This window comes from Oryctolagus cuniculus, chromosome 18 (genome assembly GCF_051225735.1).
Source record: "Oryctolagus cuniculus isolate XC-2025 breed Fujian yellow rabbit chromosome 18, ASM5122573v1, whole genome shotgun sequence".
Classification (NCBI taxonomy): Eukaryota; Metazoa; Chordata; class Mammalia; order Lagomorpha; family Leporidae; genus Oryctolagus; species Oryctolagus cuniculus.
Genome location: NC_142884.1, coordinates 6038326 through 6110414, shown reverse-complemented (window position 1 = coordinate 6110414; position 72089 = coordinate 6038326). Strand labels below are relative to the sequence as shown.

The 72089-nt window shown below is 41.2% G+C and overlaps 2 protein-coding genes and 5 pseudogenes across 2 annotated transcripts; all 7 read right to left on the bottom strand.

Moving 5' to 3' along the window:
- Positions 1 to 1495: 1495 nt before the first annotated feature.
- ORYCUNV1R1641 (vomeronasal 1 receptor oryCunV1R1641) lies at positions 1496 to 2524 on the bottom strand. The gene has a single exon (NM_001167325.1). The coding sequence runs from the start codon at positions 2522 to 2524 to the stop codon at positions 1496 to 1498; it is 1029 nt and encodes a 342-aa protein (NP_001160797.1).
- A 14095-nt stretch (positions 2525 to 16619) lies between these two features.
- On the bottom strand, positions 16620 to 17541 carry ORYCUNV1R-PS1644 (vomeronasal 1 receptor oryCunV1R-ps1644 pseudogene; annotated as a pseudogene).
- Positions 17542 to 26661: 9120 nt separating this feature from the next.
- On the bottom strand, positions 26662 to 27584 carry LOC127488255 (vomeronasal type-1 receptor 4-like; annotated as a pseudogene).
- On the bottom strand, positions 43881 to 44726 carry ORYCUNV1R-PS1657 (vomeronasal 1 receptor oryCunV1R-ps1657 pseudogene; annotated as a pseudogene).
- ORYCUNV1R1647 (vomeronasal 1 receptor oryCunV1R1647) lies at positions 57626 to 58552 on the bottom strand. The gene has a single exon (NM_001167330.1). It carries the CDS (start codon positions 58550 to 58552, stop codon positions 57626 to 57628), a length of 927 nt encoding a protein of 308 aa, NP_001160802.1.
- ORYCUNV1R-PS1538 (vomeronasal 1 receptor oryCunV1R-ps1538 pseudogene) lies at positions 57983 to 58552 on the bottom strand (annotated as a pseudogene).
- Positions 65424 to 66356, bottom strand: ORYCUNV1R-PS1583 (vomeronasal 1 receptor oryCunV1R-ps1583 pseudogene; annotated as a pseudogene).

Genomic DNA, 72089 nt, shown 5'->3' with positions numbered 1-72089 from the left:
AGGAGTTTCTGTCCTAAAGGGAGTTGGAGCTGAGCTTGCAGGGGAAGCTTTGCTTCAGGTGAGTGAGAGCTGCCTGTGCGCTGGAGTGGTCTTGTCTGGGGGGCTTCCCTGGGCCAGGACTGGAAATCCCCAGGCTGGGTTGTGTCCTACAGCTGAGGGACAGGGAGTGTCACCCTGCCAGACCTCCAGGGGGCCTTTAGCTGTCATTGACTTTACAGCCAGGGTTTGTCTCATGTCATGTCCTACACACGGGAACGTGCACATCAGAGTAAGTAGATTAACAGAGCTTATCTTAATCATATTGACATTGCTTTGTATTAATAAATTTCCAATATTACTTTGTATGAAACATATAATTTTATTTTATATTTCTGTATGTGTGCATACAAAAACACATTGAAACACAAATAGATAATATCAGTACACATAGTAATAACCACACAGAGAGAGAGAGAGAGAGAGAATATGTCTCTCAGTGCCTATCCCTTCAAGGTGAATGGAAGGCTCTGCCATGACAGTTATTTCCTCACCTAGGAGATGGGAAAGTGCACCATGGAACCTTTCTCTTGCCCACATGCACAACTGACCTCTTCACATAAAGATACAAAAAGCTCCCTCGACAGATCTCACCTCCATGCCATGATATCCTAGACTGGGTGCTCTGTTCATAGTCATTACTGCCTTGGTGTCTGTTGTAAGCAGAATATACTTCTGTGCTCCCCTGCACCCACTCCAGATCAAACTGGATTTCTATGTAACAGTGATCAAAGCAACTGATCTCCTAACCAGCCTCTGATTTCAAAGGACTCCATCCCCTTGGAAATGGTATACATGACCCACATAGGGTTCTCAAGGCTGCTGTACCAGGAAACTAAGTTTTCCTCCACTGAATTCCTCACTATTCACTGCTCCATGGAGGCTTTTGTCATTGTCTGTTTTGGAGCACACATGAAATGTTGCCCCTGATTTGTGGCGCTTGTGTTACATTCACATAACTTGCTAATTTCTGACAAATTGATTATGTCAGATCCAGGTGCCACCTATGAATCCTCCATAATCTCCACATTTCTTTGTAGAGCCGGGAACATGAATAACTTTTCCATAATATAGTAATTAATTTGATAATTACACAGAAAATAATTAATAAAATTTTATTACTTATTTTAGAGCAAACATTCAGGCTGTCTTGTTGAGCCACACTGTGGTAAAGGAACTGCTTGCAAAACCATGTTTAAACTCTCAGAGGCATTGAGGAATAAAGAGCTCACATTGTGGGAACAGGCATTTGGTCTGGCAGTTAAGAGGCAAGGCAAGACTATTCTGTCCAAATCACAGTCCCTGGGTTTGATACCCAGTTCTGATCCTGATTCCAGAATCCTGGTAACCCAGACACTGGGAGGCAGTGGTGATGGCTCAAGTAATTGATTCCCTGGCTCCCAGCTTTGTCCCTGAGCCAGGGCCAAGGTAGATATATGGAGAGAGAATCAGATTATGGTTAGTTCTGTCTTTGCCCCTTAAGTATGTAAGTAAATGAATAAATTTTATAACCATTGATGATATAACCATTGTGAATACATATACAGTTGACACACTCATGGTAAGCAGGAGATTTCATGTCCCTTCTGGGGGTACAGCAGAGTCTGGGCACTCTGGAGTCATGGCTCATGAGAATGTAGGGGCTCACGGCTGGGAAACCCACAGGGATTAGTACAGAGGTGTTCACCAGCCACAAACTGGGATTTTTCAGAACAGTCAGGCAAGTGTGAAAGATGGAGGAGAGAGTGCACAAAGGCACAATGGTGCACACCAGGATGAGGATGCTCTGGGTGGCTCTGGACACTGGGGAGGACCTGGAGGAGGCATTGGTTCCATGGATGTATTGTACCTGCTGCTTGTGCCTGTACAGGGTGAAAACCATGGAGCTGCTGGACCACAGCATGAAGCCCACAAGAAGAACATTTTGGAAAAATAGTACAGCTGCACACAGGGACTCTACGTATTTTCCAGAATTCACAGAAACACAGTACACATGATCAACTTCCTCTGTGATATTTTTGTCAGTTATTCTCTCACGTATGTACAGACGTACTTGGATATTCAGTATCATGTTCAGTATCCAGAAGAGTATAATGAAAGGGCCACTGTATTTGGGAGATTCTGCTTTAAATTCTGCCCACCTGGGTTTCTCAGGACTGATTGTGATGGCCTGGGAGATGCTTAGGAGGCAGGTGCTGCAGGTAGACATATCCCTTCTCACTCTTTGTACATAGAACACAAGCTTGCACCCAGCATCACTAAGGAAATCCTTCATCCCCAAAGCTGTCATGGTTTGGGGGACTCCTCTAACAAGAATGAATAAATAATTGGCTACAGTCAGATGTTTGATGATCAAATCATTGGATCTAAATTTGCATCCTGTGAAGTAGAGATAGAGATAATGGGAAAGAAGAGAAAAATTCCCCAGGATTCCTGTAATAGTTTGTGATAAGTAGATCATCCCCATTATCAAATCTCCAGTGGCCATCCCATCAGCTCCCAATGTCTGATTATTGTCTCTGAGCCTGAAATTTCTATATGGGAAATGAGGCATTAGCTCCACGTATTAATGTCAAGTGAAACTCAGCTTTCTCTGTTCACATTGTTCGCCAGTGGCATCATTTCACCATTACAGATAACTGCTTAATATTTATCCTCTGTGAAAATGCTTCCAAAGAGTTGAACTGGTAGTCTTTAAGGTTACTCATCTAATCACTGGTATAGAGACACTAGTAGTGATTCCTTTTGGCTAGCAGTATTCATTAAATTGGTTATAAATTTATTACACAGGATGATCCAAGCAAGGGATCCTTTAGATGTTTACTTCATTTCTTATGTGCAAAGTGGAATGTTGAGCCTGCTGAGCTTGTACAAAAACAGTTCAATTGACTACAGTGTTATTCTAAGATAGCTACTTAGCTATGTTCTCCAAATAACACATGTGTAGGCTTAGTTATTTTCCTGCTTTGTCAATTTCTCTTAGACTGCTAGTACTTTGCTTTGTCATTTTGTTTGTACAGTTTTAGCTTATGCTTAAAGATTTACTCCATAAGACAATGCCAGCAATGTGTGAACATTAGGTGTTAACATGTAGATAACCTTATTATGGTATAACTTCTGGGTTCTTTCTCCTTGAAAAATTGTATGTAATTCAAAATTGCCTGTAGAAGACAATGGAAACACAATTTGACTTTTATACTAGGATAAAAATAAAACTCAGGAACATATATTGTTCCCTACCCTACAGAACTAACACCAGTACCTGGTGAAATTGTGTATTGTAGGAACTGACAATGATTACTTTTGTGTAATATTTTTATACCTTTACTAATATTTACATGAAAGCATTTTCCATAAAGGCTAAATTTTGAAAGGTGTTGAAATATAAAGTGTCTGCCACACAGAACCCTTAGGGTCAAATGATGTGTATTTTATCATTTGGAATTGTGGAGCTTCCAGTTGAGAGAAAATACTTTCAATCCAGAGAAACTCAGGTGACATATTTACACCTGAAAGCTGCCATATCCAGCCAAACACCCCAGGTTAACACTGCCTTTTCCTTAAACAGACTTCTCTTATTAAAGACGGAAGAGAATCTTTCCATAAGTAAGCAAACTTCTGTTTTCATTAGACAACTATGAGTATCTCTATTAGGTATTCCATACAGCCAAATTAGAGAAAACTTTTCTATTCCAGGAATTGCCACTGGGATTCCCTGTCTCTTCCAGTTTATGAAGATTCCTGTAGGTTTGTCCCAGCCCACATCACAGGTCCAGTGCATCTCTGCTGTTTATGAAAGTGGAGTCCGCAACTCCTGTACATAGACTGACCAGTAGATTTATTTGGAACCTAGCCCTTAAGTACATGAAATATCAAATTTCATGATTATCTTCATTGAACACCAAGAATCAAAGTCACTGTGCATGACACCAAATTCCAAGGAGTGGTGCAGTGTGTGGGCCCCCACTTCCCTGTCGTATCTCAGCAGGCATCTCAGAATCCTTCCTCCTTCCTATGAGGCTGGGGCACAGGACCAAGCACAAGCACAGACAAATCCCCTTTCTCATCTGATCACTCACCCAGACTCCTGATATACCTACTCATTTGAAGCATCTTTCTTTCATGCTGACATAGAAATTGTCCAAATTCTTTGAGCTGTTGGGATAAGCACCTGCCTGAAGGTCACCATAGTCAGGCCTGAGTGGCATGGAGGCAGCAGGGCCACTACAAAGGGTGTGTACCTGTGACCTCACCTCCCTGCAGAGCTGCAATTATCTGTTCACCCACAGCTGCCTTGAAAGTGCAAATTGGGGTACTGAGCATAATTGTGAAAACTTTTCCCTTCCATAGGTACATGGAAGTTTCTGAGTCCTCATACTTGAAACTATGATGTAACAGGTGGAGTTATTTAATTCCTTCAGCTCTTACCTACTCCATTCAACAGAATTGAATGGTTATCCTGGGCTTTTCATTTTCTTATTAACTTTTAGTACCCTCAGTTGATTTTGTAATTGATTAGAAATACAAAATATGAGTTGAAATTTCTTCCTTGGATGTTTCTATCAGCAAATCTACTGTTTTCCCAAGTCCACTCTATCATTCCCAAATTTCCAAACCAAGGCTGTAATGACAGACATTACTTAGACTGTTGGTTGGGTCCCTGTGCTCAGTGGTGGACTAGGAGCCAAGATTCCCCACCTGGCTTTTTATATGTTTTGAATGTCTCTGTTCCCAAATCTGACATTAGATAAATCCCTTTCTTGTAACATTCATGAAGTAGAATACATAATTCTATTTTAAGAGAATTAAACATAGCACTGCAAAATGTAAAGTCCAGGACGCTTTTGCGGTTCCCTTATCAATTCTTACAGAAAGTGAAGGTGGTAATATTTTATGTATATATTGACAATTTTATTAAAAATCTACTTTTCATTGAACTAATTCACTGGATTCATAATGTGTGTGTTGCTAATCCACAGTGTTATGTATAATGATCTTTCTATAAATTCATCAGACAGTGGGTGTATAGGTTGCATCCATGTCTTGGCTATTGTGAACATGCAGTAATGACCATGAATATAGATCATCTCTGCAAGATTCTGATTTCATTTGCCTTGGATATATACCCTTAAGTGGGTTTCCTGGGTCTAACAATAGTTTAATTTCTTATTTTTTTGAGAAATTTCCTGCTAATATCAGCAATAACTGTATCCAGTATACTTTCCCATTAACAGTGCACAGGAAATCACTTTTCTCCACATGCTCCCCAACATCTATTTCCTGTTTTTTTTTTTATTTGCTCTTTTCTGTCCTGTTCTTTATTTAACAGCCACAAAACTGTGAATTGATGCTTCTATTATGATTTCTATCTGCATGTACATAGCAATTCATCAAGTTGAGCACCTGTTCATAAACCTGTAAATCATTGGAAATTCTGTTTTGGAAAATGCTCATTCAGGTTCTTTGTCCATTTTTTAATAAGCATACTGGTTATTTTGATATTGAATTCTAGGCATTCATTACATGCTTTTAGATATTAATGTATAATTAGATATGTAATTTGCAAAAATTTCCCCTGAATCCATAGTTTCCTTTACATTTTATTGGTTATTTTCCTTGTTCTGCAAAAACTATCTATTTTTGCATTGTTTCCTTAGTTTTTTGTGTCATATCTAAAATTTCATTGTCAAGATCAATGTCAAGTAGTTTTCCCCCCTAGGAATTCTTTTTTTTTCAGGCCTTAAATTTAAGCCTTTAATTAATTTTGAGGTGATTGGGTTTATGGCGTATGATAATGGTACAATTGAATTTTTTTCAGTGTAATTCTCCAGTGTTTTTAGCACCATTTATTGAAGGGACTCTCCTTATTCCATTGCATTTTCTACAGAACTTGCTGATGCTTAGGGATCTCCATTCTGTTCATATAAAGGTCGTATGTTAGATTTTAGAACAGTACAATAGTGTTGGCATCATGTGGCTTTATAATATATTAGGACACCAGAGACAAAAACCAGATTTGTTCTTCTTTCTTAATATTGTTTTGACTTTTCAAGGTCTTTCATTGTCCACATGAATTTGAACATTTTTTTCACCTGTAAAAAGTACCATTGTGATTTCCATAGGAATTGAATCTCTAGATCATGTGATAGTATGTATATTGAGAAATATCCCTCCACTCCTGAAACACAGCATATCTATTCATTTATTTGTGTCTGCTTTAATTTTACTCATCAGTCTTATGGTTTTCTGCATACACATCATTCAACTTATTCTTTAGGTTTATTCCTAAGTATTTTGTTCTCTGTGATGATATTGTAAATGTGATTACTTTCCTATTTTTGTTTTCTAATCATACTGTCAGACATTAGAAATAAAACTGATTTTTGGCTGGTGCCATGGCTCACTAGGCTAATCCTCTGCCTGCGGCACTGGCACACCGGGTTCTAGTCCAGGTCAGGGCACCGTATTCTGTCTCGGTTGCCCCTCTTCCAGGCCAGCTCTCTGCTATGGCCTGGGAGTGCAGTGGAGGATGGCCCAAGTCCTTGGGCCCTGCACCTGCTTGGGAGACCAGGAGAAGCACCTGGCTCCTGGCTTCAGGTCAGTGTCATACACCGGCTGCAGCACGCTGGCCGCGGCAGCCATTGGAGGGTGAACCAATGGCAAAAGGAAGACCTTTCTCTCTGTCTGTCTGTCTCTCTCTCACTGTTCACTCTGCCTGTCAAAATAAAAAATTTAGAAAAGAAAGAAAACTGATTTTTACATATTGATTTTTACCCTGCAACTGTACTGGATTTATGATTAGTTCTAACATTTTTTAGTGGAATCCTTAGAATTTTTGCATATGAGATCATTCTGAGAGAAGTAAAAATTCTTTTTTAAGAGATTTTTTAAGATTTGCATATTTATTTAGGTGGGGTCAAGATGGTGGAATAGGAAGGGAGCACACTAATAGTCCGGGAAGAGACAGTTTAATACAATGGAGATACTGCAGGTTCAAGAAAGAGTTGGGGAAGAAACAGCAGAGGAAACTCTTCCAGAACAAGTGATTCATGGTGGACCTGCGTGGAGGGTGTGGGAACCCACGGCTCAGAACCCCAGCGGCAGAATCTATGCACCAGCCCTGGAATGTGAGGTGAGCTTAACCTCAATAGACCGAGACACTGGCAAGAAAGCAGAAGAAGGAGCCTAGAATGGAGCTTGAAGCCCTGTGGGGGAAAGTTCACCAGGCTAACTAGAAGAGAGAGGGAAAAAAAAGGGACCAGTATGAACACGAGTTTCTCTCTCTCTGCTCACCTCTCAAAGGTGAGCAAGACAAAGAGCAGGCACCATTTTGGTCATATGTAAAAGCTATGCAACCTCAGGGCTGTGCCCGCCCACTACCAAGCAGAAAAACCTGACTCTAGGGGGTGAAATAACAGGAGATTAGGACATAGTGAATGTGTGGAGCTAATGAACCGAGACTGTGAAAAAAGAGATGGTGGGTGAGAGTACTCACGGAGTTCACGTGAGTATTCTCCAGAGATGCTACAATTCGGTAACCTTGGCACCCAGTGAGAGACTGCAGAAGAATTTGAGCCCACACTGAGGGCAGAACAGATTCCCTGTGTGGTCCTTGGAAAAGAGCAGGCAAATGTTATACCAACAGGAGCCAGAGATCAGAAGCTGACTACCTTCAATTATGTTCAGCTGTGTGGAATTACTTCCATGCTGAATCAAAAAAAAAAAAAAAAAAAACAGAGAGAGAGAGCGATTTACCATGCCTAACCTGGGAGTGTCACCTTTGGCACACCCTTAACCCTGAGGAACCAAACAGAGCTCTCTGGCCACACCCATCTCAAGCCTCTAAGGCTCCATCAAAAGCAGACAGTCCACTTAATACACTCATAGTATAACAAGAAAAAAGTACACCAAAGTGAGGGAAGAAGAATCCAAAGAATATCTCAATAATGCCAAGCAACAAACACAGAAACTGAGGAAACAAGAAAAAGGAAGACATTATGATGCCCCCGAAAGAACAAGACACCCCAAGCCAAGATTATGAAGATGAGATAGAAGAAATGCAAGATACAGATTTTAAAAAATTTATAAGAACATGTAGAAGCTTTCAAAAACAAATGCTTGAACTACATAAATCCTTACTGGACAGGATAGAAAATCTCTCGTGAAAATGAAATCTTAAGGAGAAATCAAAATGAAATGCACAAACTAGTACAACAGGAAAGTGTGATAGTGAAGAGAAATCAAAATGAAATGAAGAACTCAATAGATCAAATGACAAACACATTAGAGAGCCTTAAAAACAGAGCCAGTGAAACAGAAGAGAGAATATCAGACTTAGAAGACAGAGCACAGGAAAGTATACAGTCAAACCAAAGAAAAGAAGAGGACATTAGAAATCTAAAAAAATATTGTTGGGAATCTACAGGATACTATTAAAAAAAAAAAACAACAATCGGGTTCTAGGAGTTACTGAAGGCATGGAGAGGGAGAAAGGATTAGAAGGCCTTTTAGTGAGATACTAGCAGAAAACTTCCTGGGTTTGGAGAAGGACAGAGACATCCTAGTACAGGAAGCTCATAGAACCCCTAATAAACATGACCAAAAGAGATCCTCACCACAACACATGGTAATCAAACTCACCACAGTGAAACACAAAGAAAAGATTCTAAAATGTGCAAGAGAGAAACGTCAGATTACTCTCAGAGGATCTCCAATTAGACTCACAGCAGACTTCTCATCAGAAACCCTCCAGGCTAGAAGGGAATGGTGAGACATAGCCCAGGTACTAAGAGAGAAAAACTGCCAGCCCAGAATATTATATCCTGCAAAGCTCTCATTTGTGAATGAAGGTGAAATAAAGACCTTTAGAAATTTATTTGAAAAAAAAAAAGAGTTACAGAGAGAAACTAGAGACATTCTCTATCCACTGGCTTGCTCCTCAATGGCCACAATGACTGAGCTAGGCCAGGCTGAATTCTGGAGCCAAGAGCTTCCTCCAGGTAACCCACATTTGTTTAGGGACCCAAGGACTTGGGCCAGCATTCCCTACTTTCCCAGGTGCATTAGAGAGAGCTGGATTGGAAGTGGTGCAGTCAGGACTCAAACTGGCATTCATATGGGATGACAACAATGCAGGGCATTGTTTTAATGCAATGCACCACAGTGCTTGTCATGGGTCATTTTCTTTTAAAAAAATAGATTTATGTATTTATTTGAGAGAAGAGATACAGAGAAAGCAAATGAATAAGGGGAGGGGTCTTCCATCCACAGGTTAACTCCAAATGGGTGGAATGGCTGGAGCTAGGTCTATCTGAAGCCAGGAGCCAGGAGCTTCTTCCAGGTCTGCCACATGGGTGCAGGGACCCAAGCATTTGGGCCAACCTCTACTGCTTTTCCAGACTGTTGTCAGAGAACTGGATCAGAAGAGGAGCAGCCAGGACTTGAACAGGTGCCTATATGGGATACCGGCACTGCAGGTAGAGTCTTAACCTACTACACCACAGCGCCAGCCTCAGCCCTGGTTCATTTTCAAAAAAAGATGCTTAAAGGTGAGTAGACAGCTAGCTAGCCTAACAGCTTCTAGATGTGTAGATGGTTATCTCTGTAACTATAATATTCAACAAGTGCCGGCGCCATGACTCACTAGGCTAATCCTCCGCCTTGCGGCGCTGGCACACCGGGTTCTAGTCCCGGATGGGGCACCGGATTCTGTCCCGGTTGCTCCTCTACCAGGCCAGCTCTCTGCTGTGGCCAGGGAGTGCAGTGGAGGATGGCCCAAGTGCTTGGGCCCTGCACCACATGGGAGACCAGGAGAAGCACCTGGCTCCTGCCATCAGATCAGCACAGTGTGCTGACCACAGCGTGCCAGCCATGGTGGCCATTGGAGGGTGAACCAACAGCAAAGGAAGACCTTTCTCTCTGTCTCTCTCTCTCTCACTGTCGACTCTGCCTGTCAAAAAAAATATTCAACAAGTAAAAAGTAGGAAAACCATAGTTCCACAGGAGTGAAAACTAGTATTAATGAGGACTAGAAATAGCAACCATATCACAAGATGTCCACTTCATTCCTATACATTTCTTTGTATTCTATGTTAACTGCCACTTATCAGAGAAAACATATGATACTTGTCTTGGGGGCTGGCTAGTTTCAGTCAGTGTAATGGTTTCCAATTGCATCCATTTTGTTGCAATAGAAATAATTTTGTTCTTTCTTACAGCTGAGTAGTATTATATTAAAAAAAAGCTGAGTTGGGGGAGAAAGAGAGAGACTGATGGAGAGATGAAAGATCTTCCACTTGCTGGTTCATCCCCAGATGGCTGCAATAGCCAGTTTGAAGCCAGGAAACAGGAACTCTATCCTGATCTCCCATGTGAGTGGCAGGGATACAAGTTCTTGGGCCACCATCTGTTGTGTTCCTAGGCACATTAGCAGGAAGCTGGGTCAGAGTAGAGCAGCTGGGACCCAACTGGCACACTGCTTTGGGATGCAGGCATAGCAAGTGGTGGCTTAACCTGCTGCACCACAATATCAACCTAAGCAGGCCCAACTTTTGCCTCAGAAAGTTTGTTTTATTGCTTAAGTAATTAATCTGCTCCAAATAAAGACACTATAACTATCTTCTAAAAATATTCATTTAAGAAAAATCTTTGAAAATATAGCTTAGTGCCTGGAACTAATGGTGATGACTTGGAGGCAGGTGACACCAGTGGTTACATCCGTGCACATAGAATAAAAATGTGAACCCAGTATCATGGAGGAAATGCTTCATCCTCAAAGCTACCATGGCTTTGGAACTCCTTTAGAAGAATTACTCAGCAATTGGCTACAATCAGGTGTTTGATGATCAAATCTGTGGCCCTAAACTTGCAAGAAGAAATCTCCCAGGATTCCAGAAGTAGTTTGTGATGAAAAGATTATTCCTATTGCCATGTCTCTGATGGCCATTCTGACAGTTCCCAGTGACTGCTATTTGTCTTCTAAGCCAGAGATTCCTGCATGGGAACACGAGACAGGAGCCAAGTGTGTCACATCAACTACAACTCCATATTCTCCACTTATTAGTTCCCACTGAGAAATCATGAAGTATTTTTAAGCACTAAAAATAATTAAGCACTAACAACAAAGTAAGGACCAAGGCTATGAAGGCTATACATGAAGATAATCTTACAATCTTAAAATTCCATTAGGTACTAAGTACTATTGTTTTCATTGGAAATATTGGGAAAAAATGAGATTAAGGTTAATTATTTGCCTAAATTCAAACCTTTCTTATGGGAAAAAAAAACAGAGCCTGGCTGCAGTGTTAAAAACACAGGGCATGTAAACCCTATGGTAACTGAACAGTGTGAGTACCCGTGCTTTTCTAATTATACGGATGCATATTTAGGAACTTGCATATCTTATTTTACCTTAGATTGATGGCAGTGTATAATTCTGGCTGCAGCAAGTTGACATCTATGTGTCATGATATTATTGCATAAGTCAGTATCAATAATGAGTAAAGTTTTGTATATCTTAAAAAATAGAGATGCCCTCATTGTAATATACAAAATTCTATATGGATCTGCTCCATAACAAATTGTATTTTAAAATACACCATTGCCTCTATATTCAGATAACAACAGGAACTCAAATTTACTTCTTCTTCTTTTTTTTTTTTTTTTTGACAAGCAGAGTGGACAGTGAGAGCGACAGAGAAAAACTTCTTCCCTTTCTCCGTTGGTTCACTCCCCCAATGGCTGATGCAGCTGGCATGCTGTGACTGGGCACTGCGCTGATCCGAAGCCAGGAGCCAGGTGCCTCTCCTGGTCTCCCATGTGGTTGCAGGGCCCAAGGACTTGGGCCATCCTCCACTGCACTCCCGGGCCATAGCAGAGAGCTGGACTGGAAGAGGAACAACCAGGACTGAATCCAGCACCCCAACCGGGACCAGAACCTGGGGTGCTAGTGCCGCTGCAGAGGATTAGCCTATTGAGCTGTGGTGCCAGCTTCAAATTTACTTCTATGCCAACAATAAAATATTGCCTATTATGGGAATCATTGAATACAAACTATATCTTCCCTGAGCTATGGGAGAGGAGACACCAATATGTGATGAAATAGTGTAAGGCAAAGGTTCAGTGTTACTGATGTCAAGAATATGCTTATCTGTTCATCAATAACTGGCTAAAGAAAAACTGTTAGCAAATGAGGTAAGATTAGTGTCACATTAAAATGTAAACACCTATGCAATAGAGCATCTGTAAAGTGTGACACATTATATATTTGATAAATGGATTTACAGAATTTGGGATTGATAAGAGAATACTTTACAATTGGAGAATATATCAAGAGACTTATTTGTGCTCAACATCTGCTATCTGAAACTCACTATTAAAATGTTATTTCTTTGAATGCTGCTTCTCTAACTTGAAGATGAATAAAAGTCTCATCAAAATGAATAAGGCAGACACAGAAAGAGAAATATCATGTTTCTTCTTTTATGTGGAAGTTAATCTATGTAATATAAAAATTATTTGGATGTCATATTATTTTGGAACATGGAACTAACTGATTCTCTGAGAAGGGCCCATCAGAGATTCTACATAGCAAGATCTTGTTCTGTGACATAGGATCACTAACACCCTTGGCAGATACTTAGGCATGAAAATGATGACCACAGACCACAGAAACGTCAGATCAAGGACTGTGATATTACCATTACTGAGACAATGTTGAGAGCAAAAGAAAGGAAACTATAATATGACATTTTCAAAATAACTGGAAATTTATTCATCTTATTGGAAAACAATATGAGCTGCTACTCATATGACTACAGATTGATTTTGAGTAGATCTGTTTTAAATTTAAAGATGATTAATGAAATAATGTAAATTAAAGAAGAACGTATCTGTGGTCTTACAATAGGAAAAGTTCTCTGGCAGAGAACAAAAATTATAAAATATAAAAGAATAAATGATAAATTATCATATAAAATTCAGCCACTGCTTGGGACATCCACAACCCCCATGAATGCCTGGGATTGAGTCCTGGGCCTGCTTCCCTTTCAGCTTCTTGCTAATGCCCCAGGGAGGCAACAGATGGTGGCCCACATGCTTGAATTCCTGCACCTACTTGGGAGACCCAGATGGAGTTTCTGGCTTCTGGCTGCAGCTTGGACCAGTTGTTGTACTTGTGGGCATTTGGGGATTGGACCACTGGATAGAAAGTCAATCTCTATCTCTGTGTCTCCCTATCTGCCTCACAAATATGAATAAATCACTTAAAAACAAATATATGTATGTACATATATATATAGTGCTATTACAGATAATATTTTGAAAGACAACAGAATAAAAATTTGAAAAATTAATCAAGGTGCTTCAAAGGAAAGGCCATCTAACATTTATTAAACATGTGAAACATACTGAACTCCATTAGTAATCAAGCAAATGCAAATAAAACCAGTACATGAAATCATCACATATTCAAAGAAAAGTTACAGAAATTACCAAATGTTGGCAACATGTGGATAAACCAGAATACCCACAGACATCTGGGGAAAGGGGCAGGTGAGAACAGGTTTTGTGAAGCATTCTATAGTAACTTATAATGTAGAGGCAATGTAGAGCTATGAGCCTACAATTTCCTAAGCAAATATATGAGTAAACCCAATAGATATTCATACATGATTATCCAAGAAAGAGTTCCATATTTGTATCCCAGTGCTATTCCTAGTAGCCCTTAATTGAAAACCACTTAGATGAATTTCAGTGGTGGAGTGATGATATTAATTGATGCTCACAAGAGGGAACCTTCAACAGCAATGATCTTGAAAATCTATAGCACATGAAATAATACAGGTAGCAAAACCTCATAAGGAATGAAAGGTAAATAAGTATATGCTATGCAATGTTACATATGTAAAATTTTAAAACAAGTTGAAGGTTACCTATCTTAGACATAGAACAGTGGTTACCCAGTGGCAGTAGTCACTGATGAAGGAAAAATTGGCTTCTCAAGGGAGGCAGCAGATATAACTGTGTTTTTTAGGATGCAGATGTTGTTATAGAGGTATGCTGAGCGTGTGAACTTTTAGGCTCTCTGAATTTATGACATTAAATTTTGAAAAAAGAGGACAACAATAAAAATAAGTTGGCATGCCTGCACCGCAGCTCACTAGGCTAATCCTCTGCCTTGCAGCGCCGGCACACCGGGTTATAGTCCTGGTCGGGGTGCCGGATTCTGTCCCAGTTGCCCCTCTTCCAGGCCAGCTCTCTGCTGTGGCCAGGGAGTGCAGTGAAGGATGGCCCAAGTGCTTGGGCCCTGCACCCCATGGGAGACCAGGAGAAGCACCTGGCTCCTACCATCGGATCAGTGCGGTGTGTCGGCCACAGTGAGCCAGCCACAGTGGCCATTGGAGGGTGAACCAATAGCAAAGGAAGACCTTTGTCTCTGTCTCTCTCACTGTCCACTCTGCCTGCCAAAAAAAAAAAAAAAAAGTTGGCAGAGAACGAAAATTCTTAATTTATATAATATAAAATCCAGCCATTGCTTGGGACATCCATATCCCATATGAATGCCTGGGACTGAATCCTGAGACTGCTCCCCTGTCAGCTTCTTGCTGATGCCCCTGGGAGACAACAAATGGCAGCCCATGTGCTTGAGTTTCTGACACCTACTTGGGAGACCCAGATGGAGTTTCTGGCTTCTGGCTGCAGCCTGCAACAGTTTTTGTAGTTGTGGGCATTTGGGGATTGGACCAGTGAATGGAAACTCAATCTGTCTCTATCTATCTATCTATTTATCTATGTATCTATCTATCTATCTACCTCTGAGTCTTATTCTCTCTCTCTCTGCCTATCAAATATAAATAAATCATTTAAAAACAAATACATATATAGTATTCTTACAAATATACCATGTAATTTACCATCATATTATACAATCTATAAATAAAAGGTATAAAATATTTAAAATATTTAAGAAAGTAACTTGGAATGAGTTAAGGAAGAGTTAGGAAATCGACTATGTGAAGTGCATGAGTCTACAAGGAATGGATGAATCCAATCGCAAATGTATATCCTTTTATATCAACCATAAAGAGCTAATTAATCCTAATAGTCTATCAAGTAGATATGTTTTCAAGGTATGTATATTAAATATAAGTAATAAATGGGAAAATATATAGCATGTAATTTAAATAAATTAAGTACTTGTCATGGTGATATACATTTAAGATAAAATAGAACTTCAGATTAAAGCAAGTTGTTATTTTAATTAGTATTATTTTCATTTCTTTTTTCATTTTTAATTTATAATTTTCTAATAGGCTTGATTGATGGCAAACAAACATAATGTGAGTATACATATGTATACATACATATGAATAAGAAGACATATGTTCATGCAAATGTGTACACATATGCACACACAAATATACTGCTTTAATATCTATATGTATCAAGTGTTTCTAAGTTTTTCATATGAGCTAACACCATGTGGTTTCTATATTTGTGGCACAATATTACACACACACACATTAGGCCAGATTAATTTTACTTTTCAAATATATTGCATAAACCTTATGATGTAAAGACAAGGAAAGCGTTAGTAACATATCTCACAAATTGAAGAACTATTCATATTACTCTTGAAAATGTTCAGGCCAAAAATGCTACAGGAATTAAATGGATTCATGTCTTACCACTTCCAAAGGTTTTCCTCACACTCCCTGCACCACAGGATTATTTCCTGACTTGAGAGACAGGAGAGGGCACCGTGGGACCTGCTTCCTGCCACTCTGCCCAACTGGCATCTTCACATCACAGAAACAATGGACATACAGACCCCCAGCCTGTGCCATTTACATTCTGCAGAATATCTGTTTTCAACAGGCAACATTCCCTTGAACTCTGGAAACTCAGTGAAAACATCCACTTAAATGATCAACTCCAGTTCAGTTTGAATTCATCTACATTCAAATGACTACTATTTCTCCAAGAATATCAACATACTAATACTCTGAAACTGAACTACCCTCCAGTTAAATTCCATGCTATTCATGATTCCATGGGAGAGTTTTTGTTTCTGCCATTCCACAGCCACTTAATGTCTGGAAATTTTACTGCGCCAGATGAAAGTTACACTCTCAGGGACTTCTCCATGTCTCCAAGGAATCTGTTGTTTTAGCCCTATATAACATCTTAGCTCTTCCATTGTAGTAAAAAATAAAATTTGAGTTACATATATATTACTGTGATAATATCTCACATTTTTCTTTAAAAATACTATTCAATAGAAGAGAGAGGAGAAGAAGGGTGGCAGTGTGGGTGGGAGGGAAGGTAGGGTGGGGAGAATTACTCTATTACTAAATCTGTATTTATAAATTTCATTAAGCTTGTATACCATAAATTTTTAAAATTAGTAAAGCATGACTTCCAAAAAATAAAATTACTATTCAATTAAGTTTATTTTCAAGCAGAGCTCAACTGTCTCATAGGCCATGTTCTTGTAAAATGCCTGCTTCTGAAATGTGCCTCCCGTCTGAGAAGTAATAAAAAGTATGCAGTCAGCCACTGTGAATATCCACAGAGTTTACTTCTCAGAGCACAGAGGACTTTGCTGCTATGATCCAGGGAAGGCAGTGTGTGGGTACCCTGGAGTCATAACTCATGAGAATGTAGGGGCTGAGGCAGGGAAACACCCGGTAATCAGTGTGGAGGCTTTCACCAGCCATATTTTGCGAATATTGGAAAAGGCTAAACCAATGAGAAGAATGGAGGACAGGCTGCACAGCAGTACGAAGGTGCTCACCAGGACAAGGATGCTTTGTGTGGCCCTGGACCCTGGGGAAGATCTGTGGGAGAGAGCGTGTATGTATTGGACCTGCTGCTTGTGCCTGTACAGGATGAAAACCATGAAGCTGCTGGCCCAGAGCATGAGCCCTACAAAGACAACATCATGGAATAATATCAGTCCTATGTACATTAAGTCAGTGATTTTCCCATGAGGCATAGCAGAACAGTAGTCATAATCCATTTTACTTGTGATATTACAGTTTTGCCATTTGCCAGTGATATGCACAAGTACCATAATGTTAGCATCATGTTCAGGATCCAGCAGAGAATAGTGGAGGGGCCAACATACTTGGGGGCTTTTACTTTAAGCCCCATCCACCTGGAGCAGGTAGGACTGATGGTGATGGCCTGGAAGACACTCAGGAGGCAGGTGCTGCCAATGGACATATCCCTGCTCACTCTGTGCACATAGAACACAAGTTTGCATACAGTATCATCAAGGAAATGCTTCATCCCCAAAGCTGCCATGGTTTAGGGGACTCCTTTTGAGAGAATGACCAAGGCATTGGCTACAGTCAGGTGTTTGAGAATCAGATCTGTGAGCCTAAATTTGCATCCTGTGAAATAAAGGATGAGATAATGGAGAAGAAGAGAGGAATTCCCCAGAATCCCAGCCAGCGTCTGTACTAGAAAGACCATTCCTAGGGCCAGGTCCCTCGAGGCCATGCTGTCAGTTCCCAGCCTCTGCTGCTCATCCTCTGAGTGAGAGAGAATCCTGCAAGTGAATATGAGGCAGTGACCACACAGTATTGTTGTTTTCATCGAAAAGATACAGAGAAGCTAAGTAGGGAGAGTTAATGATGTGTCTAATCTGAACAACATGTGTGGCTCAAAAGGGGTTTGGAATTGGCTGGCTGTTCAAAGCTGTGCACTTGAAGGTGATACTGCGGACCTGTTTGCTTTGTTCCTCACATAATGCAGTGTCTATTTAGCCATTCTCATACCCTGTGATTTAACTTAGGTGGCTGATTTTATTACATTGTCTGTAAGTCTACAAGACTGTAGAAGGACTGAAGCTGTAAGTTAATACCAGCTATGGATAAGATTTATATATCTTAAAAACATTCAGATTTAGAATTATGAATTAATTCTGTAGGGAGTTATTCCATATCTAATTGTATTTTAAGAATAAAAAGTTCCCTGTTTATTGAGAAGGCCTTCAACAAGCATTTCTTTGTTTCTAAGATTTATTTACTTACTTATTTGAAAGTAAGAATTACAGAGAGAGGGGGAGAGAGAGATTCCATCCACTGATTTACCCTCTGGATGGCTTTAACAGCTGAGGCTAGACCAAGGCAAAGCCAGGATCCAGGAGATTCTTCTGGGTCTCCCACCTGGCTGCAGGGGCCCAAGGACTTGGGCCATCCTCTGCTGCTTTCCCAGGTGTATTAGCAGGGAACTGGACTGGAGTGAAACAAATAAGACTCCAACCAGCACCCGTATGAGATGCCGGTGCAACAGAGGGCAGCTTAAGCCACCACGCCACAGGGCCAGTCACAAGGATTTCTTCTATGCCCAATAGAATTGGCACTTGTCACAGGAATCACAGAAAACTTGGCTGCACCCTAAACTATGCGACATGATATACCAGTATATGATAAAAGAGTGTAGAACAGAAACTAAAAGTTACCAATTTCAGATCATGTACTTACATGGATTAATACGTTCACAAGTAAAATCAGTAGAAATGAGGTGAGATTTCCAAAATATGCTAAATTATAAGCTATCCAGTAAAGAGAATATGTAAGCTGTTAAGCTTTGTATATTTTATAAGTTGAAATTGTAGATTTGGGTTTTGAAAATCAGAAACTTTAGCACAGGAAACTTTTGTGCCTAAGAGCTGCTAGCTGGAATCCCGTGTGTAGTGTTACCACTTCTTCATGTGCTCACTGCCTAAGCTGAAAATGGGGAACACTCTCCAATATCAGGTGACCATGGATGTTCTCAGAAGGAAACAACCACTGTCTCTTTAAATAATTCTAGCACCTGGCATCACAGGGTGCATCTCTTCCCAGCAGGTGCCATCTGGACACACCACGTCTGCATGGCACCAGGTGGTTCCTGTTAGTTCACATCTCTGCTGCCAGCTTGGTGCTGTGGGTGCACTTTCGAGGGGCTGGTTTCATGGTGCAGCAGGTTAGCGACCTCCTGCATTGCCAGCTTCCCATTTGACCACCGGTTCAAGTCCTGGCTGCTCCACCTCTGGTTCAGCTCCTTGCTACTGTGCCTGGAAAGCAGATGAAAGCTGCCCAAGTACTTGGGCTCCTGTCACCCACATGGGAGTCCTGGAAGCAGTTCCAGGATCCTAGCTTAGGGCTGGCCCAGTTGTTGTGGAAATTTGGAGAGTGAACCAATGGATGGAAGATCTCTGTCTTACATTCGCTGTCTCTCATTCTCTTCTGTGCCACTCTCTCAAGTAAATAAATAAATAAATAAATCTTTAAAGAAAAGAGAGTGCATATTCAGTCATCTTGAAAACACTGTGTGAATATGATAGGGTGGGTGGATTGAAAGGCAATTTAATGTGGAACTGAAATCTGTAAGCATATTAAAAATCAAACTTTGATATTGATTTGATTAAATTTCACCCATCAGTATCATTTTGATAGCCTTTTTTATAGTAAGAAACCAACTTTGTTGTTACAACCAATTTTATTTGAATAATGTATATTTCCTCAAAAGGATACATTACTCCATTCCATTGATGGTAAAAGGCATTGTTAACCAGAAAGAAAGCCTAAACATTTCCTGTATCTTAGCAGGGATGGGTTTCATGAAAAGTTAGGGCCATCTTCTCACTGGATGACTGAGCATAGCCCCTGCCTACTTTCCTGCTGGACTGTGGTCTTTGCATTTTTCATTTGCTGAACTCTCTGTGTGGCAGAGCATTATGCCTTGTACTGCAAATGTAAGTTAAAAATGTTATCTCAAAAACAATGAAGAAAACATTAACTTGAAAAAAGTTTATGAACCAATGACAGAAGTGTGCTTTTACAGGAGTGAGGCTGTTTTCCTTACAATCCCATTTTAACCATAGAACCAATTTTATTTAAGTTTTCAGTATTAAACATGTAAAAATTAAGAGTTAAACATGAAAATATGCAGCACAACACAGGTTGTTTTGGTTTATACTAAATGGCACAACTGCCTTTGGGGGCTGCTGTCAGGTTAGGCCCTCATCTCTCTACAAGCTCTGCTCAGGCCACAGAATGATCTCTGCTTCCTGGGTGGCTGTGGCAGCAGGCTGGGTTCCAAATGCAAACCCATTCTAATAGGATCCCTTACCTGGCTGCAGACTGGCAAACCTTGGCTTCAGACTCTGTCTCAGGCTTCAATGGCAAACACCTGTCTCCTCTGATAAGGAGACAGAATGCTCAGGCTGAGGTTCACAGCACCAGCACTTGTGTTGGGATGGAGACCTTGGGAAATGGTGTGACATGATGTGTGATGTCGTCTCCCCTCAGAGCAGCCATTATCTTATCACCTGTCCCTACAAGTGGAGGACAGGCCCGGGCAGTGTGAATATTTGTGAAAAATGTTCCCCAGTTCCTTGTGACCAAAAACCAATTAGAGGTTTGCAGTTACCATCTGCCAAGAGACAATGGCAGTGTCTGAGAGTCCCCTTCATTTCCCTGATGCCTAGAGACAGACAGGTCACACAGGGAGGCAACAGCTCTTGCTGCGGTCTGAAACAAGAGGAGCTGCCTCTGGGTTTTGAGATGCCTGAGAAGTTTTCCTACTCCAATGTGTATTTCTTCCCCAAATCATAGGCCACTGAGCAGATGAATCATTTAAGTTAGCAATTATAACAGCGCATCCTCTGAGGAGGATATTCACTGGGATACAAGTAAAAGAAGAAGATGAAATTTCTCTTGGAAAGCATCAGAATTGGCCCACAGCTCAGTTCTACTCAGTGTGGAAATGCAGGGGTGTGGCAGAGAGTGTTTGTGACAGAAAAGGGAAATGTGAGGGCCCAGGGAGGGTCCAGCGGTACACAGGAATATAGCGTGGAGGTGTGAGAAGACAGAATGCAGAGGGAGATATGAGAAAGTGGATGCAAGGAATGGGAGTGTTGAATTCACAGAGCAGTCAACGTGCAGGGTTGACACTCTAAGGGCTCCAGGTGTGTAAGGTGTGACTTCACTGGAACTGGTATGTGTGAGCCCATGAGGAGTGCAAGGGGTCATGGGAATGAGTGTGTGCATAGGGATGGCTCCCAGTGTAGAATGTGGTTAAGATCAGATGGGTAGGGCCTGGCGCTGTGGCACAGTGGGTTAACACCCTGTCCTGAAGTGCTGGCATCCCATATGGGAGCTAGTTCTAGTGCAGGCTGCTCATCTTCTGATCCAGCTGTCTGCTATGGCCTGGGAAAGCAGTAGAAGATGGCCCAAGTCCTTCAGCCCCTGCACCTGGGTGGGAGACCTGGAAGAAGCTCCTGGCTCCTGGCTTCGAATTGGCACGGCTCTAGCCATTGCGGCCATCTGGGGAGTGAACCATCGGATGGAGGACTTCTCTCTCTCTCTCTCTCTGCCTCTCCTCTCTCTGTGTAGCTCTGACTTTCAAATAAATAAATAAATCTTAAAAAAAGATCAGATGGGTAAATGGCATATGAGCCTTAATGTGTATGTGAGGCAAAAGAATAATGACAGAGAGCCTGACCGTGGGTCCTAGGGGCGACCTGTGGCCCAAGGCAGAGTTGGAGGGTGGAGATGGCATGAATCCTGGGTGCTGAGCAGGGATCCTGAGCACAGGGAGGCAAAATGGGATCAGGCTGTGAGATAGGCAGGGAGGGTGGTGGAGATAGTAGTAGCAGGAGCAGAATCTATGACTCAACCAACCCCAGCCATCGCTGCCTTGCACACTTAGTCATCCCTCCTCCATTTTTTCCTCTCCATTCTCTCCCAATTCATTGCAGAAGCACATGCAGTGACCTGCACCCAGAGCCCCCTCTTCACAGCTGCCCTCTGGGAAGCACCAAGGCCCTAGGACTGGGCATCAAGAACCACTGTGCAAGCTGGCAGTGCACAGGTTAACCAAGGAGCCCAGCTCCCTCATGGGCCCTTGCAGAATGTCCTCAGAGACCTGCCTTGTGCTTCTGGCCCTACATCCTTATCTCCAGAGTCCAGTTTTCCTCGAGTCTTCACTGCAGCTGTTCCCTCTGTTCTGAGTCTTGGTGCCAAGTGTGATCAGTGCAGGTGCTCACTAATGTAACTGCTCAGTTAGGAATTTCCTCCCCTCAGTCTCCATCCCCAGCTCCATCTTCCTTTTTCAGAAGAGTTCAGAGGATGGCAGAGATAAGGGTGTCTGCTCCTCCTGCTCCTGGGGAATCACAGTTTCTTGACACTCAGACACAGTAATAAATAAAGGGCAAGAAAGGACTTAGAATTTCATGAATGAAATTTTCAATACAATGTTTTCTCCATTCCGTCCTGTATTCTTTGTAGGTTTCTTGGAATCTTCCCATGTTAAGAACAAGTAAAATCCAATGGTCACATGTAAATGAATGATCAAATATATTGCAGAACTAAAATTCTGCCTTAAAAAAATATGTTCACCCTTCCCCATCTACATATAAGTGGGACTCATCACACCCAAATCAGGGTTTGACCACAATGAACTCACATAATTCATGTGAGTTTCAAACAGATCCATGCCTATAGGATTGCCTCTAGAATATGGGAGCACAGGTACAAACTCAACTAGAGCAACTTTTTAGATGTTGGCATGGTGGTACAATGGGTAAAACCGATGCTCATGATGCCAGGATCCTACCTTGGAGCAGTGGTTTCAGTTTCGGCTGGTCTGCTTCTGATCCATGTCCCTGCTAATTCATCTGAGAGAGCAGAATATGGCCCAAGTGCTGTGTCCCTTCCACACACATGGAAGACCAACATCTTGGAGTTCCAACATCTGGGCTTTGGCCTAGCTCAGCCCAGTCTGTTATCCATGAGCTATATTAAATCTGTTCTTTTCTTCTTCTTTTTTTTTTTTTTTGACAGGCAGAGTGGACAGTGAGAGAGACAGAGAGAAAGGTCTTCCTTTTCCGTTGGTTCACCCCCAAATGGCCGCTGTGGCTGGCATGCTGCAGCCGGTGCACCATGCTGATCTGAAGCCAGGAGCCAGGTGCTTCTCCTGGTCTCCCATGTGGGTGCAGGGCCCAAGCACTTGGGCTATCCTCCACTGCACTTCAGGGCCACAGCAGAGAGCTGGACAGGAAGGGCAGTGACCAGGACAGAATCTGGTGTGTAACCAGGACTAGAACCTGGTGTGCCAGCACCGCAGGCAGAGGATTAGCCTATTGAGCTCTGGAGCTGGCCAAATCTGTTCTTTTTATGTTAATTTTTAAAATGCAAATTAAAAAACAAATTTTAAAATTTAACCCTAATAATAATTCTGCAATTATTTTCTTCAGTGAAGCCAACTTAACACAAACTCATTTCAGTGAGCAGGAGATGTGCTGTGTGACAGCTGATTGAAGGGGATTACATTTGCACTTAGAATAGACAGTGGCACAAGGCCATTTCCAATCCTTGCCCATATGGAGGTGGCAGCAAGGTTACACTGTCCCCGGGGCATGGGTGTGGAGAATTCAGGTGTGTAGATGGAGTGAGCTGGGGCACAGAAAGGACCATGGGGAGATTTTTCATTCATCTCTCCCCACTAAGTCTGCACCTCCCTTTTCTTGCACTGTCTAGGATATGGGGAGAGCCAGGTCCTAAGCTTCACATTCTTGCTGCCCATGCAGGCACCCATGGGAAGCCCCATACACCTGGGCACTTTCAGTCTGTTTTTCACCTATCACCTCCTCTTCCACTGAACCACAGAAGAAAGGAGAAAAGATCACTTGTGTCCAAGAGAGCTATAAAAGTGAGTTCTTCTCCTTCTGAAAACTCCCATGAATCTTTAATGCTGCCAAAGTCTGAGAAGAGAGGGAAGTGACCAGGGAACACAGTGTGTGAGTACAACTCTGTGCTAGGAAGGATGGCACAAGCCAGGCCCATTTGGTTAGTGTCCAGCAGGTTGCTGGCTGCTTTCAACTCAGTCAAACAATGGTGCCACATTTTCAGATCTCTCAAGGTCTCAGCTTGTGAACATTCTGCTCCAGGAAGATAATGAACACCAAGCAAAGCATTTTCAGGTTACTTATTTCAATCCTATTTCTCATATCTTATTAACTGGAGAGTGGAATGTAAAATTATTCCTCTTTGTCCCCCGCATGGTGAACAAATTTGCTCCATGTGCCATGGAGTATACTCTCATTCTCTAACCCATCCCATGAAGGGCCCTTATACTTCCCATGTGAAGAACAAGATGTTGATAGATTACTACTAAAGTGTCATGATGTTGTCCAGAAAGAGTTAAATGTATTAGGTAGCTGCACTGTGACTAACTCTGAGAAGTATCCTATATTTTCCAGCTTACAAACTAGTAGCTGCTGAAGATAGAACTGTCAAAGTGAAAATTGTGAAACCCATGCACGTGAGGGGTTTTCAAAAGCTTTGTGGAAAATGCATATAGCAACAACCATCCTTGGCATCAAAAAATGTTTTGCCTGTTGAAATCTTTACTTAATATATGAAAAATTGATCTTATGTATATAAAGATAATTGAAAATTAATCTTGATGTGAATGTAAGGAGAGTGGGAATGGGAGAGGGGAGTGTTGTGGGTGGGAGGGAAGTTATGGGGGGGGAAGCTATTGTAATCCATAAGCTGTACTTTGGAAATTTATGTTCATTAAATAACATAAAATATAAATATAAAAAATTTAAAAATAATAGATATTAATAAGGCCAGAATAAACAATTCTATCTGAAAAATGTTTTGCACCAAAATAAACTTATCAGTTAATTTCATTTTCCCAAGAACCTTTTTGAAGTGCCCTTATTTTAATAGGTAAATATGTTGACAAAGAGAAAAAACATTCCACGAACTTTTCATCAGCTGATTAGGAAACATCTTATGAAAATAAGGAGAATATTGACTGTTAAAAAAGAACTAGAATAAATGAAATAGAAAAAGTAAGAAAATTGTTTATTCTAGCAGGGCTCCCACAAACCAGATACTGGGAGCAGGCTGGTGGCCTGGTCCAGATACAGGAGCTGGATGACCATTGGCCATAAGGGGCTCCTTCCAAAGACCTGTCTCAGAGTCTGTGTGAATCAGCCCCCTTCCTTATGCCTGTATTCAGCCTAGGTCAGCTAATAGGAGTTTCTGTCCTAAAGGGAGTTGGATCTGAGCATGCAGGGGAAGCTTTGCTTTATTAAGTGAATGAGAGTTGTATGTGTGCTGGAGTGGCCTTGTCTGCTGGGCTTCCCTGGGCCAGCACTGGGAACCCCCAGGCTGGGTTGTGTCTTACAGCTGAGGGACAGACCTCCAGGGGTCCTTTAGCAGTCATTGACCTTACAGCCAGGGTTTGTCTCCTGCAGCGTCCTACAGATGGGGGCATGCACATCAGAGTAAGTAGACAGTGGGATTAACACAGCTGGTGTTATTCTTACTGGCACTGCTTTGTAAATCTGACTTTGTATTTTTCCAGTATTAATGATTTACAGCATACAGATGTAATTTGACTTCATATGTTTATATGTATGCTTACATAGATACTTAGAAACACAAAAATATTTGTCAGTGCACTTGGAAATAAGCACCAGATGGGGGCAGGGAAGGAGACTGGCTCCCAGTGCCTACTTCATCCTGAGTTCAAAGCTAAAGGAAAGCCCCATCATAAACTTATTTCCTTACCTGAGAGACAGGGGCATGCACATGGAAGCTGTTTCTTGCCCACACACCCAACTGGCCTCTTTACTTAAAGATACAGAAGCTGGCCCAGAAAATCTCACCTCCATGCTGGGATATTTGGACACTGTGTTCTGTCCCTTAGTGTCATTCATAAACAGCAGAACATGCTTCGTGCTGCCCCGTGCCCCACTCCAGGTCACACCAGCCATTTGTACATGAAAATGATTGAAGTAACCATTCTCCTTCATAACATCTGAGTTCAGAGGATGCATCCCCTACATGCACAGAACTACAGGATCCTCAAGGCTTCCACTCTGGGAAACTTCATTTTCTCTCCACTAACGTCCATGATGATCATTGTTCTATGGAGAATTTCTTCATTTTTCCGTATTCTGACGCCCACCTAAAGTGTTGCCCCTGATTTACGGACCTTTTGTCACATTCCCATAACTTGTTCACTTCTGAAAAATTCAGTGTGTCAGATTCAGGCTACTCCTACAACTTCTTGTCAATTTCTACATTTCTTGATGGAGGCAGGAACACTAATAACACAGTATGGTTTTGACATCATAATTATATTAATTTATTTATAATTACTAATACTTTTATTCTTTATGTAGAACAACAATTCAGTCTGTCTTGTTCACCAGACTCTGCTCCTGGGACTGTTTCAAGTTTCAATGTTTAAACATTCAGAGGGGTTCAAGAGTAAAGAATTCACATTGTGTTTGGCAGGCATTTGACCTAGCAGTTAAATGGCCACTGAAGATGAACATATCCAAAATCACATTACCTGGGTTTGATACCCAGCTCTGACCAGAACTCAGTTACCTGCTAAGGGAGACACTAGGAGGTGGTGTTGATGGCACAAGTAATTGAGTTCCCGGCTCTGGCTTTGACCTCAATACAGACTCAAGATAAATGTTTGGGAGTGAATCACAGTATGGTGAGCTCTGTGTCTCACAAGTAAATAAATGAATGGATGAATTTTAAAAGCATCAGAGAACTAACCATTGTGAATACACCTAAAATGTACACACTCATGCTACGTAGGGGATTCTGTATTTCTTGTGTGGGCACAGCAGAGCCTGGGCACTCTGGAGTCATGGCTCATGAGAATGTAGGGGCTCACAGCAGGGAAACTCCCAGCAACTAGTGCAGAAGTGTTCACCAGCCACACACTGGGATTATTTAAACAGTCATGCAACTGTGAAAGATGGAGGAGAGAGTGCTCAAAGACACAAAGGTGCTCACCAGGATGAGGATGCTGTGTGTGGCTTTGGACTCTGGGGAGGACCTGGATGTGATGTTGGTCCTATGGATGTATTGTACCTGCTGCTTGTGCCTGTACAGGGTGAAAATAATGAAACTGCTGGCCCACAGCATGAAGCCCACAAAGAGAATATTTTGGAAAAATATCAGAGCTACATACAGGGACTCTGTGAATTTGCCAGGATTCGCAGAATGACAGTAGCCGTAATATGTTTTCTTTGTAGTATTATTGTCATTTCTTTTCCCAGTCATATACACAGGCACCATGGCATTTAGTATCAGGTTCAGCATCCAGAAGAAGATATTACAGAACCAGAAGTACTTGAGAGCTTTTGCTTTAAGCTCTGCCCATCTGGGGTTCCTGGGACTGATGGTGATGGCCTGGGAGATACTCAACAAGCAGGTGGTGCCAGTGGACACATCCATGCTCACTCTCTGCACATAGAACACAAGCTTGCACCCAATATCACTGAGGAAATGCTTCATGCCCAAAGCTGCCATGGTTTGGGGAACTCCTTTGGAGAGAATGACTAAACAGTTGGCTACAGTCAGGTGTTTGATGATCAAATCTGTGGGCCTGAACTTGCATCCTGTGAAGTAGAGGTAGAGATAATGGGAAAGAAGAAAGAGAGTCCCCAGGATTACAGAGACAGTTTGAAATAAGATCATGCCCATTGTCAAATCTCCAGTGACCATCCCATCTCCTCCCAGTGTCTGTTTATTGTTTCTGGGCCAGAGATTCCTGTATGGGAACATGATACTCAAACCACATGTATCAATGTCTGTTGAAATTCATCATTCTATACTCTTATTATTCTCTACCTACACCAGTACACCTTAGAAATGACTGCTTAACATTTTTCTTTATTGAAAATGTTTCCAAATACTTGGATATATAATCTTTAGGGCTACTTACACAACAACTGAAGAGACACAGGTATTAATTCCAGTATTTTTTTTAAATTTCATTTCTGAATCAATGCACAGCTGTTGATATTGTCTATCTTGATACTAAAAGATTTAAGGATATCAGCTAGCTCTCCCTTAATTCCAGTATTTTTCATGACTCCATGAGAAGGCAGCAGGATTCATTTCATTGGAAATAAAATGATCATGCAATCAGTTTCTGGTTAGTTATTTGTCTAAATTTAGAATTTGTGTGTGCAAAGTGAAATATTGAACCTGGCTGGGCTTGTTCTAAAGTACTCAAATTAATTACCATATTATTCTAATAGAGCTACTTAGCTGAGTTCTTCAAATGACACATATGTACACCTAACTAATTTCATGTATTATCAATTTATCTTAGACTGCTGGTAATTGGTTTTCATAGTTTATATGTATTAGTTTACCTTGATACATAAAAAATTCTTCCTTAAGATAACATCAATAATGGTTATACATTTAAGTATCTTGCCCAGATGCATATAAGCTGATTATAGTATCATTTTCTCGACTCTTTCTCTTTGAAATCTGTACTTAAACTAGACCAAATTGTCTTTATTGTGGAAGACAATAGAAACATTAGTTGGCTTTTTTACCAAGAAAAATGGCATGAAGTACTGAAAATTGGCTGTGGTCTGTACAAAGTGACATTAATACCAGTCTTGTGAAGTCAAGTATGGTAGAAACTAAAGATTTCCATGTTCATGTAATATACTTATGTCTTTACTAATAGTTAAGTAAAAGTATTTTCCCATAAGTCAAGATTTTTGAAAAGTATTGATTGCAAGCCTTGCATAGCAGATGCAATCTCTGTTGTCAGATCTTATTTATTTTATCACATAACAATGTGGAGCTTGCAGTTAAGATGAAAATATTTTCAGTCCAGAACAAACGTAAGAAAATATATCTGAAACTCATTACTATAGGATAACACTACTTTCTTCTTAAATAGGCTTCCCGTACTTAAACAAGGAACATAATCTTACCATAATCATGGGGATTTTCAATGGGAAATATTCATTGCCCCCATTGAGCAATTAATACAACAGTGTTGGAGAAAACCTTGGTATTCCAGAAGTTGACACTGGCAGCCACTCTTGCATCCCGGGATTATAAGATTCTGAGGTTTGTCTCTGTCTACATTATAAGCAAGTGGGGTTCCACAGCAGCATCTCTGCTAATTCTGAAAGTAGAGTGATGAGTCCTGTGCAGAAAATTGAACAGAAACTTATTTTGGACCTACAGTCCTTAAATACATTAAACACCAGATGGCATGATTATTTTCATTAAGCAACAAGAATCAATATCATTATTCATGACACCAAAGTACATCAAGATCCACTAGGGATTTGAGTAGGGTGTAGGACCCCCATGTTCCTGTGCTAGCCCAGCACACATCTCAGAATCCATCCTCCTCCCTTTATGCTGGGACACAGGACCAGGAGCAAACATGGGAGAATCCCCTTTTCCCACTTGATCTCTTACCCAGACTTCTGATATGCCTCTCAATTGAAAACTCTCTCCTTTGGGCTGATGTGGAAAATCCCCAATTTCTCTCAGCTGCCAGGGCAAGCTTCAGCACAAAGGTCACCCCAGTCAGCACTGGGTGGGCTGGAGGCAGCTGGAGCATAGAAATGTGTGTGCCTGTGACCTCACCTCCCTGCAGAGCTGCAATTATCTTTTCACCTGCAGCATCAGTGTATGTCAAGTTGGAGTACTGAGAATTTTGTGAACCCTTTTCCTCTTGCTAATTATGAAAACCAATTAAAACCTATAATTACTATCAAAAAAGAGGCTGTTAAAGTCTTTGAAAGTTACTCTGTCCTTCTCAGATCCCCAGAGCTGATAGGGTCTGACCTGGAGGGAGCAGGAGATCCTGAGTCTGGTATGGGAGGGAGGCAGTGAAGCTCCTGTGTCTCCATGGATTCACAGAAGGTTCTTTCTACCCCAGAGCAACTTCTTTGCTAAACTTCAGACCACTAAGCCCAGTATCATGTATATAATGAGCAGAACAATGGGGAGAATGCTCCTGAGAAAGGTTTTCAGAAACACAGGTGCAACGGTGAACATGATGATCATGGTTTACCTGGGAAACCACTGGATTTGTCTGACACAGGGAGTATGGGGGTTTTACAGCCAAACATCCTTTATCTGTGTACACCTTTCATTCTCATCTCCAGTAGATGTCAGAAGCTAGAGTATAATATCCATAGATAGTCACAAGTTTATGAGCTTTCAGGCATATTTTATATTTTCCCTGACTATCAGATAAGCCATGTTACCTCCTCTTGAATGGTTTGTAGTTAATGAGGAAATGTAAAATGTAGTTTAAAATGTATCCTTTTGTTTTCATAATAAAATATCCACTGCTTTTCCCAAATCCACTGTCTTATCCTTGCTAATTTCCAAGTGAGACTTCGGAGTCAGGATATTGGAGAGTGCACAGTGTGGTTACGCCCCTGTGCTCAGTGCTGGGCAGAGGTGCTGGGAGTCCCCGCTTGACTTTTCATGATTTCAGACATTTTTTAACCTGAAGTAGACATGTTAACAACTTCTTTATCGTGATATAACTTAAAAATTATACATGATTTATTAAGATAAGCCAATGTAGCCTTGCAGAATTTAAAATCTGTGTCATTGTTGCCTTTTCCTTATCATCAACTAATCTTACAGAATGTAAAAGTGATGATATTTTTGGATATTTTGACAATTAAAAACGTAGTGTTTATGGCATCATTCACTGGTTCCATAATGTTGTAGGCAGATTTCTTTCCTCAGGTGTTACTCTCATTGAAACATTGCATTAGATAGCAAGAGGAACATTCCTGATGTAATTAAGGTGAAATTTTTTTTTTATAAAGCACTTCACTGAGATATGCTGGACACGAAGGAAGCCTTTTCATTTCAATCTTTTAAAGTTTTCCAGTTGACACATACATAGAGAAGCTGTATGTCTGTACTGTCTACAACCTGATGAAGCTGGAGATGAATACCCATGTAAACATCACTGCAATCAATGCATTAAAAGTCCATCACCCAGAAAGATCTTCTACCATTTTTATTTGTGGTTAACATTGCTATTTGTGAAAAGGACATTTCACATAAGATCTATGCTATTATTAATTACTTCATTGTGTAATACCACCTTGTTAGCCATAGTTACTGTGTTGAATGACAGAATTCTAGGCCTTTTTCATCTTGCAAATTTGGACCATTTAATAATGTGATAAATCCCTCCATTTTCCCTCTCTCCCTCTCTCCACAGCCTCTGAAAACCACCATTGTACTCTCCACTTCCTTGAATTTACTATTTTAGATTCCTTACACAAGTGGGGTCATGCAGTGATTGCCCATATATGTCTAGCTTATTTCACTTTCACAATGTCCTTCATATTCATCCATGTTGTTGTGAATGCCAAGATTTCCCTCTCTTTAAAGTCTAAATAATAGACTGTGTTACATATCACAGTGTCTTTACCAATCATGTGGCAGTATATATTTATGTAGCTACCATGTCGTGGATATTGTGAGCATGCAGTAATGATGAAGAATGCAGATCCTCTCTTCAAGAACCTGACTCTGTTTCTTTGGTTGTGTATCCAGAAGTGGGATTACTGCATCATGTGATAGTTCCACTTTCAGTTTTTGAGGAACTAGAGTACTGTTTTCCATAATGGCTTCACCCAGTTGGCATTCCCATGAAATATGTACAAAAATTGACTCTCCAGTGTTTCCCCAATACTTAGTGTTTAGTGTCCTCCCCCCTCCATCCCTGCTTTCCTCCCTTCCTTCCTTTCTTCCTTCCCTCCTCCCCTCTCCTCCCCCTTCCCTTCCCCTCCCCTCCCCTCCCTTCCCTTCCCTTCCCTTCCCTTCCCTTCCCTTCCCTTCCCTTCCCTTCCCTTCCCTTCCCTTCCCTTCCCTTCCCTTCCCTTCCCTTCTTTTTGTTCTTTTTTAGAACAGCAACTGCCCGTGAGCATATAAGGTAAAGTCTCAATTATGGTTTTGATTTCCATGCCCCTGATAATTGGAAATTTTGAGCTTCTTTTCATAAACCTGTTGATCATTTGGAATGTCTTCTTGGAAAAATATTTATTCAGGTACTTTGCCCATTTTTAGATTCTTATTGTTTGTTATTTTACCACTGAGTTGTAGGCATTCTTGATTTGATTTGGACTTCGTATATTGACATATATAACATTTTCAAATATTTTCTCCTTTTCTCATAGTTTCTTTTACATTATAATCATTGTTTTCCTTTATCATGCTGAAACTTCTTATTTTAATGCTATCTCGCTTATCTGTTTTTGCATTTCTTTCCATTGGTTTTGGTGTCAGATTAAAAAAACTCATTGCAAAGACCAATGTCAGAGAAATTTGTCTCTGTGTTTTCCTTTAGGATTTTATGAGTTATTTTTTTTCATCTGGTAGCTGAGTCCAGGTTCTTATCTCTGACACAGGAAGGAATTTGAGGATAACATGCAGGTAAAAGTCAAGAGAAAAGCAAGATTTGTTTGCTTGAAAAGTGACAAATCCACACTGAAGGAGACATTGGACATTCTCTAGAGTGAGGTGCATTCCATGGGGTTCAAGTCCATTCCTCTGTATGATCTGTATGGTAGGAAGTGCATGTGGGGCTGCAGGAACCAGCCCATCACCTCAGCTTCTTCTCACCAGGTACCTCCCTCTCCTTTCCACATCAGTGTCAGATGTTGAATGTAAGTCCTTCATGTATGCTGAGCTGGTTTTGTTATAATGTGTTAAAGGTACAATGCATCATCTAACATGTGAATCTACTTTTCTCAGTACCACTTATTGAAGGGATTCTCCTACCTCAATGGTGCATGCTTGGTAGTCATTTTGAAAAAACTAATGGATCAGGGGGTGGCGATGTGATGCAGTATTCTAATTCTCCACCTGCAGTGCATGCATCCCATATGGGTGCCAGTTCTAGTCCCAGCTGCTCCTCTTCCAATCCAGCTCTCTGCTAAGGTCTGGGAAAGCAGTAGAAGATAGCCCAAGTTGTTGGGCCCCTGCACCCACATGGGAGACTGGGAAGAAGCTCCTGGCTTTGGATCAGTGCAGCTCTGACTGTTGCGACCATTGGGGAGTGAACCAATGGACAGAAGACCTTTCTCTTTGTTTCTCCCTCTCACTGTAACTCTACCTCTCAAATAAATAAAATCTTTTTAAAAAAGAAAAAGAAAAATTAAAGGATTGCATATGATGGTTTGTTCCAGAGAGCCATGTTCTGTTCCTATGAAATCTTTAAGTCTAATTCTTTCAGTACTCTACTGTTTGAATACCATAGTTTTCTAATATAATTTGAAACTGAGTGTGAGACTTCCAGTTTTGTTCTTCTTTCTCAATATTGTTTTGGCTCCTCAGGGTCTGCATGAATCTGAATTTTTGAATTTCGGATTTTGAATTTTTCTTTTACTTCTTTAAAAGATACCATTCAGATTTCAACAGGGATTAGTAAACCCTGTAGATCATGTGGTAATATGTTCATTGAAAAATATCAATTCTTTCAATCCTGGAACACAGGGTAGCTCTTTATTTATTTGGGTCTGCTTTAATTTAATTTTCAAGGTTTCCTGGTTTTCTTCTGAATAGTGGATTTTCTTACTCCAGTTCTTTAGACTGTTATTCCTCCCTTTTTGGTCAGCTGAGTGAGAATTTACTAAATACTGAAATTCTGGCTCTACCTCAATCCTGCCAAATCATAGCCTACATGTAACAGGATTTCCGAATAACTCTTTTTACATATCAAAGTTTCATAAAAGCTACTCTGAGACAGTAGTAAAGGACTAGCTTTTAAATGCTTTCATTGCATAAAATTTTTGGCAGTGAAAGTTTTTTGAGGTAATGGACTTGTTACCTAACTTGATATAAATATTCCTAATATAAATATTATTTAAAAAATCATATTGTACCCATAAATGTGTACTATATGCAAGTATTGTTTCTCAATACAAATTTAAAATTGAAATATATATATGAAATTGTATCCACTTGTCTCCAATGTCAATTCTGTTGCTTACTTACAGTTTACCTGAATTTCTATATAGTTATTTTTTCTTTATCAGAACACAGTTGAAACATATAAATATTTCATTTATAACCTATGATATTTCTTTCCAGAAAAATAATTGTATATATATATATATATGTGCATATGTATGTTTTTCTAATTCCAATTTAGATAACATTAAAATGCATGACATACACAAATTATTAATGTATTTCGTTTTTTGACAGGCAGAGTGGACAGTGAGAGAGAGAAACAGAGAGAAAGGTCTCCTTTGCTGTTGGTTCACCCTCCAAAGGCTGCCGCGGCCAGCGCACTGTGGCCGGCGCACCACACTGATCTGATGGCAGGAGCCAGGTACTTCTCCTGGTCTCCCATGGGGTGCAGGGCCCAAGGACTTGGGCCATCCTCCACTGCACTCCCTGGCCACAGCAGAGAGCTGGACTGGAAGAGGGGTAACCGGGATAGAATCCGGCGCCCCGACTGGGACTAGAACCCGGTGTTCTGGTGCCGCAAGGCGGAGGATTAGCCTAGTGAGCTGCGGCACTGGCCAATTAATGTATTTCACACCCTGCTTGGGGAAATTTCCTGAAATGCCAAGTTATGGAATTATAATTAGCACAGCATAGATTTCTGAGGGGTTATCTTAATCCAGTAGAGCTGCCATAATAATATACCATTTTCTGGTATATTATGTAAAAGGTAATAAGACTTTTGTAAAAGATTTATTTCCTGTGCTTCTGGAGTTTGAGAGCTCCACAACCAAGGAGCCACCATGATAAGACAGTCTTTTCTTGTGAATGGTTGCCACCTTGATGTGTGCTCACCTGACCTCTCCTCTGTGTTTGCACAGATGCGGGTGTGGAGAAAGAGCTCTTGTCCTTGTCTCACAAGGACATTGATCTTGAGAGCCCCAATCTCATCACCTCATGTAACCCAAATCTCCTCTCAAAGGACTCCCACCTCCAAATGCAATCACAGTAGAGTTAGGCATTTAGCTTTACAGAATGGTTTGCCCAATGGATATGTAAGGTATGAAGGAGACATGAGTGTAGGAAACAAGGAGGCCAGAGAACAGTGGAGGGGTCTAGTAGGGCCAGACAGGAAGTCATATCAGGTAGACCAGATGGTGGATGCTGTGGCTGTCTCCCTACATCAACTCTTTTTTCACTCTGGAAAATTGGGACTGTTCCACGACTTTGCAATGCAATCCTGGAACTCTCTGCACATAAAATAGTGCCATTCAAATTATGGGGTCAGCATCCTCTGTCTGATGGGCTTAGCAAAAGACTGCTCCAAAGCTGAGGTCCCAATTTCATGCAGCATTGACTCCAGTTGCTCTTTCTGGTGTGGTCCAGGGCTCTTCCCCTCTGTGATTTTCCACCTACAAGGAACCGATTCTTAATGCTATTTGGGAAGACACATCAATCAGATCAGGAAAGTCTGGGTCCAGCCCCCAGCATGTCCTGACCTGAAATTAGTATGATCAAATGTGCAAATAGAAGGCAGGTTCCACACAAGGCTGCCTTCTCCACAAACAGCAGCCTTAAGTTCCATGAACCCTAAGACCATCCTCACTTCAAGTCAGCTGGCTATAAATATGGGGATCCTTATAAAGACCCTCATATTGTATCATCAGCAAGAAGGACTCAAAAACTGTTGAATACTATTGTGGTCATGGTTTATATGGACAAAGTGTTCAGGACACATAGAATGGAATCTGGGAGGTTCCAGACAAGGCCCTTTCAAGCTTCTCTCTCCCTGTGGGATCAGAGACGTTGTCACCCCTCCCAGTTGTGATGTGTAACAATGTGCACAGAGTTGTGCCAACCAAGGGGGCTCACATGAACCTCCCAGGTATTGTCTGCCTGACTCACATTTAGTCTCATCCTCCTCCTGGTGATTCAGACCATACCTTCAGGCTGCGGTGATTCCAAGGGTCAGAACTGATACGTGTTGCAAAGGCCCCATTGTAAGTCACACTTTAAACTCTGGTGGACTGAGTCCCCAGAGAAATTGACATGGATGAGTCAGGATGTTTTACAGGACTCAGAGGTTATCCTCAGAAGCTGAGGGCAAATGCCAGACCTACCTCTGGGCAAAGTTGATTCTTCCCTAGGCAAGTCAACCCCGGGTTTTATCATAGGCTCTCTCAAAGTAAAACAGTCATATTGATCTGGGCATCCAATTTTATTCTAAGTGTTCATATGACAGACTAAGCCACAGTAAGTGTGTGAATTTGCCTAATGTTTAGAGGAACCAGTGTAAGCTAGGTAGAGATTCAAAGCAGCAACTAATTATTCAATAATGTGTTAACAGACATGTTCATATTTTTGTTCTAATTCACTCATTTTTTCCTTGACCTATGACTATTGGTATCCTATGATAAGCAGATGCAGGATGATTTGGCATAGTAGCCAGCAGATCATTAGCTACATATAGCTCTTCTTCAAGCCATTCACTTCTCATCTTGAGGAAGCCTTAGTTCAGTATCTCAATACATTTGATTGTCGATATCAGCAATATCATAAGACTTATTTCCACTGGTAATTGACACTACCAACAATATCAGGATTACACTGGATCACAATATGGTCATGGTACACTTCACATTCATCACCAAAAAATCAGTGGGAATTACAGAGGTATTGGCAGTGCCTCACCTAAAGAATTTCTCTTTGCTCATAAGACAGATACTATTATTAGCAGGAGCTGCTGCAATTGATTCAGTTACTTCTGGATTCCAGGGTAACTGGGGAAAAAACCAATCATCCTATCTCAATGCATAGGCATGAGTGAGAAGGATTTCCTTCTGGTACTGTAATGTGGCATGGCTCATAATTTTCTTATGGAGATGGCAGGACTTGAAGTCACAAGTTTCCATTCCTGTATCTGCTCTGCAAGGTGACAAGATGTGTACTCCAAGATGTACTGTGTGAACAGGATTTATGAGATGTTTTGATCAATCCTGGGTTGTAGGTGAAAATGCATTAGAGTAAATTACAGGTGCCCCCAGCAAATTTCTATAGGTTTGGATGTCCCTAGGATCACAATAACTAGGACTTGAGCCTCAGCAACTAAGATAGAGAAAAATTTCCCTATGGTTACATTGAATCTTGACAATTGTCAAGAGGCCCTGTTACAAGCCCTTTCCCAATACTGGGTGCCTGCAGCATCCAACACCATCTGTTGAAATTCACTATCCTGCCCCATGGAACCTCATCACCTTTCCAGGCTGACTCTCATTCTTGCCTTCCTCCTGGAAGATAATTCCTTCTATTTGGCTTGTTCTGATTAATAAATCATTTTCATCTGAAAGACAGTCTCAAAAAAAGTGAATTCACATTGTCCCACAATCCCTATACTTGGAACAGTTTCCTCCTAATCATGTTTTCTGGTCTTTCTCTCACTGCTGTTGAACCCGTCCTGTGTGATGTTGCCCTTGTATACTAATGGCCTGGCCACATATAAAATGCTCACATAAAATGAAAACCATGGAGCTATAGATCAGAGTGTAATATCCAAGCACAAAACATCACAGAATAATGAAATTGCTGCATACAATGAGTCTGTGATGTTCTTCTGAGGTTCAGCATAATAGTAACCATAAAAAACATAATTGTGGCAGGCACTGTGGCTCACTTGGCTAATCCACCTGCGGCGCCGGCACCCCAGGTTCTAATCCTGGTTGGGGCACCGGATTCTGTCCTGGTTGCTCCTCTTCCAGTCCAGCTCTCTGCTATGGCCTGGGAGTGCAGTGGAGGATGGCCCAAGTGCTTGGGTCCTGCACCCGCATGGGAGACCAGAAAGAAGCACCTGGCTCCTGGCTTTGGATCAGCGCAGTGTGCTGGCTGCAGTGCACCCAACATAGTGGCCATTTGGGGGGTAAACCAGCGGAAAGGAAGACCTTTCTTTCTGTCTCTCTCTCTCTCACTATCTAACTCTGCCTGTCAAGAAAAGCACATTTTTTTAAATTTATTAAATAAATTTAAATTTCCAAAGTACAACTATTGAATTATAGTGGCTTTTTCTCAGCATAACTTCCCGCCCACCTGCAACCATCCCATCTTCCACTCCCTCTCCCATCCCATTCACATCAAGACTTATTTTCAATTCTCTTTATACACAGAAGATCAATTTAATGTATAGTAAGTAAAGATTTCAACACTTTGCACCCACACAGAAATAAAAAGTATAAAGTACTATTTGAGTATTAGTTATGCCATTAATTCACATAGTACAACACATTAAGGGCAGAGATACTACATGGGGACTAAGTGCACAGTGACTCCTGTTGTTAATTTAACAATTGACACTCTTATTTATGACGACAGTAATCACCCAAGGCTCTTGTCATGAGCTGCTAAGGATATGGAAGCCTACGGAGTTTGCAAACTCTGATCATAATTAGAGAAGGCCATAGTCAAAGTGGAAGTTCTCTTCTTCCTTGGAGAAAGGTACTTCATTCTTTGATTGCCCATTCTTTCCGCTGGGATACCACTCACAGAGATCTTTCATTTAGGTCTTTTTTTGCCAGAGTGTCTTGGCTTTCCAAGCCTGAAATATTCTCATGGGCTTTTTAGCCAGATCCGAATGCCTTAGGGCTGATTCTGAAGCCAGAGTGCTGTATAGGACATCTGCCACTCTATGAGTCTGCTGTGTATCCCACTTCCCATGTTGGATAGTTCTCTCCTTTTTAATTCTATCAGTTAGTTATTAGCAGACACTAGTCTTGTTTATGTGATCCCTTTGACTCTTAATCCTATCATTGTGATTAACTGTGAACTGAAACTGATCACTTTAGTGATGGGATTGAATTGGAATCCCTTGACACAGTTCTAACTCTCCCATTAGGGGTACATCTAAGTGAGCATGTGCTTAACTGTACACCACCTCTCTCTCTTATTCCCACTCTTATATTTAACAGAGATCACTTTTCAGTAAAATTCAAGTACCTAAGAATAACTGTGTGTTAACTGAAGAGTTCAACCAATGGTATTAAGTAGAACAAAAAAAAAAATACTAAAAGGAATAAAGTAGTAAGTTGCCCCTCAACAGTCAGGACAAGGCCTGACTGTCAAGTCATTGTAACCCATAGTGTCCATTTCACTTCAACAGGTTTCCTTTTAGGTGCTCTGTTAGATGTCCCCGATCAGAGAGAAAGTATGTCCCTTTGGGACTGGCTTATTTCACTCAGCATGATGTGTTCCAGATTCCTCCATTTTTTTTGCAAGTGACCAGGTTTCATTGTTTTTTACTACTGTATAGTATTCTATGGAGTACATATCCCATAATTTCTTTATCCAGTCTACTATTGATGGGCATTTAGATCGATTCCATGTCTTAGATATTTTGAATTGAGCTGCAATAAACATTAAGATGCAGACAGCTTTTGTGTTTGCCAATTTAATTTCCTTTGGGTAAATTCCAAGGAGTGGGATGGCTGGGTTGAATAGTAGGGTTATATTCAGGCTTCTGAGGAATCTCCAGACTGACTTCCATAGTGGCTGTACCACTTTGTATTTCCACCAACTATGGGTTAGTGTCCCTTTTCCCCTACATACTCACCAGCATCTGTTGTTGGTAGATTTCTGAATGTGAGCCATTCTAACCGGGGTGAGGTGAAACATTGTGGTTTTGATTTGCATTTCCCTCATTGCTAGTGATCCTGAATATTTTTTCATGTGTCTGTTGGCCATTTGGAATTCCTCTTATGAAAAATGTCTATTTAAATCCTTAGCCCATCTCTTAAATGGGTTGTACGTTTTGTTATTGTGGAGTTTCTTGATCTCTTTGTAGATTCTGGTTATTAATCCTTTTTCGGCTGCATAGTTTGCAAATATTTTTTCCTATTCCGTTTGTTGCCTCTTCACTTTCCTGTTTCTTTTGCAGTACAGAAACTTCTGAATTGGATGTAATCCCAATTGTTAATTTTGGCTTTGACTTCCTGTGCTTTCAGGGTCTTTTCCAAGAAGTCTTTGCCTGTGCCTACATCTTGCAGGGTTTCTCTGATGTTCTCTAATAATTTCATTGTGTGGTGTCATAGATTTAGATCTTTAATGCATGTTGAGTAGATTTTTGTGTAAGGTGTAAGGTAGGGGTCTTACTTCATGCTTCTGCATGTGCAAATCCAATTTTCCCAGTGCTATTTATTGAATAGACTGTCCTTACTCCATGAATTGATTTTAGATCCTTGATCAAATATAAGTTGGCTGTAGATGTTTGGATTGATTTCTCATGTTTCTATTCTGTTCCATTGGTCTATCCATCTGTTTCTGTACCAGTACCGTGCTGTTTTGATTACAACTCCCCTGTAGTATATCCTGAAATCTGGTATTGTGATGCCTCCAGCTTTGTGTTTGTTGTACAATATTTCTAGAGCTATTCGAGGTCTCCTGTGCCTCCATATGAATTTCAGTGTCATTTTTTCCAGATCTGAGTAGAATGTCTCTGGTATTTTGATTGGTATCGCATTGAATCTATAAATTGCTTTTGGGAGAATGGACATTTTGCTGATGTTGATTCTTCCAATCCATGGGCATGGAAGATTTTTCCATTTTTTTGTTACCCTCTTCTATTTCTTTCTTTAAGATTTTGTAATTTTCATTGCAGAGATCTTTAATGACCTTGGTTAAGTTTATTCCAAGGTATTTGATTGCTTTTGTAGCTATTGTGAATGGGATTGATCCTTTACCTCTTTCATATTGATGGCCATGTTTCTGTGTTTCTGTTTGTCACACATCTTTAAGCATCTTTTACAGGGCTCGAAAAGTGGTGACAAATTCTTTCAATTTATGTTGGCTATGAAACGTCTTTATTTCACCTTCATTCACAAATGATAGCTTTGCAGGATATAATATTCTGTGCTGGCAGTTTTTTTTTTTTCTCTTAGTACTTGGGCTGTATCTCACCATTCCCTCCTAGCCTGTAGGGTTTCTGATGAGAAGTCTGCTGTGAGTCTAATTGTAGATCCTCTGAGAGTAATATGATGTTTCTCTCTTGCACATTTAGAATATTTTCTTTATGTTTCACTGTGATGAGTTTGATTACCATGTGTTGTGGTGAGGATCTCTTTTGATCATGTTTATTATGTGTTCTATGTGCTTCCTGTACTAGGATGTCTCTGTCCTTCTCCAAACCCAGGGAATTCTCTGCAAGTATCTCACTAAAAAGGCCTTGTAATCCTTTCTCTCTCTCCATGCCTTCAGGAACTCCTAGAACCCAAATGTTGGATTTTTAACAGTATCCTGTAGATTCCCAACAATATTTTTTACATTTCTAATTTCCTCTTCTTTTCTTTGGTTTGACTGAATACTTTCCTGTGCCCTGTTTTCTAAGTCCGATATTCTGTCTTCTTTCTCACTATTTCTGTTTTTAAGGCTCTCTAATGTGTTCATCATTTGTTCTATTGAATTCTTCATTTCATTTTGATTTCTCTGCAATATCTCAATTTCATGTTCTATTAAATTCCTCATTTCATTTTGATTGCTCCTTAAGATTTAATTTTCATGAGAAAGATTTTCTGTCCTTTCCTGTATGGATTTCTGTAGTCATGCATGTGTTTTTGATAACTTCTAAATGTTATCATAATTTTTTTTTGAAATCTGCAACTTGCATTTCTTCTATCTCATCGTCTTCAAAATCTTGTATTGGAGTGTCATGTTCATTAGGGAGTGTCATGATGTATTCTTTGTTCTTTTTTAAATTTTTTGACAGGCAGAGTGGAGAGAGAGAGAGAGAGAGAGAGAGAGAGAGAGAAAGGTCTTCCTTTACCGTTGGCTCACCCCCCAAAAGCTGCTGTGGCTGGTGCGCTGCAGCCGGCGCTCTGTGCTGATCCAAAACCAGGAGCCAGGTGCTTTTCCTGGTCTCCCATATGGGTGCAGGGCCCAAGGACTCCTGGACCACAGCAGAGAGCTGGACTGGAAGAGCGGAACCGGGACAGAATCCAGCACCCCGACCGGGACTATAACCCAGTGTGCTGGTGCCGCATGCAGAGGATTAGCCTATTGAGCCGTGGCGCCAGCCTTCTTTGTTCTTGTTTCCTCAGTTTCTGCGTTTGTTGTTTGGCAATGTGAAGTTATTCTTGTTTCCTTTTTTTTTCTTCCTCGCTGTGATGGCTTTTCTCATTATACTATGACTCTAGATTAAGTGGACTGTCTACTTTTTGTGAATCTCTAGAGGCTTGTGGTGGGTATGGCCAGAGAGCTCTGTTCAGCTCTTCGGGGTTAAGGGTGTGTAAAAGGTGACACACCCAGGTTTGGCATGGTAAATCTCTCTCTCTCTCTCTCTCCTTTTTTAATTCAGAAGGGAAGTAATTCCACTCAGCTGAGTTCTTCTCCTTGATGGCGATCAGTACCTGAGTGCTAGCCCCAGAGGGTATAATATTTGCTCTGTCCCAGGGACCACACAAAGCATCTGTGCAGTCCTCAGTGTAAGCTCAGATTCCCATGCAATGTCTCTCACTGTGCACCCACAGCCACCCGAATTTGTGGGGTGTCCCATGGAGACTACTCATGTCTCAGCCACAGCATGAGTTCTCCCACACACCCTCAGTTTTTTTTTTTTTTTTCACAATCCCAGTTCATAATCTCCGTACATTCACTAGGTCTTAGTCCCCTGTTATTTCTCCCCACCAGAGTCAGGTCTGCTTGGTTGAGGGCAGGTGCAGCCCTGAGCTGGTGCAGCTGTTACATATGTCCAAAATGCTGCCTGCTCTATTGCCTTGCTAGTCTTTGTAAGGTGAGTGGAGAGAGAGAATCGTGTCCATACTAGTTCCTTTTAGTTTATTTTTTTATTTTATTTAGGTTGGTGTACTTCCCCCATGGGGCTTCAAGCCTTGTTCCCTCTGTGCTCTTTCCACCGCTTTTTCACCAGTGTCTCGGGCTACTGCAGTTTTGCCTCACCTCACTTACCAGCACTGGTGCATAGACTTGACAGCTGGGGTCCAGAGCCATGGGCGCCTGTGCCCTCCATGTAGATCCACCATGTCCCACTAATTCCAGAAGAGTTTCCACTGCTGTTTTTTCCCTAACTCTTCCGTGAGACTACAGTATCTCCACTTTTATTAAACTATCTTTTCCCAGACTATCAGTGCTGCCTCCTTATTCCACAATCTTGGAACCCTCCCACCAAAAAAACATATTTGTGATATTTTGGTTATTCCATTTGGCAGTCACACATGGGTACCTTAATACTTAGGATCATGTTTAGGATACAGCTTCTAATTTAAATTCCAATTACCTGGAGTTGCTGGGGCTGATTGTGATGGCCTGGAAGATGTTTAAGAGGCAGGAGATAATAGTGGACACACCCCCACTTTATTCACTCTGTGAATAAAGGTTTGCACAGTATCATCAAGGAACTGTTTCAATCCCAAAGTTGCCATTGTTTGGGGACTCCCTAGAGAGAATAACTGGGAAGTTGGCTACAACAAGATTCTTGAAAATTGAATCAATGAAGTAGAAATAGAGAAGAAAATCTCCCAGAAATTCCATAATTTGTGAGACGTAGATCATTCCCATGGACAAGTCCCTGGTGACAGTCCATCAGCTGACAATGTCTGATGCTTATTTTCTGAGCTGGGGAGTCCTGCAGAGGAAGGTGAGGCCCGAGCTGCATGGGCCACGTGAACTGAAGCATAGCACCTTCCCAGTAGTGACTCCCCATGTAGAAATATTGACTTCACCTCTTCTTTAATTCCCAGGCATCCCAAAGTTGACTGGTTCACTAACAGGCATTCTCAGACCAGGAATCATTGACATGAAGGCAGAACGTGCCTCACCTCCAGTGGCCTTTAACACTCTGGGAGATAAGATGCACTGCTGTTCTCACTGTGAAGGTAAGGGTCACTGTATTAGATGAAGATATTTCTTGAATATAATGGGGAATTAAGCCTGAGAGAGCTGGTAGAAGCAATAAAGTTGAACATTATTCTAGAAAGTAGTCTAGAAAGCTTTTAACTATATTCTTAATATAATGCAGGTGTATATTTTGTCATGTTCATACTTTGCGATTTCAGTTTAGATTGGTGGGCCCACAGTGGAGAAACTCCCAGAAACCAATGCAGAGGTGTTCACCAGCCACAAACTGGGATTTTTTAAAACAGTCAAGCAAATGTGAAAGATGGAGGAGAGAGCTCACAAAGGTGGTCACCAGGACAAGGATGCTGTGGGTGGCTCTGGTCTTGGGGGAGGACCTGGAGGAAATGTTGGTCCCATAGCTGTGTTGGACCTGCTGCTTGTGCCTGTGCAGGGTGAAAAGCACGAAGCTCCTGGCCCATAGCATGAGCACCACAAAAAAATCTCAGAATAATACCAGTGCTGCTTACATTGAGCCTATGAGTTTGCCATGATTTACAAAATTGCAGTATCCATAAAAAGTTTTCTTTGTGATGTTTTTACCACTCCTGTTGTCAGTAATATACACAGGTACCATGACATTTAGTATCAGGGTTAGCATCCAGGAGAGGATACTGGAGTGGCCAATGTATTTGGTAGCTTTTCCTTTAAGCTCTGACTACCTTGGTTTCCTGGGGCTGATGGTGATGGCCTGGGAGGTACTCAAAGACAGGTGCTGCCAATGGACACACCCCTGCCCAGTCTGTGCAAATAGAACGCAAGTTTGCACACAATATCACTGAGGAAATGCATCATCCCCAAAGCTGCCATGGTTTGGGGAACTCCTCTAGAGAGAATGGCTAAGCAGTTGACTACAGTCAGGTGTTTGATGATCAAATCTGTGGACCTAAACTTGCATCTTGTGAAGCAGAGATAGAGATAATAGGCAAGAAGAGAGAAATTCCCCAAGATTCCAGTCATGGTTTGTGATAAGTAGATCGTCCCCATTATCAAATATCTGGTGACCATCCATCAGCCTCCAATGCCTGATTATTTTCTCTGAGCCTGAAATTTCTGTATGGGAAATGAGGGAAGAGCTACATGTATTAATATCAACTGAAATTCAGTGGTTATATTTACATTACTCTCTACTTATATCAATTCAAGCTTAGAAATAACTACTTAACAATTTTCTTTTTGAAGATGTTTCCTGAAGGGTTGAATGTGTAACCATTAAGTTTATGGACAAAGCACCAATGACTGCTGTGAAGAGACACATATTCTCATATTCTTTATAACTGCTGGAGAAGGCAATAATATTCATTTCCTTGGAAATAAAATCGTCACTTAGGCAGCTACAGGCTAGTGATTTGACTAAACTCAAAATTTTTGTGTGACTTGCAAAGTGTTGAGTTGAACCTGGCTGGGATTGTACAAAAGCAGTTAAATTAAATTAACCATAGTGTTACTGTACCAGGGCTACCTATCTGTGTTCTTAAACAACATGTATGTATGCTTATTTGTTTTCATGTCTTGTCAGTTTATCTTAGACGGGTGGCACTTGGTTTTATCAAGTTTATCTTTATTTCTGAAGACCATAACCTAACATCAAAAAACATTAAACATTTTAGTGTCATATTAAAGTACAGATAAACTGAATTTAGTATAATTTTCTAGTGTTCTATCCCTGAAAAAATGTGTTTAAATACACAAAATTGGCTGTATATTGCAAGGCTATAGAGACACTATTTGTTCTGCTAGGAAAAAATTGCACCCACATTATAGGATTTAACACCAGTCTGTGGTGAAATTGTGTATGGTAGAAGGCTAAATATTACTACATCCATGTCATAAATTTATGTGTTTATTAATACTTAAGTAAAAGCATTTTCATAAGAAACATTTTTTCAAAGACACTGAAGTATAAGCTGTGTATACTACATGAAATCTCTACAGCATCAAATCTTCTCTATAAGTTGAAATTGAGGAGGTTATCATTCAAATGGAAATATTTTCAAAACAAACAAAATGCCAAAAAACACATTTCTATCTGAAGTTGTCATCTGAAACCCATTGCCATAGATAACAATATGTTTTCCTTAAATCGGTTCTTTATTAAAGAAAGAAAATAATCTTACCATAATTAATGGACCACTTTTTTCCAGTAGGAAAGAGTCACTGTCACCATTGAACTATTCATACAATTGAGTTAGAGCAAACCTTTCTATTGTAGTCTATGAATCTTACACAGTAGACTGAATACCAGATTTATTTTGGAACTGCAGTCCTTAAGTATTATGGACAGCAGATTCATGATTATTGATTGAACACCAAGAATCAATGTCATTGTGGATGACACCAAATTACTTTAGGAGTCATCGGGAATTGGAGCAGGGTGTAGGACTTTACCTCTCTGTCCTAGCTCAGCACACATCTCTGAATCTTTTCTCCTTGCTGTGAGGCTTGGGAACAGGACCAGGAGCAAACACAGGAGAATCCCTCTCTCAGCTGATCACTCACCCAGACTGCAGGTACGCCTGCTTGTTTAAAGCCTCACTCTTTCTCACTGAAATAGAACATCTCCAATTTCTCTTGGCTGCCTGGACAAGCCTGGTGTAAAGGTCACCACAGTCAGCACTGGGTAGGCTGGAGGCAGCTGGAGCACTAGAAATGCTGCATGCCTGTGACCTCACCTCTCTGCAGAGCTGCAATTATCTTTTCACCTGCAGCTGCAGTGAAAGCACTAGATGGGTTACTGGGAATATTTGTAAAACTCCGTTAGTCTTGCTAATTACCAATACAAAGTATTTTATAGTTGTTGTTTCTTTCTTATATCCCTGAGGCAGACAGGGACTGACCTGGAGGGAGCAGAAGATCCTGAATCTGACATGGAGGCACTGGCAGTGAAGCTCCTGTGTCTCCCTGGAATTGTCCAATTCCATAGTTGCCTTTAAAGTATATTGATTATTTTCCTTGTTGTGCTGAAATTTCTGGTTTGATGATGTCTCTCCTATCAATCTCTGTGTTTGTTTTCCTGCATTTTTGGTGTCTTGTTCCAAAAGTCATTGCACAGACCAATGCCAAGGTGCTTTTGGCCTATGCTCTCCTCTAGGAATTTTGTGGTTTTGTGATGGAGTGGGTGGATCCAGCTTCCTGTCTCTGGTAGCAGAAGAGACTCAAAGATAAGACATAGGTGAAAGTCAGCAGAGAAACAACATTCATCTGTATGAAAAGTGAAAGTACACACTGAGGGGGGAGTCCATGCATACTCTGAAGCGGGCTGCACTCCATGAGGTTCAGGCCCATCCCTTACATGACTTGGAAACATGGGAGCCGGGTTGAACTGAATGAATGCTTGCCAGGGGTGAGACTTGTGAGGACTTCAGAACTGCTCATTTCCTTGTCTTTCTTAGGAAGCATCAGAAGTAGCACAGCATCAGGTACCTGATGAAAGCAGCAGTGTCAGCCATGGTGAGTTTATTATAATGACTGAGAAATGAGCTAAAGCTCATCACAGGTTGCTGCCTGCAGCCATGTTGGTTATTTTAAGACTCCTGTTCTCAGTGGTAGTTTTGTGGAGCTGTGATTTTCCACTGCATGGACAGGAGGTGTGGATTGGGTAGTGCACTAAGGAGCAGGGGCAGCTGATGACATGAGCTTGCACTTGCTAGCTCCTTTGCTACGTCAGTATCAGGTACTAAATTTAAATCTTCAGTTCATTGTGAGTTGCCTTTGTTATAGTGTGTGTTAAAGGCACTGCTGCATTTCATTACTTGTGGGGCTCTGGTGTTCTCAATACCATTTGTTGAAGGCATGCTCCCGGTCCCACTCTATATTCTTAGTATCCTTACTGAAAATTATGGGATTCCCAGATAACTCCTTAATGCATTGACATGCCATAAACACTACCCTGGAATAATAGCAAAGGAGCCACTTTCAAAGGCTCTCACTGAAAAAATTTTTAAATGTTAAGTATGTGAGGTGATCAATTTGTTATTTAGCTTGATATAATCATCCCACAATGTAAACATGTAGAAAAATAAAGAAATAATGCATCATCTATCTTATTTGTGGAATCTATAACCATCAATCCTGTAGATGCAGAGAGGAGAATGTTGATTTCCAGGGGCTAGAGGGGCAGGAAATGGGAAGATGGAAAATCTTCAGTTGTGTAAAATGAACAATGCATGGAGATTTAATACACAGTGTGGGAATGATCATTAAAATACTGTATTATCCTTTCCAATTTCCTAAGGTGATGTGTCTTAAGTTCAACCTCTCCACACACACATACAAAGACCATAAAAACATAGTGGTTCTAGATCTGTTGCAGTGTGGTGATCATTCCACAATATATCTATATAAAAAAATTGGGCTCTACACCATAAATATATGCAATTTTTATGTCCACGGTATCTCAATAAAGCTGCAAAATATTTATCCCTCCAGCTGGTGCTATGGAGTAACAGTAAAACCACTACCCGCACTGCTGGCATCCCATACAGGCACCGGTAAGAGTCCTGACTGCTCCACCTCCCATCCAGCTTTCTGTTATGGCCTGAGAAAACAGTGGAGGATGGCCTAAGTCCTAGGGCCCCTACACCTGTGTGGGAAGATCTAGAGGAAGCTCCTGGCTCCTAGCTTTGGATCCGAACAGCTGCGACCGTTGTGGCCAATTGGGGTGTGAACCAGTGGATGGAAGACCTTTCTCTCTCTCTCTCTCTCTCTCTCTCTCTCTCTCTCTCTCTCCCTCTCCTTCTCTCTCTGTGTAACTGTGACTTTCAAATAAATAAAATAAATCTTTAAAAAGAATTCATCCAATTTCAGGAAGTCTGATTTATTTGAAGGACAAGGTTGAGTAAACATTTAAGCAGCATATGACTCCCACAGGCTATGACTCTAGTGTATTTCAGAAGCCCACCTACATCCTGTACTTTTTTTAAAGATTTATTTCTTTATTTGAAAGTCATAGTTACACAGAGAGAGAAGGAGAGAGAGAGAGGGAGAGGGAGAGGGAGAGAGAGAAAGGTCCTCCATCCACTGGTTCATTCCCCAATTGGCCACAATGGCCAGAGCTGAGCCAATCTGAAGCAAGGAGCTTCTTCCAGGTCTCCCATGTGGGTGCATGGGCCCAAGGAGTTGGGCCATCCTCCACTGCTTTCCCAGGCCTTAGCAGAGAGCTGGATTGGAAGTGGAGTGGCCAAGACTCGAACTGGTGCCCATATGGGATGCCAGCACTGCAGGTGGTGGCCCTAGCTGCTATGCCACAAGGCCAGCCACCCTGTGCCCCTTTTACCATCCCAATTTCCACAACCTCTATTACTGCATTCCAGAGACCTCAGCAGAACCTTCTGCCTACAGGATCGGTGTGCAGGTACCATGTCTATTCCTTGTTCCACACCTGCTTTCTCTACATGACTGATAGCTCCCTTCCCTGCGCCCACCTTTACCCCACTTTATCATACACCCACACGCTGTCAGTCTCCTGCCACTCAAATGTGATCACCCTGTGCTTGACCTCAAGTGAAAATGCTCACAGCACCTTGTAAGGTTATATAATGAGAATGCTGCATCTTTGGGGGTTGTTACAAGGAAGCAAAGAATAAAAACAGTAAAACATGTGCTCCTTTTCAGTGATTCCAGATTCTGGGTAGATCTCCATATTCACACATGAAAACCTTGTTGATATGCACATGTGCCTATTGATGGTGCTTGTGGCTTTGTGGGACTGTGAGATATTATGTGGTGTACACAATAGTGGGTCTGTATAAATGTGTATTTATATGTGGTGAATTGTAGATGGGTGTGTGTTTCTTGTGGAAAGTGTGTGAGTATAAGGGTATGTCAAAAAGTTCATGGAAAATGAAATTAAAATTTATTCCGATGTAAAATAATGTTTGACAAACTGTTTTAAATCTTTAATGTTAAGCAAATTGTTAAGATGATATACTACTATAGTTTTAATGAACTCTGGCTATTTTATTATTTTTAATTTTAAATTTTTAACAGGTTCAGTGTGGAATGTGGCTATTTTAAAATTTACTGTAAGTGTATGAAATAGAATTCTTCTCATTTTCATTTATATCTCTCTCAAATATTCCTGCTGAACTATGATCATTTGACTTCTTATTTGTTGAACTCTATATCTAGTGGCTCATTAAGCCTTTAACTATAATGTAAATTAAAAATACGCTACCTCAAAAATAAAATTATACAGGGGCCGGCACTGTGGAATAGCAGGTAAAGCTGCCGTCTGCAGTGCCAGCATCCCATATGGGCACTGGTTCGGGTCCTGGCTGCTCCACTTCCTGTCCAGCTCTCTGCTATGGCTGGGGAAGGCAGTGGAGGGTGGCCCAAACCCTTGGGCCCCTGCACTCACGTGTAAGACCCAGAGGAGACTGCTGGCTCCTGGCTTTGTTTCAGTGCAGCTCCAGCCACTGCAGCCAATTGGGGAGTGTGCCAGCAGATGGAAGACCTCTCTCTCTCTCTCTCTGCCTCTCCTTCTCTCTCTGTGTAATGCTGACTTTCAAGTAAAATAAATAAATCTAATATATAAGAACACAACAGTTTTTACCACCAGGAATGACGCATAAAACTAAATGGTCAATTGATCTGCAAGTCCAAATCACTTAGAAATTTCTAGCAAAATTCATGCATATTCAACCTCTCTCCCTGTCCCAATGTGGCAGGAATGCTCAGTAGAACAACATTCATACAGAGATGGAACTTTCTGAATTCCTTACAAATAAAGCATGGCTTTACAGGCAGGGTCATATGATCCAACAGGCAGATTTTACAATCACATTAACTGTCAGATCTGTCCATATTTTTTGCCCCCCTTAGGAGCGCTGAATTGTTATCATGGTCTTCTACCCTGAGTGTGTAGCTGATGTTTCAGTACTGCCTTGGTTGTTTTTGTATTTAGTTAGGAAATACAAAATATGCATTTAAATTAATTCTTGTTTTTTTTTTCTACAAATAAGTGCACATTTTGATCCCACATCAGCATTGAGAGAGCCCTTATTTCTGAGTCAGGAAGTAGGGCCTAGATGGTGACAGTCCCAAGTCCCAACACAAACAGATCTAACTTTTACACATAATAGAAGACATGTATGTGTGTGCACCCCTACCCACATACACAGTCACACACACTCATATACTTATAGACACACATAAAGAGTATTCAAAGTTTATGGAAAATTCATGTTATGAAAAAACTATGCATGGATTTCAGAATTTTTAAACTTATGTGTTTATTGCTCAAAAATGGGAGACATGATCCTTGGCCATACCATCATTGGCCCCATTTCCATGTGGTCTCCTCATGCGGCTGTTTGTGTCTTAGGTTGTCCCCCAGGGGATCTTACCCATCATTGACTAACCAGCCCTCAAAATGGGAGACCACAGGAGTGCTTGCTTAGATGCGGGTAAGAATGAGGAACAGTGGTAATCAGGAATGGCGTGACTGCACACAGGCTATTGGCAGTTTGAATGGCTGACCAGAGCTAAGTGGGGTATAAAGCAGTTGCGATGTGGTTATGAGAAGTCCCTCAGGGCAGGATGATAGGCCAGGTGTGTCCACTAACAAGGCAGTCTCTCAGTATTGTTCAGCTGGTTCTGTTTGACTGTCAGTTGCAGGCTTGATATTTCTGGCTGGTACCCAAATGGGCTCTCCCACATTCTCTGGAAAAACACAAACATATCCTTGGCCTGTGGTTAGCAGAAGCCTTTATACGGGCATTGGAATACAGGGCTTGAACATTGTGTCTGCTCTGAAATTAACAGCAAACATGTGGGTGGGATGGGGTCTAGCAGCTGCCCTGAGAGCCTGGGTTGCCCAGCGACTACCACAAACGTGGGGATCCTCACATGGTGTGGATGGGATAACCTTGCATGGGTTATCACCTCAAGGTTCACCCCACAGATATTTGGGGGGTGGCTGACTAGGAATTGCTGAATTGTCTGCTGTATGCCATTTTCACTGTCAGAGCTCTCTCTCCCCAAGTCATCAACTGTTGCCTGTGAGGCAGTGACCTGGAGTGACAGGCTCTTGTCACTCACAGATTCATTATGTTTGGTAATCTGGGTGGGCTTCTGAGAGTAGGGTATGTTTCCCATGCTTGAGAGCTTGAGAGCAGTACGCCATGCCAACTCTAGCCAAAGGAAAGACACCCACAACACTGCTGCCAGAACAAAAGAAATTCCTAGCACCTCAACAGCTGATGGCATTATGCAGGGGATTCCTATGTTAGACAAACAGACAGTGGAGTATCAGATTGTAAGTGTGTCCTGTGCTTAGTGGGGGACATTCTTGAATCATTAGGTCAAGGACGTGTGCCCACACAGTGTCTCCAGAGCATCACCTCTCTTGGGTGAGGGAAGATGACTTGGTTCTGAATTCTGGGATGATCAGTCCTTTATGTGAATTTGCCTGGCAAACTGGAAGTAAAAGAATGAGCCAAAAAGCAGCATTATGCTTCTGGATGGTATGTGCCTAACACTGGGTCACTTAGACAGAGCACAAGGACAAGGAAAGGGGCATAGGAGGGGGTTCTGTGCTCACCCTCACAGGAAACCAGTCTCACTCAAGCCTGTGAATTGAGCCCTGATGCTCGGCTTTGTCCCCAGTTAACATGGAAATCAACAGAACTGAATGGAATGCAGTGGCCCCTGTCATAAGACCTGGCACATGGGCAAAAGGAAAGTGGCCTGCACCATGAACACACTGTGATCCAGTGTTACATCAACATGGCCAGTAGATTCAATAACCTGAGGAAATACTGGAATGTATTGCTAATATGGATAATAGAATATACTGAGATATTGCAATAAGCCTTCCTTCAGATGAAGAACTAATGGCTAAGGGAGAGTATTTAGCTAAGTTTTAGATACATGCTAGGCCAATCAATTGTGCATATGTTTATTGTACGATACCTATTACAATAGATCAAGGTAGAAACAATAAGTTAGTACAAGTATACCCACAGGGGTCTGGCATTGTGGTGCAGTGAATTAAGCCACTGCTTGCACCTCAGACATCCAATATTTGAGTCCTAGTTCAAATCTCAACTGCTTTGCTTCCAATCTAGCACCCAATAATATGCATGGAGAAGTATTGGAAGATGACACAGGTTCTTGGGCCTCTGCCAACCACATAGAGATCTGGGTGGAGTTCAAGGTCACAGCTTTGCCTGGCCAACCTCTTATTGTTGTGATCCTTTGAGGAGATAAATCAGCATATGGAAGATTCATTATCTCTCTTCTCTCCCAAATAACAAAGAATATGAATGAGTGTGTAAACACATTTTAGAGTACATTCACTGTTTCTTTGATTCTTTTTCTACCCTACACTAACTCCTCCCAATGTTAGACAAACTTACACTATTATAATGACACTGACTCATGAATTGATAGGCCAAGATTGCATGCATGGACCAAAATGGTTGTTTGACGGTGAGAGCCTCCACCAAACAATAGGGTTGGCTTGTGTGGTGAAGAAACACCTTTACCGAGGTCTGGATGCTGCCCTCAGATGCTAGAAATTTCACCCCAGTCCCAGAACATTCTGCCTCATCCCTGTCTTAGCCTCTCTGGGGACTTAAGTCACCAGACAGTTCAACCATGTGACTCCCTATGGGGTCTTTGGAACATGTCCTGTCAATTCCCAGACTGTGTCCTATGTATCCTGAACCCTTATTCCATAATAAACCATGAGAATAATAACATTCAACCAGGCCTCGGCACATCCTTCTTGTCAGTGATACAAGCTGAGGCTGTGCACATGGATCACACCATGTTTAGCCAAGAGGTTTGAAGCAGGCCTGGTCTGGGTCTCATCACACTTAGGTCTGGTATTTGTGGAGAAGGTAGCCCTGTGTGGGACACTGCCTTCTAAATGCACATTTGATTACATTCATTTCAGGTCAGGACATGCTGGGGGCTGGACCCAGACTTTCCTGATCTGATTGACGTGTCTTCCCAAATAGTGTTAAGAAGCAGTTCCTGGTAGGTGAAAAATCACAGAGGGAAAAAGCCCTGGACCACACAGAAAACAGAAAATGGAGTCAATGCTGTCTGGAATCGGGACCTCAGCCTTGAAACAGCCTAAAAGAAAGAGGAGGCTGACCTTGTTGTCTGAATCACAGCAATGCCAGGTACAGCCAGTCACCAGGAACTCACTCAGAGTTCCAGGCCTGCATCACAGGGCAATGGCACAAACCCAGAGGATTCCAAGCAGGAAGGAGGTGATAGGAGAGAAAATAACCCAGGCATCTAACCTAAGGTCTTCCTGTCTGGCTCAGCGTAACTCCTCCACTATCCTCTGGCATCCTGTTTTCTTCCAACCAAGTACTAACCAGGCCTAACCCTGCTTAGCTCCCGAGAGCAGATGAGATCAGGTGCATTCAGGGTGGTATGGCCATAGACTCCCTGTTTCTAAAAACAGAAGCTCCCAAGTATATTGCCCCCTCTCTATCACTCTGCCTTTCAAAGAAATAAAATCAAACAGACTAACAATGGACTTTTAGAAGAAATCAGAGAAGAAAATCTGTATGGTCTCAGGATAGGGAAAGGTTATGGCGGGGGCAAGATAACACTAAATTAAATGAAAATTTATATTAATGTTAGCATGGATCTTTAGCAAAGGAAAATCAGAGAGAGAGAGAGAGAGAGGCAGAGTGAGATGGAGGAGAAGGAAGAGGAAGAGAAAGAGGAGATATATGTATCATACTCAATAACTTACATAAACCAACAGGGGAAAAAGAAAGAACACAATAGGAAAAAATAGAAAACAAACCCAAAGGAACTTGAAATATAGGCATAAAATTCTTTCCAATATGTGATGAGGTCGTCCATATCCTTAGTGAAAAGAAATGTGAACAAAATAGCCACCTAAAACCATCACATATTAAAAATATAAAATAGAAGCAAGGGGCCAGCGCTGTGGCACAGTGGGATAAAGCCCTGGCCTGAAGTGCTGGTATCCCATATGGGCACCAGTTCTAGTCCCGGCTGCTCCTCTTCTGATCCAGCTCTGTGCTGTGGCCTGGGAAAGCAGTAGAAAATGGCTAAAGTGCTTGGGCCCCTGCACCCATGTGGGAGACCTGGCTCCTGGCTTCAGATCAGCACAACTCCAGCCTAGGGAGTGAACCAGCAGGTGGAAGACCTCTCTCTCTCTCTCTCTTTCCTCTCTCTGTGTAACCCTTTCAGATAAATAAATCTTAAAAAAAAGAAAGGGAGTCAGAGGTTAGGGTGTCCGGGGGAGATGTTCAGGGCCAGGGCACACTGTGTTGGGTGTTTTCAACAAAAATCCTGACTACCAGAGTCAGAAGCAATTAATGAAGTTATAAAACAAATTTACCTACTTTCATCCAGAATCCTCAGAGAAACACAAGAAATGTCGCCTGTTACCACTCTCAGCAACTCTCCCTCAGATTGGAGAAAAGATTGCATTTAAGATTTTTGAACAAACATTTAATTACTCCCCTAATGTCTCTGACTAAAGGAAGGAAAAATATTAAGCCACAATCCAAAGACCCAGCAAGCAGATATAGAAATTCTTTCATCTTTACCTGCTTTGGAAGAACCTGGGGAATTTGATTTGGTTTCTCACAATGAAAATCGCACCAAGGTAGTGGAGTATGCTGTGATGCAGGGAAGGAAGACCACTGAATATGGAGAGAGTTGATTGATCCAGAGATGATTATTGAACCTGCAAAATAACACCTTGCATTCAGAACTTGCCAGAGTATGACCTCTCCACCTGTTCATCTATAAATGTCTTCTGGTTTATGAAAATGACTCTAACCTGAAATTTAAAAAAAAAATCTTAAGGATTTGAAAAATTTTTTTCACCAAAGAAACATATCTTTTAATTCCATTTATCCAAGTACTTTTTGAGGTATTCTTAGACAATTATATATAAGATTTACAAGAGAAAAAATAAACAATCCATGTTATTTTAATTAGCTAATTATGCAACAAGTTACAAAAAATGAGTAAAATCTAGTAGTTGAAAATGTCCTAGAGGAAATAAATAAAATTGGCAGAATAAGAAAATGGGAGAGTTACAATGAATATTACACAAGAAGATGGATCAATCCCTAAATACATACATAAATTTTGAAAGAATTTTTATTTTTGTTTGACAAGTATTGTAAATGCATATGCTGTACCATGTGATATGTACCATGTATGTTGTAATGTTCAGAAAAATGTAAATATATTTATCTCCTCAAAATTTATTATTCCTGTATGGTGAAAACATTCAGGATATTTTCTAATACCTTCTTGTTTCAAAAATATACAAAGTAGTATTGCACCCTACAGCCATGCAGTGTGAACTAGGACAACAGTGAGTCACTTTTACATTACTCTTTAAGACTATTCCCAGTAATTGAAATATTTTTACAGAATTCAGTTGGATGTCATTAAAAGCCATGTACATAAAATATAAAGATATAAAGAAAAGTAAATATTTTCTGTGTGAATCTCACCAATGGAAGAATGACCTTGGTGCTGTGTCTGGGTTTCAGGTGCTGGGTTGAGCAGCTTCCCCAGGACAACTCCCTTCTTTCTCAGAGATCTGTATCAAATATGAGTATCAGGCACCAACTGATGTTCAAGCAGGTTATGATAGCCACACACCCACAGTCAGGTGCTGGGAGCAGCCCAGCCACGGGCTGGATGACCACTGACCTGGAGAGTCTTCAACTGAAGAGGATTCTCAGTCTACATAACCACCCTGCTTCTTATGCCTGTGCTCAGCTGAGGTTGGGCACTAGGAGTTTCTGTCCTAAAGGGAGTTTGAGGTGAACTTGCAGGGGAAGCTTTGCTGGGGTGGTCTTGTCTCTGGGATTCCCTGGGCCAGGACTGGGGATCTGCAGGTTGTGTCGCATCCTACAGCTGAGGGACAGGGAATGTCCGCTCTGCCAGACCTCCAGAGGGCCTTTAGTTGCTCCTGCATTGTACTACACATGGAAACAGACACATCAGAATAGAATAAACTGTGAAGTTAAGATGGCTTGCTGTTATTCTTTTTAGCATTGCCTTGGACTACTTTTTTTTTAATTTTTAAATAATTGTTTGATATAATAACAAAATAATTTGACTTCATATGTCTACATGAGCATATACAAACACATATGAACACAAATATCCCTGTCTAACACATAGAAATCAAAACAGGCTCCATGGGGCCATTCTTGCTCTTCTGATTTGATGTTCTGAAGTGGGACCCCTGCTTTGTGGAACCTTTGTCCCACCCCCATTGCTTGCTCACTTCTGACAAAGTCATTATATCAGACTCGGGTGACACCCATGACTTCTCCATGAATCCACATTTCTTGGTGCTGCCAGGAACATGAGTAACATTTTCATAATACAGGAACTGACATGAGAATTACATAGTAATTTGTTTCTAATTACTAACCAGCTCATTCCTTCTTTTAGCACAGAAATTCAGGCTGCTAATTTACCCCACTCTGATACAATGGCTGCTTCAGAAATGTGCTTGCACTTGCAGAGGGATTAATGAATAAAGAACTCATATCCAGGAGGCAACATTTGGCCTGTTGGTTAAGATGCCAGAGATGATGGCTGCATCCCATATTGGAGTTAACAGGGTCCTATTCCCAGCTTTGCTAGTGACCCAAGATGCTTCTTAAAGCAGAGGATGGGAGATGCTGGAAGATGCTGGAGTTGGCTCTATTCATTGGGCTCTTGTGATCAATAAAAAACCTCAGCTAAGGGCCTGGCTCCAGCTTTGTCCCCATTTCTGGGCTTTTACAGGCATTTCAGGAGTGAACCAGAGGATGATGAACTCTCTTCCCGAATATCAAATAAATACCAAGTAACAAGGCTTGAATAGATAAACTTGAAACACACTGAGAAGAAACCACTGTGAATACACTTCAACTTCTACATATTTCCTAAGCCAAGAAATCTGTATTCCTTGTGTGAGCACAGCAGTGCCTGGGCACCCTGGAGTCATGGCTCATGAGAATGTAGGGGCTCACAACTGGAAAAATCCCAGCAATTACTTCAGAGGTGGTCACCAGCCACATACTAGGACTGCTTAAAACAGCCAAGCAAATGTGAAGGATGGAGGAGAGAGTGCTCAAGGACACAAAGGTGCTCACCAGGACGAGGATGCTGTGGGTGGCTCTGGACTCTGGGGAGGACCTGGAGGTAATATTTGTCCCATGGATGTATTGTACCTGCTGCTTGTGCCTGTACAGGATGAAAACCATGAAGCTGCTGGCCAAGAGCATGAGTGCCACAAAGACAGTATCTCTGAATAGCAACTGGGCAGCATACAGCAAGTCTAAGAATTTTGCATGACTCACAGAATAGCAGTAGCCATGATCAGTTTTCTTTGTGATGTTTTTGTCATTCCTGTTTCCAATCACATGCACAGGTACCAAGACATTCAGTATCAGATTCAGCATCCAGCAGAGGATAGTGGAGGGGCCAATGTACTTTTGTGCTTTTGCTTTGAGCTCTGCCCATCTGGGGTTCCTGGGACTGATGGTGATGGCCTGGATGATACTCAAGAGACAGGTGCTGCCAATGGACACATCCCTGCCCACTTTGTGCACATAGAATACAAGCTTGCACCCAATATCACCAAGGAAAGGCTTCATCCCCAAAGATGTCATGGTTTGGGGGACTCCTTTGGAAAGAATGACTAAGCAGTTGGCTACAGACAGGTGTTTGATAATCAAATCTGTGGGCTTAAACTTGCATCCTGTGAAGTAGAGATAGAGATAATGGCCAAGAAGTGAGACATTCCCCAGGATTCCAAAGACAGTTTGAAGTAAGAAGATCATCCATGTTGTCAAGTTTTTAATGGCCATCCCATCAGCTCCCAATGCCTGATTATTGTCTCTGAGCCTGAGATTCCTGTGGGGGAAATGATGAATGAGTTTATGTATTAATGGCAGCTGAATTCAACATTCTCTTTGTATATTTTTCTCCAGTAACATAGATTCACCCTTGGATTTAATTGCTTAACATTTTTATTTATGTGCATGTTTCCAAAGAGTACCATGTGTAACATTAAGGCTCCTACAAAATATTTATTACAGGTATGTAGAGACACAGGTAGTAATTCCTGAATTTGTCATAAGTCAATGAGAAAAGAGCAGCATACCTTGCATTGGAAATCAAATGGCACTCAGGCAGCTACACACTACTGATTTGTCTAAATTTAAAGAAAAGCATGTAAATTCACCTGGTATACTCCAACAAATGTAGTGAGCTGTGTTCTTCAGGATGCATATATGTATACTTAGTTATTTTCTCACCTTGCCAATGCAATGTAGACTAGCAGCACTGGGTCTTAACAGTTTCATACAAGTTTACTTCTATGCAAGATATTTATTGTATAAGCCAACATCAATAATGATTAAACATTTAGGCATCTTTTTAAGATGCAGGCAAATTGATTATCCTATAATTTTCTGGGGCCTTCTCCTTAACAAATCATGTTTTAGGAAGTCAAATTGTTTGATATAGGGAAGGTCATGGAAACTCTACTGTGCTATTCTCTAGGAAGAGATGATCCACAAGGACTGATCATATGCTCTGCCCTGTACACTGGGACAGGAGACATCATGTGTCATGTTTCATGTATGATAGAAACTATACATCCCTACAGTCATGTCCTACAATTATTTATTTATTAAAACATAAGTGAAAGCTATTCCATCAGGTGAGATTTCTGAAAGATTCTGGGTATAGAGCACATACACCTTATGGAATCTCAGAGGGTCAAATTCTGTGTGTTTTATCACTTAAAGTTGTACAGCTTGCAAATGGCATGAAAATATTTTCAATCCAGAGAAAATGTCAGAAGAGACACTTAAATATGAAGCTCCTTCCTACAGTGAACACTACCTTTCATTAACCAGGCTTCCCTTACTTCAATGTGGAAAACAATCATACCGTAGTAAGGAACCATAGGTGATTCCTAGGAAACAACCACTGGCTCCATTACACAGTTGGTAGAGCAGAGTCCAAGGAAACCTTTCTGTCCCAGCAGTCACCCCTGAGCTCATCGTTCATGCCCAGCTTTGGATGAACTCAGTGAGTTTGTCCTCATTACACTACAAGCATGTGAGTCTACAGGCTCCTCTCTGGTAATTCTGAGAGTGGAGACTTTGGCTCCTGTGTATTCCACTGAGCAGCGATGGATTTGGAAGGACAGTCCTGAAACAAAATACACATCAGTTCTCATTACCATGGACCAAATCCCAAAACCAATGTCAACCTGGATGACACCAAATCACATTAGGAGCCCCCAGGGGTTGGTGTGGGGTGGAGGACTATACCACAGCAAATACACCTTTCTTTTCCTTTTCATATTTGTATTAACACAACAAGCCACTGAGCCTGTGCTGGCTGAAGTGCCTGTTCAGATGGATAAACAAGGCTTGCTGAGAACTCAGAGTCTGGCCTTGAAGGGCCAGCTGTGATAGCAATGGAATCTGGCCCTCCTCCTAGGTCAGCAAGGGCAAGGTTGGCAGGGGCTCTAGACTAGCTGGACCTCCTCATTACCATTCACGGGTATCACTTAACACAGTGCTCGGGGTCTCTCAGTTCTCAGCACAAAGAAGGCTTTGCACCTGCACAGTCCTACAGAACACACACGTACATCCCTATGACAAAGTCAAGTCCTCAGGCTGGTTTCCCAAGGAACAGAGCTCCTGTGCAAGACACCCTTGAGGTCAGACCAGCACCTGGCTCAGCAGCCACAGCTCCTTTCCCCCTCCACTACAACCCAGACCTCTGCACTTACTGGAGGGACTTCTGCTCTGCACCCACCTCACCCCTGAGAGCTTACACTGTCTCTTTTGTACCTTCAGATTCTGTCCTTGTGATATTGATTTGGCGTCAGGGAGAGCTAGGGTGCTTCCAGTAACAGGACCCCGTCTCCCTGTCCTAGCTCACAAATCTCTGAATCCTTCCTCCCTCCTGTGAGGCTGGGGCACAGGACCAGGAGCAAGCACAGGAGAATCCCCATTCTCTCCAGATCACTCACCCAGACTCCTGACTACCTCCTCATGTGAAGCTGCTCTCTTTTTCACTGATATAGCAAATCCCCTACTTCTCTGCTGCCAGGACACGCATTGGCATGTAGCCTACCACAGTCATAAAGAGTGGGCTGGAGGCAGCTGGAGCACTAGAAATGGTGTGTGCCTGTGACCTCACCTCCCTGCAGAGCAGTGATTATCTTTTCACCTGCAGCTGCACTGAAAGTGAAGTTGGGGTTGAGAACACTTGTGAAAATATATTTCCCTTCTGCTAATTACCAGAAACTTTTACAGCATTGTATTATTATCTCAAAGGAGACTGTTAGACTCTTACACTGACTTTTCCTCTTCTCAGCTCCCTGGGGAACAAAGAGTCTGACCTGGAGGGAGCAGGAGATCCTGAGTCTAATGTGGGAAGGACGAGAATTGAAACTTCTGTGTCTCCCAGGATTCATAGATTTCTGTCTACCCCACAGTGAGTTCCTCCCCAAATGTCAGACCACTCAGCTCAGCTTCATTCATGTAATGAGCAGAGCAGTGTGGGGAATGCTCCTGAGAAAGTTTTTAAAGACACAGGTGCAATGGTAAATGTGTTGACCATAGTTTCCATTGGAACCCACTGTTCTTCAAATTGGTGTTGTGGATAGCTGGTAACAACCACTGCCTGCAGTGCTAGCATCCCATATTGACATCTGTTTATGTCCTCAATTGCTCCTATTCAGATGTCATTACCCTTCTAAGGGCCTGAGAATACTAGCAGAAGATGGCACAAGTGCTTGGTCCCATGCAAACCACAATGGAGACCACAGTGAAGCTCCTGGTTTGACCTTGCCCATCCCAGCCATTGTTGTTATTTGGGATGTGAAGGTGCTGATGGGAGATCTCTCCCTCTCTCTGTAACTGTGTCATTCAAAAAATACATAAATGTATAAAACAGGAGAAACCATTTTTCTATTCATAGTAATAAAAATGTGATAAGAAATTAAAAAGTAAACAAAGGAAGGATGAGAGATGGAGGGAGTTGTGTCTATAAAAAATATAAAGAAAAATGAACTTGTACAGCACCTTGCAGGAAATAAATCACTTAATAGCCACTGGGGAAAGAAAACACTGCCTTTTTCTGGTACTCCCTGAAAAATTCTTTGGAATTACACAGAATTTAGGGATTTTATTCCAAAGGATTCTTTACAAGTTTGCACCTTTCTTTCTCACCTCCAGTGGACATTGAATTTAAAAAGAATAGTATCAGTGTATATGGAGAAGGTTATGAGCCCTCAGAAGTGAAACCGTGGTGTAACAGGCAGATTCTCAAATTCCCTTAATTCCTAGGTAAACCATCTTACCTCCTCAATTCAAGAGAATTGAATGGTTACCATGGTTTTCTGGCCCTGTTTTTTCTTATTTCTTGTAGTCTTAATTGACTTTGTAATTAATGAGGAAATGCAACATGAGTTGAAATTTACTCTTTGAGGGCCAGTGCTGTGGTATAGTGGGTAAAGCCACCACCTGCTGTGCCGGCATCCCATATGGATGCCTGTTCAAGACATAGCTGTTCCACTTCTGATCCAGCTCTCTACTATAGCCTGGGAAAGCAGTAAAAGATTGCCCATGTCCTTGGGTCCCTGCACCCATGTGGGGGACCTGGAAGAAGCTCCTGGCTCCACACTTCAAATCAGCACAACTCTGGCCAATGCAGCCAGTTGGGGAGTGAACCATTGATGGAAGTCTTTCTCTCTCTCTCTCTCTCTCTGCCTCTCCTTCTCTCTGTGTGTAAGTCTGACTTTCAAATAAATAAATAAATCTTTAAAAAAGTAATTTATTCTTGAAATTCAAAACATAGCAATATACAGTTTTCCCCAATCTGCTAATACACCTCAAATTCCAAGTCATACTTTAGAGTTTTGGTATTCGACAGCCCACAGACTGTTGGTTGATACTCTGTGTTCAGTGATGGACAGCGTTGCCAGGATTCCCTGCTGGATTTCTCATATGGCTGAAGCTTTTTTCTGTACCAAAGCTAACATGATGCAATCCCCAGATTTGATATTTAATAAGTAGTAACATGCGTTATATACAGAATAAAATGTAGCATTGCAGTATTTAAGATTGAGATTTTTTTCCTTATCATCAGTGTTATAAAAATAAAAGTGGTGCATTTTATGGATATTTTGAGAATTCAAAATACATTTTTTTCATGAAATAATTCACTAGTTTCATGGCACTATGCATATTTTTCCTTGAGAGATTACTTTTTAACCTATGAGTGGCAGAGTTACAGAGAGAGGGAGACACAGGGACAGACCAATATTCCATCTTATGGTTCACTTCCCAAATGGACACAACATCCAGAGCTGGGCAAAACAGAAGACAGGAGCCAGGAACCCAATTCAGCAGCCCCACATGGATGCAGGGGCCCAAGTACTTGGTGTCTCCTGCTGTTTTCACAGGCCATTAGCAGTGAGCTGGGCAGCAGTGGAGCAGCGGGGACCTGACCTGGCCCTGATAATCAATGCCAGAATCGCAGACAGCTTTACCTGTGGTGCCACAAAACCAACCCTGGGAACATTTCACATGAAAAAGGCTTTTTAACTTATTAAATTTTTTTCAAGAGACACATTAAAATGGGGCATACATACAGAAAGCTGTACAGATAGAGGGATTACAACCTCACAGACCTGGAGAGAAATACACACCCATGAACACAAAGCCATAGTCATTGACGTGAACATGTCCATGACTCCACAAGCTCAGTCCCCCCTTGTCATTCATTATTATTTTAATTGAAGGACACTCAACACAGGCTCTACCTTATTAGGGGATTGTCACTACATGATCCAGCACTGTTAGCCATATCACCGTGCTGCATGACAGAATTCTAGGCCTTCTTCATCTGCTAACTTAAAGCTTCTCACATTGTGATCATATTTCTCATTTCTTCTGTGTGCAGTCCTGCAATGTCCCTTATACTCTCTGCTTCTTTGAATTTAATAGATGTTTTTATTTTGTAAGATTTATGTTAGGTATCTAAAAGGCAGAGTAAGAGAGAGAGAGAGAGAGAGAGAGAGAGAGAATGTGGGTGCAGGGACATAGTACTATAGTACTAGGGACATCTTCCGCTGCTTTCCCAGGCACTTTAGCAGGGAGCTGGATTGGAAGCAGGCCAGCTAAAACTTGACCAACAGCTCTGATACATGATGACAGCATCACGGGCAGCAGCTGCACCACTGTGCTTCAACATGGCCCCTGAATTTACTATTTTCTACTCCTCATGTAAGTGAGATCATGTAGTGATTGTCTGTCTGTGCCTTACTCACGTCACTTACAGTGTCCTTCATGTCCATTTATGTGGTTCTATGCTAACATTTCCCCCTTTTTTAAGGATAGATATTATTCCACTGTTAAATAATATGATATCTTTATCCACTCACCTGTCAGTACATACTTAGGTTGCTTCCATATATTGGACATCATGATAAATGTAGTAACAAACATGAGGTCAGTGATTTATTGAAGGTCTCATTTCTTTGGATTACATAGGCACAAGTGGGGTCACAGTGTCATATGATTGTTCCATTTTCAATTTCTGAGCCACTGCCAAGCTATTTTCCATAATGGCTTCATCCAATTTACATTCCTATCAGCAATGTACAAAAATTCACTTTTCTCCACATTCTCCAAACATTTGCTACTGTTTCTTTATTGAAGGATCTTTGTTACATTCCTCTAACTTGCTGCATTCTGCCAAGTACATTATGTCAGATGCTGGGGACACCTGTGGCTTCTCCACAGTCTCCACATTTCTTGTTGGAGCAAGGAACATTAAAAATTTCCATAATATAGGAATTAATTGGACAATTACATAGTAATTCATTTTATTACTTAAAAGCATATACTTTACTTTTGAAATTAAAACATTTACTTATTTGAATGCTAGACACACACACACACACACACACACACAGAGAGAGAGAGAGAGAGAAACATGTTCCATCCACTGGTTTATTACCCACATGCCATCAATGCCCAGCTGTTGAACCAAGCTGGACCCAGAGCCAGGAGCTTCATCCAGGTTTCCTATATGGGTGACAGGGATCCAGTAGCTCAGGTCATCACCCTCTACTTTCTCAGGCCAAATAGGGAGGTGGATCAGAAGTGCCGCAGTCTGTATACGACTGGAGCCAATATGGGTTTAACACTCAATGCCACAATGCCAGCCTCATGTTCTTATTTCAAAGCAGAAATTCATGCTCTCTTGTTAACCACTCTCTGGTACTGGGACAGATCCAGAAATGTGCTTACACTCCTAGATGGATCAGTGTATGAAGAGCTCACCATTGTAATGGCAGGTGCTCGGACTTTTGGTTAAGATCCCAGATAAAATTGCCACGTCAAACATCACAGTTACCAGAGTTCCATACCCAGCACTGCACCCAACCCTAGCTTGCTGCTGATGCAGACCTGTGAGCCAGGACAATGGCTTAGGAACTGTAATAGACTTCAGTAGAGTTCCTTGCTCCCAGGTGTGTACCTGAGACCAGCTATTACAGGCATTTGCGTATGAATCATGGGATGTTGAGCTCTATCTCTGTCTCCCCTCCTCTCTTGTTCAAAGTAAATTAATTGGTGATTTAATGAAATGAAAATCATACTGAGAACAAACCATTGTGTATAGTACACCCTTTGCACTCTCTTGCTAAGTATAGAATTCTGTATTCCTGGTGCAGGCACAGCAGAGACTGGGTACCCTGGAGTCATGGCTCATGAGAATGTAGGGGCTCACAGCTGGTAAACTCCCTGGGATTAGTGCAGAGGTATGCACCAGCCACACACTGGGATTGCTCAAAACAGCCAAGCAGATGTGAAAGATGGAGGAGAGAGTGCTCAAGGACAGAAAGGCACTCACCAGGACAAGGATGCTGTGGGTGGCTCTGGACTCTGGGGAGGACCTGGAGTTGACATTGGTCCCATGGATGTGTTGGACCTGCTGCTTGTGCCTGTACAGGAAGAAAACCATGGAGCTGCTGGACCACAGAAAGAGGGCCACAAAGAAAACATCTCGGAATAACACCAGTGCTGCAGGCAGTGCTCTATGTACTATAAATCTGTCACTACTGGCTAAATAGCAGTAGCCATAATTGGTGTTCCTTGTGAGATTTTTGTCCCTCCTCTTCCCGGTCAAGCACACAGGTACCATGACATTTAGTATCAGGTTCACCATCCAGAAGAGTGTAATGGAGGAGCCAATATACTTGTGAGTCTTTGCTTTCAGCTTGGCTCACCCTGTGTTCCTGGGACTAATGGTGACAGCCTGGGAGATACTCAGGAGGCAGGTGCTGCCAGTGGACACATCCCTGCCTACTCTGTGCACATAAAACACAAGCTTGCACCCTGTGTCACCGAGGAAATGCTTCATCCACAAAGTTGCCGTGGTTTGCGTTAGTCCTTTAAATAGAATGACTAAGCAGTTGGCTACAGTGAGTTGTTTGATGATCAAATCTGTGGGCCTAAACTTGCATCCTGTGAAGTAGAGATACAGATAATGGGATAGAAGAGAGAAATTCCCCAGGATTCCTGTAATAGTTTGTGATAAGAAGATTGTCCCCATTATCAAGTCTCTGGTTTCCATTCCATGAGCCCCAGATGCCTGAATGTGTCTCTGAACCTGAGATTCCTGTATGGGAAATGAAGGAAGAGTTACATGTATTAATGCCAACAGAACTCAATAGTCTCTATTCATAATATTCTGCATTTCATCAATTCATACTTAGAGATAGCTGCTTAATATGTCTCTTTATGACATGTTTCTAAAGAGTTGAATATGTAGCTGTTAAGGCCACTTACAAAATGGCTCACAGTATGTGATGAGTTTGAGTAATTCTGTATTCATAGCTCCTCAAAAGGCAGCAGTATCCACTTTTGAAGGAAATTTATCATTTAATCAGTTAGAGGACAGCTAGTTGTCTAAATTTTAACATTTTAATGTGTAATGCACTGATCTAAACTTGGATGGTCTTATAAAAATATAGGTAAGTTAACCATCATTCTATTCTTACAAAACTTGTTCTCTATGATTTTCAAATAGCACATATTTATACCTATTTTATTATTATGGCAATTTATTGCTAAGTATTAGTTATTGGTTTCATCAATTTTTAATGCAAGTTTAACTCTGCACATAAAGATTTATAGCCTAAGCCAATGTAAGTACTGATAAAAGATTTAGGTATCTTTTAAAGGAAGAAATCAACTGATTATAATATTTTCTCTGATGCCTATCTCCTTGAAAATTTCTATTTTATTAAATCAAACCAGTTCCATATTGGGAAGGCAATGTGATCAGTTATTCGATTTTTAGTACTAGAACCTGATACCCTAGGAGTGGTCACATATTCCATTATACACCAAGGGGCAGGAGACACCATCTGTGATAAAGTCATGTACGGTGGAAACTAAATATTACCACTCTAATATCATATGCTTTAATTGTGGCTAATAGTTAATTGTGATTAAGTTTTCTATCATAAAGATATCTAATGGTTACTGAGTAACAGAGCATGTAAATCACATGGAATATCTAGGGTGTCCAATCCTGTGTAGTTTGTCAGTTGAAACTATGGAGCTTGTGAATGACATGAAAATATATGTATTTCAAAACAAATGCTGAAAGACACATTCATACGTGGCAGCTGCCAGGTGACTTCCATCTCTACAGGACATGCCTCATGTGGTTTAAAAGTCTTCTCTCATGTAAAGATGGGAAATATCTTACCATTTCCATGGTACCAAGGATGTTTTCAGTAGGAAAAATTCAGTGACTCCATTGAGGATTCAGAAAACAGAATCAGAGAAAACCTTGCTATTCCAGCCACTGCCCCTGGAATCCATGATTTTTTCCAGGAGTAGAATTCCTGTTGGGATTTCTAGGTCTTTATCATAAGCCTGTGACAGATAGATGTGCATCTCTGATAATTCTGAAAGTGGAGTCTATGACTCCCATCCAGTAGAATGAATAGCAAATTTAAGTAAACCATAGTCTTTAAATACATCAACATCATATTTCAGTGTTATTTCTTTAAAACCAGGAACCAATGTCATTATACATGACACTGAATTAGATTAGGAGCCCCCAGGATTGTAGTAGGGTGTAGGACCATGTCCTCCTGTGCTAGCTCAGCACACATCTCTGAATCCTTGCACTTTTGTGGGGCTGTGGCAGAAGGCCACTAGCAAGCACAGGAGAATCCCCTTTTTCACCTGGTCATTCACCCAGACTCTGGAGACACCTTCTTGTTTAAAGTCTCTCTTTCACATAACCTAGAAAATCCCCAGTTTCTTTCAGCCTCCAGGACAAGCATTGACATGAGGTCACCACAGCTATAAGGAGTGGGATGGAGGCAGCTGGAGCACTAGAAATGTATTTGTGCCTCTGTGATCTCACCTCCCTGCAGAATTCAATTATCTTTTCACTTGCAGCTCAGTAAAAGTGAAGTTGGATATTAAGGATATTTATGAAAATTTTTCCTCTTGGCTATTATCCAAAACAATTTAAAGCTGTAGTTACAATTACCAAAGAAGCTCTGAAACTCTTTGAAAGTGGCTCTTCCTGTTCCCAGCTCCCTAGAGTGGACAGTCTGACCTGGAGGGAACAGGAGATCCAGAGTCTGACATGGGAGGGACTGACAGCAAAGCTCCTGTGTCTCCCTGGATTCATGAAGGTTTCTTTCTACTCCAGGATAAGTTCTTGCCCAAACTTCAGACCCCTAAGCGCAGCATCATTCATGTGATGAGCAGAACAATGGGGAGAATGCTCCTGAGAAAGGTTTTCAGAGACACAGGTGCAGTGGAGAACATGATGAGTACAGGTTGCATGAGAAGACACTGGGTTTGTCTGACATTCAAGACAATCTGGAATCACAGAGAACATGGGGGTTTTATTGTAAAAATGCTTTACCAGTATTTCCTTTGTTTCTAATCTCCAGTAAATACAGGAAACAAAAGAGAATGACATCCATAGACATTCACAAGTATAGGAGCACCCATCATAGAAGCTATGACATAGCAGGCATGTTTCATTTTTCCCTTAAATACTAGATCAGCCATGTTAACTCCAAAATTCAACACATGGAAATCTATATCTTGGTTTTTGACCCTCATGTTTTTTTAATGCATATTGTTAGCAGTCTTGGTTGATTGTGTAATTAATAAAAAAAGGTAACATGTAAGCTCTAATTTATGCATTTGTTTTTATAAAAATTATTCCCAATTTCTTTTTCCTATGCCATTATCTAATAACTGCCAGTTCCTGAGCGAGACTTTAGATCCATGACAGTGGACAGTACATGGTGTGGTTCCTCCTTTTGTTCAGTGATGGACAAGGTGCTGGGGGTCCCTGCTTGATTTTTCATAGCTTCAGACTTTTTGTGCCCCACTTTTGACATGATAATAATTCATTTATTGTGATATTTCTTTTTATGTTTTCTTAACTGTATCTCCCACATAGAAGGGAGAACAGGTGGTATCTATGATTCTCTGCCTTATTTACTTAGCATAATGTTCTGCAGTTGCATGCATTTTTATTGAAAAATGGTAGAATTTCATTCTTTTTTATTGCTGGATATTATTCCATTGTGTATACATACCACATTTTCTTCCTTACCCATTTATGTTACCATGGACACCTTGCATGATTCCGTATTTTGGCTGTTGTGAACAATGCTGCTCTAAACATGGTAGTGCAGCTGTCTCTGATACAATGAGTCATGTCTATTGGGTACATGCTCAGAAGTGGGATAGCTGGATCACATGGCAAGTCTACTTCTAGCTTTCTAAGAAATCTCTGTACTGCACTGTTTTACACAGTGGCCACATTAATTACACTCTTACCAACAGTGCATAAGTGTTCCCCTTTCTCTACATCCTCACTAGTATTTGTTCCTCCCTGCGTTTGGCTTTCAGCCATTCTGATGGGGTGGAGGAGATACCTCATTGTGAGTGTCATTTACATTTCCCTGATGGCTAGTGATGTTGAGTGTTTTTTCCTTATATTTGTTGGCCTTTATAATTTCTTCTTTTGAGAACTGTCTATTGAGGTCCATTACACATTTCTTAACCGGATTTGTTGCTTTTCTGTTGATTATTTAAAGTGACTGATATTGTCTGGGTATTAATCCATTGTCAGATAAGTAGATTAAATTTATTTTCCCCATTCTTGTGGCTGTCTCTTCACACTATTGACCATTTATTGCTGTGCTAAGCCTCTGCATTTGATACGATCCCATTTGTTTAGTTTTGCTCTATTGCCTGTGCGTTGGAGGTCTTGTCCAAGAAGTAGTCCCCTACCCCAATGTCTTGGAGTTTTTCCTCCCTATTTTCTGCCATGATATTCATAGCCTGAGGTCAGAAATTTAGGTCTTTGATCCTGAGTAAATTTTTGTATATGTTGAGAGATATGGATCTAATTTCATTGTTTACATACATAAATCCAGTTTCACCAGCACCATTTGTTGAAGAGATTATCCTTACTCCAATGTATAGTCTGAGCACTTTTGTCGAACATCATTTGACTGGATGTATGTGGATTAATTTCTGGATTGTCTGTTATGCTCCACTGATCTGTGTATCAGTTTTCATGCCAGTAGCAATCAGCTTAGTTCCTGTAGCTTTGTAGTTTGCTTTGGATTAAGGTGTTTAATGCCTCCAGATTGATCTGGGCGGAGGGGGGATGCTCAGGTTCAGTTTGGCAATTTTGAGTATTTTATGACTCCATATGAATTTAAGGAGTGTTTTTCTAATTATGTACAAAGTTTCTTTATTATTTTGATATGGTTGCATTGAATTACACATGCTTTATTCAGATACTTATACATAGCATTGCCAAATATAAAATGTGAGTACTCTTTTGCTGTTTCCTAAATTTTACAGAAACTAAAGGTAGACATACTTTGTGGATATTTTGACCAGTTTCTTTAAAAATACAGTTTCTGTATTTTACAGTTTTCTGTATATACAGTTTTACAGTTTTACTGAAATAATTCACTGGTTCCATAATGTTGTATGCAGATTTCTTTCCTCAGCTGTTACTCCCATGGATACATTACATTACATAGCAAAAGGGACATTCTCAGTGTAATTAATTTTACATCGGTTTTTATAAACCACTTCATGAGAAGAAAGATGTTCACTTTTAGTCTTTGAAAAATGTTAAATTGACACATGATAAATTGAACACGTGTAGAGAGTGCTGCCCTTATGTACTGTACACAACTTGATGAAACTGGAAATACACAGCAAGTAAACACCACCGGTCAGTGCCTGACACATCCTCACCTCCCTACTTTCCTGCCACCATTTTTATTTGTTGTTAGTATCACAGCTATTTGTGCCAAGGACATCTCATAGAAGTTCTACCCCAGTGTATAATAACACATTGTTGGCCACAGTCCCTGTGCTGGATGGCAGAATTAGGCCTTCTTTATCTTGCAGACTCAGAACATTTAATAGTGTGACTGATCTCTCCCATTTCTCTCTCTGCACAGCCCCTGACAACCACTAATATTCTCTCACTTCTTGGAATTTGCTATTTTAGCTTCCCTCTTTTTAAAGTCTCAATAGTATTGCATTATTATAGATCACAGTGTTTTTACCAATCATCTGACAATGGTTATTTAGGTGGCTTCCATGTCTTGGTTATTGTGAAAATGCAGTCGTGACCATGCATACACATCTTCCCTTCAAGAACTGGTTCTTTTGCTTAGGATGCATATCCAGGTTGGATTACTGAGTCATGAGGCCATCCTGTATTCAGTTTTGAGGAACTGCCTACTGTGCTCTGTAGTGGCTTCACACAATTTACATTCCCATGATATTGTATGAGTGTTTTCCGTTCTCCAGTTTTTCTCAAAAATGTACTATCTTTTCTTTCTTCCCTCCAGCATTTCTCCCATTCTTTTGATAACAGATGTCCAAGAAAGTATGAGGTGGTCTCTCAGGTGTGGTTTTGATTTGCATATCCCTGAAAATTAGTAATGGTGTGCACCTTTTCATAAATGTGTTGATCATTTGGATATCTTCTTTGGAAAAGTGTGAATTCAAATTCTTTGAACATTTTTTAATTGGGATTTTTATTATTTTATCATGGAGTTGTAGGCATTCCTTGTATCTTTTGGATATTAACCCCTTATCATAAATATAGTTTGCAAATATTGTCTCCAATTCCACAGTTGCCTTTACATTGTGTTTTCTTAATTGTGCTGAACCTTTCTACTTTGGTTCTATCTCACTTAGATATTTTGCATTTGTTTCCCGTGCTTTTTGTGTCATAGCAAAGAAGGGAAAAAAGTCATTGCCAAGACCATTGTCT

Coding starts and splice junctions, on each gene's coding strand:
- ORYCUNV1R1647 (NM_001167330.1), bottom strand. CDS start 58,552: ATGGCCATTAAAAACTTGACAACATGGATGATCTTCTTACTTCAAACT.
- ORYCUNV1R1641 (NM_001167325.1), bottom strand. CDS start 2,524: ATGGCCACTGGAGATTTGATAATGGGGATGATCTACTTATCACAAACT.